Raw genomic sequence first — 55424 nt, forward strand, 5'->3', positions numbered from 1 at the left:
GACTGTAACACAGTGGTGCAGTACAAAACATAAACCTACCGAAGCGATATATAACTATATTTTGGTATCTAAAATCTTAAAATAACAATGTATATTAAGAGAATAAGAATCCAAAGAAACAGAACCTATGTCAGTGGGTCACAATATAAGTGATAATTTCAATGAAGCAAACAATTGGCTAAGAACGAGTTGCTGCAAAAACAATACCTATCTACTCCGTTAAAAATATTTAGATGTTTATTTACAAAATGCGTTATTATATTAATTATTTTAGTCTTATAAAGTAAATTAATTCAATATTTTTTAGTTTGTATAAATATTATTATACAATGAAGGTACTTAGTTTAAGTTATGTTGTCATCTCGCTATTCCATGTTTGATTACTTGTATAGGTACTTTTTATCAAATATTATTTTGTTATAATACAACATTAAGAAAAAAAATTAATATATGGCCTAAAGAAAATATAATTAATTAATGTTTCTCACGAAAGTGTAATCAATGGGTGTCATCTTCAATTAGGTTGTTTAAATTTTCTTTTAGTTTTATACAGCTCATGCACTATATTGTTCCTGCTGGCTACTTGTATAGAAGGTGTATTAATAATAAAAATTAATTTTTCTATTTACATTTTAGATTCTGAGTGAAACGATGAATGTATTGATTTTACAATGATGTGTGTTTTTTTTTTTATTTTTTTTTTTTATTTTTTTATTTTTGTGTCTGTGTACACGATAAGTAGTCGAAATAATGCTTCGATTTTCGACTTCAGTATCTTGTTCGATGGGAAAGTGAATATCGTTGGTGCATTGGGGAGGTCAAAATTTTAATTTCCCAGTAGTTTTCAAAAGCGATGTGAAAAACAAAAGAAAAATTAAGGAAAAACGGGAATTTTTACGCAAAATCGATTTTTAACAAAATTGGTTATTGGTGTAACTCTAAAACAAAGACCGTAGATGCATGAAATTTTCACTGGTTGTTTATATTTGCATTTTCTATACACAATACAATTTTGAAAATAATTTGACTTTTTTTGAACTGTTTACGGACATTGTCAGTTTTCAGTTTTTTTAAATTTTTTTTCTATAAATATCAATAAAATTTTATTTGTTGGGTAAAAAAGCTTGAAAATTTAATAGAAGGCTCCTAGGTTATTGTTTCAAAGGCAGATGAAAAAAATTAAAAATCCTTAGTCACAGTTTTTTTTTTATACACGTTTAAAGTTCAAATCTTGAAAAAATACGGAAAAATCACGAAAATTTGCAAATTATTTTGAGTTAGAAATTCATAAAAAATTTTCTTTTTAAATCTAAGATTTTAAAATCTAATACAAGATTCCTCATAAGTTTGTCTAACTTTATCAAAAAAAAAATTTCTACAAGAAAGTCAAATTAAATTTTTATGAGCGTTTTAAATTCATATTTTTACAACATTAGATATTCACTCGATTTCTCATGTACCGATTTCCTTATTTTCTTGTAATTCAAAAACGAATAACTGTAGATACATGAAAATTTCACTGAATGTTTATATTAGCATTTCCTATACACCATACAATTTTGAAAATATTTTGACACTTTTTGAGCTGTTTACGGGCATTTTCAGTTTTAAATTTTTTTAGTTTATTTTTCTATAAATATCAATAAATTTTTATTTGTGGGGTAAAAAAGCGTGAAAATTTAATACAAGACTCCTGATATATTTTTACAATAGCAGTTGAAAAATATTGAAAATACATAGGCACAGTTTTTTTTTATAAGCATTTAAAGTTCAAATTTTGACAACATTTATCAAATTTATAATTTATTAATTATTTTGTGGTTAAAAATTTATAAAATGTTTAACTTTTATGGCTAAGGATTGAAAATTTAAAACAAGGCTCCACGTTAATAGGTTATATATAAATTACTTTATTCACAATAATATCATCTAATATACTTGGTAATATCATAGGGTGACTGACCGTTTTCGCTCAGAATCGTTTTTCTTATACAATGATATTATATCATTGAATTCAAATTTAACACCATCCATTACAGTGACCCACTTGTAACCTACTGTACAGCAGAGCGACATCCACTTATCCACCTTTTTTTTTTATTTAAAATTTTCAAACAGACATCTTTACGAGTATACGCATGAAACGCTCACATTTTAGTATCTTAGATTCAAATTTGAAACCATCCATTACAGTGACCCACTTGTAACCGACTGAGTACTGTACAGCAGAGCGTCACCCGCTTGACCGCTTTTTTAATTAATGCTGATAAAAAAATGTCGATTGGTCAAAAAACTTGAAAATTGAATACCTACCCTACAACCTAACCTACAAAAATCACGAAAAATGCAATAACAGTTTCAAAATATATAGGCAAGATTTTTTTTATAAGCTTTTGAAGTTATCAAATTAAAAATGAAAATTTAATGAATTATCTTATTTTATATAGATCATTTTTAGATTACGTAATGAATAATTAATATAGATACTATGATATTATATATTATAATGTATAGTCGTCTACAAGTCTTTAAGGAATTTCGTTAACGGATAGTACACGCAAAATCAATGTTGCATCGCAGCTGAAAACTCACACTAATCATAATAAATAATATTTATTTCGTTAAAACATCACAATAATTATTAAGTAGTGAATTCATATCAACGGTATAAAACCACATTATATAGGTTTTATGCTATAATATTATAATAATAACAATATATTATAACGTTACGTTTTTGCGATGGTTGAATTATTGTTTTAATATTATATTATTTTAACGACACGAAATCTATGTCAATAATAATAATAATAATAATTTTATTATTATTATTATATTATACGCGTGAGTCGACAGCAATGGTAAACACAGTATTATTTTTTTATCCGAGTTCAGCTAACACCGAATTCAAGTCTTCTTGCAACACCAGCGACATCTCCTTTTGTTTGTTAACGTCATCCTGCAGTCGTTCCACGTTGGCCTTGAGCAAGTAATTTCCTTTTTTTAGCGATGTCAACCGCCCCTCGTAGTACTTGGACCGGCGGCATAGGTTGTCCTTCTTCTGTTCCGGCGTGGCCGACGCGGGGGCTTCACCCTCACTCTGCGGTTCGTCGTCGCTCTCTTCGCTCTCGGACGATTCGCTTTCCTGAAAACAAATCACATAGGTATTAATATTATTGTTATACAGAAATAAATCAAGATTTACATGATACCTATGATAGGTATAGTTGATAACTCTAACTAAAACTAAAAAATGTATTAATTGAAAATACTTATTTAAAATTACATCTCATACCCGTATATGGTATATTCATAATGTATAAATACTATAATATATATTCGATAATAATATAGTAAATAATAATAATACCTACAGTTGAGGTTAGCGGGAACAACGCGTTTTAAGTACAAAATCTTGCCCCGCAGAAAAAACTCTCACGCTCCCAGACATTTTTTTTTTATGTGAACCATGAAATCTTTTACAGGTTAAATTTTTTACAGGTCACGTTGGTTTCCAAAATTAAAAATTCTATTTTCAGAAGTTGAACCTTATAAGGTCTAAATAATCACTAATTTACCACGAAAACCATGAATTTCAAATCATATATTTTCATTTATTTGTGTCTGTATATTATGGAGCAATGGAGCAATATACATTTAGCTATATAGCTGCTACATTTTCGTTTGTTTTTGGAACCCATTTTAAAGCATTGAAATTCATATACAATTATTATTTTGTTAGTATTTTTCCCCCCAATTTTGCAAGCATTATTATGAAATAAGTGTAAATAACCCGCGAGGCTGTAAATTAAATGCGCTAAATAAATTTTTTTCATGAAAGCCCACTTATATCTATATACGCATTAAAATAGCTAAAATTGCTAATATAGCTTTTTTTATTCTTATTTACATTATTTGGTTATATAAACTTATTTGTTTATGTTTTAAAGATAATAATCAAAAATCTTACGTTATATTTTTATTAGCATTTTTTCCAATTGGAATAATTATTAATTAAGCGATTCAACTATTGTTATTAGATTACTTTTCGTTATCATAGTTATCTCAGGATTTCTTAGAAGTATTGACATAATGCTATCGATAAATAAATTACGATAACTTTAAGTTTAGTATTGAATAAATAAGTTTACGAAAAGCATTTATAATATGTATGTTACCCAGTGGCGAAGACATGATTTCTGAAAGGGGGGGGGGGGATAACAAGAACAATATAGGAGAGGAAAATTGGAAAATCCCCCACCATCTCAAAACTTTTTACTAAGGTAATAAAAAGCCAATGGGGGGGTCTGACCCCTACGTCCCCCCTTGTTTACGCCACTGATGCTACCTATTTGAACTTTTTTGATATCTATAATACCTAATAATTATAATTTAAATATCCCTATAGTTAAATAATTATCCATCATTGATTTAAACATGTAATTATCATAAGACAATGACGACCTATCTCTATCTATAATAAGGTATTCCCAGTTTATAGTTATTTATGTACAATTTAGCACGTCCGGTGCACTTACTTCTTCCTCTTCCTCTTCCTCAAGTTCTTCTTCGTCTTCTTCTTCCTCGTCGGCGTCTCTCATGAGTTTCGCCATCTTGTCAACTTCCTTCTGCAACATTTTGTACTTTTTCTTCTCGGACTTGAGCTCTTTCTGCCTCTTGGCCAACTCCTGTTTATACATCCGGCGGTCCTTGAGCGCGGAATTCTGCTTGTCACGGACGGCTTTTAGTTTAACTTCCAACAGTTTCAGCTCTCTGGCCGTCCTCCTGGCCTCGTCGATCTCCTGTGACGCGTCGCTAGAACCGTCGTCTGAACTGTCGTCGTCGTCTTCCTCCTCTTCTTCCTCCTCTTCCTCGGATAGATGTTCAACGGACGGCATCATGGACAACTTCTTCATGGACATTTGTCGAGGGACCGGCTGTTGGGCAACTACTCGGCTGGACAACGCGGCTTTCAGCTCCAGCTCTAGTTTTTGATTTCTGAGCCAGGCGCTTTCAAGTTTCCGTCTGGTGCTGTCCAATTCTTCGGCGGTCACGTGATACTTCTGTTCCATGTCTTTCACGATGTGATCGGCTTCTAACGCTTCCGCTTTTAGTTTATTTATGAGCTATACGAAAACAAGATATATACATATTAATGTACCTATATAAAGGGTGCATTGAGCTCGGAGTTGTTATTACATTAATCGCCATGATATAGGGCGATTCATTTTACATATGACACTCATTCTTTCAGAAAACACCAACGTATTTTAAAATAATTATTTAACATAAGTCGAGTAGAATAACATTTCTGAAAACAATTATATTTCTTTCTGTTTTTAAAGTTTTTTTCACTCTTTTGAATGATAACATGCGTTTTTTATTTCATGTTCCGAAATAGATGTTATTCGGAATATTTCGATCTATAAAAATCAAATTTCAGACTAGTAGATTATTAATTTAAAGTACCTATTTAAAATGTAGATGAGTGGTGTACCCTCGGAAGACGGAACCACTACAATCCGCTCATTTAAACTTTAAATACTATTATAACTCATAAACTACTCGTCCAAAATTCGATTTTGATACATAGAAGTACTCCGAAAAATATTCTGCTTTGGAATAAGGAATAAAAAATGCATGTTGTTAATAAAAAGTTAATACGATAAAAATAGTAAAATAAGAAAAATGTTATTTTAAAGTGACTTAAAATTATGTAAAAAAAAAATAATTTCAAAACGTTAATACCTATAGCTAGGTATTAAAATAATGAGTGTCATACGTAAAAATGTTAAATGGATTAATTAATTATGCACCTGTTGGTCCGTGTCTGATCTCATCGGTCCAGACGTGCCGTGCGGTTTGTCTTTGAGTTCTTCTTGTAGATTTGTAACTCTGGCCAAAAGTCGTTTATTTTCCCGTTCCAATGCCTCTTTGCTTCGCAATTCCAATGCGAGCATTTGTTTGGCCGACTGCAAATCGTCTCGTACCTAAAACGATAATCGTTCCAGGATGTAAATGACAAAAATCTTAGACTATGTTATAATGTGCAGACTTTATCAATGTCATCGAGTTCATCAGGCTCTGCAGCGGCGGCCACAACGTCAGCCATCGACACGGACTTTTGTATTTTTTCATCAATCGTTTCTTGTCTCCTAAACTTCCGAAGACCTAATTCAAAATATATACAGTGATACTAGATATATTTTACTTATTGTTAATCAATATTATATATACGTTTAGTTAAGAGCATTTACTTTATTAATCGTTTTAATAAAAAATGAATTGCTTTACTTTTTTACTCTGTAGTATATATAGATTACGGTATTTTATGCTTATATACGTATATGTATATTACATTATTACCTATATTTGTATTGTGAAAATCTATTAAAATCTTATAGACAATAATTTATAATAAATTACTGGAATTAAATAATAAATGTTATTTGAAAATTATTGATCAAAATATTAAGATAATGTCAGCACACTATTTGTTTTCTATATCTGGTCCACGCGCAGCATAGACAAAACGCATTAACGCAGAAACATTTTTTCTGTGTTTTTAAGTAATCTTAGAGTAAAACCACCCATTACAAAAAAGATAAAGAGTAACATTTTTGAGGGAATGACAAATCGATTTTATATTTTATTGTTATTTAACTTTGTGTTCGACTTTCAAAATAAACAAAAAAAATGTTGTACATTAAAATGATGTTTAAATTGTTTTGAGACAATATTTAGATAAATCGATATGACATTCCCCTAAAAATATTATTCTCTATCTTTTTTGTAGTGGGTGATTTTACTCTAAGATTACTTAAAAACATAGAAAAATTATTCTGCGTAAACGCGTTTTGTCTATGTTGCGCGTGGGCCAGAGAGAGAAAACAAATAGTACGCTGACATCCTCTTAAGTCTAAAATATTCAACACTATATATGATAACTGCAGACGTGATATCAAAATCTAAAGGTAAACACTTACTTTTGGTGTCGTATAAATAAATTATTCATTAGTTATAAAAAAAAACATTTCCAATATGATTATTACTTTTTTTTATTTCCCTATAATTTGTATTGTCCGACAGTCAATAATAGGTACCTTCTGTAAGTTTTTCGATATTATTTTTTTGTATTTATGTAATTGGATTACAGTTTTTTTTTTTTAATCAAAATCAGGGTAGGTGTTTTTTTAATGTCAATGTGTAAAATATTGTACATTTTCACAAGTTTCCCGGGATTCGTAATACTTCCTGCCCTATCCAGCTATCCCTATGAGACCTATAAGTTACGCCATTATATACACTAATATATTACTATTCCCACATAAAAACCTCATCGCACATGAGATTATCGAGGCCCTCTATCACCGTACATACATTATGTATATTGTATATATTACATATTATGTTATAAATTATAATATTATATACATTATTATACCTTCTATATACGGTTTGCTCTTGTCGTTCGTCTTTACTTTACGAAGTTTGACGCCATGCTGGATGTCTTTCAGCAGTTGATGGTGATCAGTTTCTTCTGCTTTCGTTTCGGATTCGTACAAAAACTGTTGAAACAGTCACAATGCAATAATCGTGCACAAATAGCATTATTCGCCAAGTCTACGTCATGAATACATACCACATACGTGTATACTGTATATACTGTCAAATGTCAATATTAAATTTTAACAATAGGTAGTGATTTATAGCGATGTTACGAATCACATGCGTTTCGAGACCGAACCGAACTAAACTTTAAATTTCATGTAGGTAGAATCTGAACAAAAGTTTTACAAAATTCAAAAGGTTCAACTATATTTCATGATTGACTATTTATTATTTTAAAATCAAATTAATTATTTCCTAATATAAAATAACAAACGGTAATATTTGGTTGAAAATCATAATACCCATGTTTAATGTGGCTTACACGCATGTTATATTAAATAGATTGTACTGAATAATCATAATATGTACCTACAGGCAATATGCGTTAATGCATATGATGATAATATTGTAATTTTTATAAAATATTAGAATTAAAACTTTATTAAAATCGAATTAGGTATTTATTTTGTTGGTTCAAATATTTTTGATTTCCTGTTCAATTTTAAAACCGAACCTAACAGTTTGTAACATCAGTATATAAGTATTTACGGTTTTGAGAAAACGACTACATACCTATTCATTTACAGACCACAAACGTGAAATTTCAAAACAACAAAACATCTCCGATTAAACGCTTACCTGACCCTTGGACTTGTTGCTGGGTATGACCGGAGCACTTCGATCGTTGCACTCGACGTGTTTCAGCTTCCTTCCGCTTTCAACTTCTTTCATCATGTCCGACCAGTCCGGACGCCTCCTAGGTCGACTCCGCAACGAATCCAACTTCTTCATTTTTTCCGGCGTGGGTGGTTTGTTAGCTGATAAATGAAATTATTCGATCACTATAGTACACAATAATATTATTCCAAAACTGTCCTACAAGTAAGAGGTCTACTTGTAATATTTATATGGCACGCTCACAATAATAGCTGTCGTCAAATAAAACGCACACGCGTGACCAAAACCTAAGTGACTAATATAATAATATATAAGTAGCAAACAACGGTTTATTAGTTAATCATTCTTATCGGATTTATATACTAACTAAATTCTAATTAAACTTTTCGATTGGAACATTTCCAACACTATATTTACGTTACATTATAGTCATCGTTCGACATTAGTACATTACATTGTACACTCGCGTTTACAGGTACCTATATAAGTATATAACTGCATATTAACATTTTCGACCTTCAGTGTGTACATCACTCTACAGTGATAATAGGCAAGTGAAATATTTTGCCATTTTGTTTTTTAAAAATAATATTTTTTGCCATAATCATAATGGTACACAGCAGGTAATTGTCTTTAAGCAAAAAGTGTTTGGTAATTACAAAATAATGTTTATAAGCTCATCAAATGAAGTTGAACTGTCTCGTGCAAATTATATTTAATTCTATATAATAGCTTTTACATTTTAATATCAATATAAGCTTATATATAAGTATATGTATTATAGTTCAAACTAATTTATTCTGTAATAGAGAATATAATCACTGAAACCAAATAGTATTTACAAAAAAAATTTAATTAGGTACTATAAATAAATAATTCGTTCGAGAACTTAGTTAATAATACATAGTTTCAAAAAGTACTTCCTTTCGTACTAATTCATAAGATTTACATTTTTATGACTCGTTTGGATAAAGGCCAATTATTATTTAGAGATGTTTATAATATGGAACCTTTATGTACGACCTAGATCTAATTCCAATATAATACAGTATCATTCACCGTACTAAAACTGATAAAAATTTCGAAATTATTATTATAATATATAAAAGAATTACTACATTTCATTTTCCACACAAAAAAAAATTTTCAAAAGTATTACCAACCTACCTATAAAATTGTGTTTATTGTAATCATAACTTAGCCCTATAGATTTTAACTTATTCAATTTAATTTATAATTTTATAATTTATAGTGTTTATTTAGTATTTAGGTACATTAAAGGCCAAAATACTACGTATAAGTACGTCTAGTTTAAGCTAAACAATGTGAGTCAAAAATAAGAAATAAATAGGTACTAATTATTATAACATACTCAATGGTATTAGGTCAAATATCTTTGTATTACAATTTTAAGTAGGTAAATATATTCTAGACTTCTATGCTTACAAAATTGTGAGTAAGTATAGCTAATATGATAAAATTATATATTTAAATACTTAACTTAATTCATGGATATGTATAATACTTACGTATTTTTCTCAATTATATGTGTTAATAGCTTATATATTTTATACATAATTATAATTTTAGATTTTGAGCGGAGCGATGAATTTATTGGTTTTACAATGATGTGAGTTTTTTTTTTTGTGTCTGTCATCACCTTTTAGGACAGTAAAAATGCTTTGATTTTCTTCAACAGTATCTTTTCTGACAGGAAAGTGAATCTAGTTGGTACATTGGGGACAAAAATTCCTAGTAGTTTTTAAAAGCGCTGAGAAAAACAAAAAAAATTAACAAAACAGATTTTGGTGTAACTTTAAAACAAATTATCGTTGATACACGACATTTTCACTGAATGTTTATCCCACCAGGTTCTATACACGATACAATTTTAAAAATATTTTGACTTGTTTTGAGCGGTTTACAGACATTTTTAGTTTCCAATTGTTTTCTTTTTTTTATCTATAAATGTCAATAAAATGTTAATCGTTGGGTCAAAAGTATTGAAAAGTAAATATAAGGCTTCTAATATATTTTTACAATGACAGTGAAAAATATTAAAAATACACAGCCACAGTTTTTTTTATAAGCATTTAAAGTTTGAATTTTGACAAACGTTGTTTATTTAATGTATTCATACAACTATAACTTTACCATTTTTTTTAAAATAGTTTAATTTTATTTATTTTTACGACGTACCTATTAAAAATTAAGCAATACATGTTAGATTATACATATCTAAAATAACTGATAAATTTACCGAAGTTCCTACATGAGAAATAGCTGGTTATTAAAATAAGTATGTTAGTTTCTACTCATCGGAAAATGTCATAATGTAAGTTCCTACTGTATAGGTAGTACAGATGTTAGGTTAACTTAAATATTGAATTCTTAAATAATTTTTATGTTTTAAAATGTTGTCAAACAGATACAAACATTCTAAAAAATGTTTTAAGAATATCATATTTAATTTTCTGTGGTTTATTTCCGAAAACTAAATATTTTACATAATATTGTATTGAATAATTTTGTTGTATATATAGGGTACCGTTATATTATAATCAAAAATGTTTTTAATTTTATTTTTCAACATATTTTGTTTGCATATTAATGTTTTTTTTTTTATTACAATTCTTCTTATTTTGATATGTATATACATATGTATCTACTTGAAAAAATTTGAGAATTACAATAACTTTAAAAATATGTGGATTTTGGTGATACAAATTTGAATTAAAATCCGAATAAAACTTTCACATTCGTTTGCTGTAAGTATTCTGTTAGAAGATTCCTGCACCCACATTTTCGGTGGATTATTTGATTGTTTGATACATAATTTATTGTCTTTGTATTCATAAGAAGTATTGACCATTTTTCCATATACCTAGATGGCATACCAGACTATAACCTAAACGGCTAAATGTAAAATATCGAAATGCAAAGATATATATAGACCATGAAAATCGGTAAAAAAATGTTAGATAAAATTATGCTGTTGTTAGGTCGCCATAAAGATGGATACTTTTTACTTTCATTCATTAAAGATTTTCGGTCATTATAGGCTAACAGTAAGACTCAGGTATTCAAACTGTGTGTCGCGGCACCCACAGGGGCGTCGCGAGAAGTGGCGAAGGGAGCCACGTCAAAACACCGGAAACCAAAATTAATGTAGGTCATGTATAATTATTATGAATATTATTTATAATCATTAAAACGATTATGGAAACGATAATGAAACACATTACTTGACTATTTGAAGTTTTATTTCTAGTTCTAAAGTCACTGTTATTATCACCCATATTGGCCATAACATTTTATCCATATTGTTTCAATTTTTTCATAATAATTTGGGAGCCGTAAAAATATCGTTAACACACAACGATATGAAAAAGTTGGACGTAGGGAGAAAGTTGTGCTGATTTGATAGGATTTATTTTAATTCTCCACAGGTTGAACCAGTTTTGGAGTTCATTAAAAGTGTGTTTGGAGTGCGTTAGAAGCTCTGGTAAGGTCATTTGTAAAAAAAATAATGGCTGTATCATCGGTGAAGGTAGCAAGAGTGGTATTTTTGGAGTGTGGAATATCGGATGTAAATATGTTGAAAAGTGTTGGAGCTAAAATACTACCCTGAGTAACTCCTGCATTAGGGAAGTGGACTAGAGAGAGAGTCCTCACAACGAACAACAAAGGATCGATTTGATAAGATTGATTTGATTATTAGAAATAAGGGGGCCAAAAGAAACCGAATTTTGTGGAGGAGATCTTCCTGCCAGACGCGGTTAAATGCCTGGGCAACGTGCTAACGTCGAGGAAAACACATGTGGAGTAGAGCTTATTTTCAAGTGATCAATATCGATTATTCTGTGGACTTGATGGAGTGACGAGTATTTGTTCTTAAATCCGATTGAGTATTAGGAATTATGTTATTGCTTGATAGTATAGGATTGATTCGCATCAGTAATAATTTTTCTAGAATTTTTGAGAAAGATGGAAAGAAATTGTTTGGACGATAAGAAGAGTTGATAGTTTGTCGGGTTTTGGGATTTAAATAATAACGTTTCCATAAGTAGGGGATGTGGAAGAGTTAAAAATTAAGGTTAAAAATAGAAAGGTTTTCTTAGACAAGAGTTTTATAATTTGATTAGTTATAAAGTCACCTGGTGATTTTTGTTTGGTAATTTTTGTATGATGAATTGAATTTTGCTGGAGGAGGTATGTTTTGTCGGTAAGGACAACGGAAGACAGTTAGTTAGGGATTGTTCAATGTGGGGAGTGTGGTCGATGTTATTTATGTCGGAGTGAGGAGTGAAATTGTTTTCTAGTTGAGAGCTAATAGGTTTGATTTTTGAGTTGGTCATGGAGAATGATCAATCGGAATATCTAATAGGTAGGTGGTATTGTATTATTTTGGTTTGAAATTATTTTAGTAACTTTCCGAATAGAGATGTTTGAATTGGTGAGGGAGTGTATTTATTGTTGGTATGTTTCTGTATTGTGAGTGCGAAGAAGGTTTTTTAGAAAGCATGTAATGTTGTAGCGTTTTTTGTCACTGGGAAGGGAAGCAACTACTTATTATGAAATTAATTTTATTACCTAATGTACAATTAAATAAGTGAAATTAATAGAGTACTTGCCAAAAGTATTTAAAATACATGCCAAGTATTTGTATTTGATCTTAAATATGATGAATGTATTTTAAAAGTATTTTTTACAACACAGCTTCACTACCGTATTTAAGTTGATCAAAAAGCAAACTGTAACTCCAAGGATAGTTCATAAAAGTGGACATTTATTTGATTTATATAGACAATAAATTATTATTTTTTTTACTATTTTAACAAATAGATAGAGCAATATAATATACCTACAGTGATAATTTATTGAATTTGGCTAAAATTCTGTATAAAACCAAGGAGTATCCACACTGCGTGTAGAGTGTAGATACATCGGTAAGTACATGTATATGTCTTGTAAATTTAATACATTCATCGCTATACGCTCAAAATCTAACAGAGTATAATGAGGTTGCTATGGTAACCTAATTATAATAATCATCGGTTGCTAAGGGCAACCTAAGAACTTTATAACATTAATTTCATCTGTGTTATTGTTTGGTTGTCATGACAACTGTAACGTGTAATCGGTGAATAGGTCAGAAAAATACAATGATATTTTAGGCTACCACCCTAAACACGATGACGTCACGAAAAAGCTCTCCGTGTCGCACAAAATTATAGAATGACCCCCAGCCATAAGACATAACCATGTCAAAAGATAAATAATTTTGATCTCCTTTTTAACGCGATCTGGTGGCGTATAATTGTTTCAATCAACTAAAGGTAGATACAAGGTATAACATATACCCACCTTGAATCAACTAATATCTAGATAACTATAGTATTAAGTAATAACTAATAAGTATGTTGAGGGTTTACACAATAATCCTTAACAATCCACTTTGAGCACAACACAGTGATTGGAACAAACACGATTGATTCACCTATAAATTATAACCCATATTATTTTATTCACATTCGATCGGAGTAGAATATTTTGTGATTATTTAGACGATTATTTTTCCAGCGTGTAGAAGCTTGCGCATCTCATTTTTTGAAATTAACATATATAATTTTAAGCTGTTACTTTCGAGCAGACACTTACTATTCCCCTAAATGTTTAGTTTTATATTTAAATAAATGTATTATCAGTTTTAGCTAATTTCGTCTTGTATACGTATAAACGTATTATATTATGTAATAATAAAACAAACACGTGCGAGACGACCGCGAGTAGGTTAGGTACCTCACATACCTTATATTCCTCTCTGGTGGATTATTTACTTCTTTGAATTATTAAATTTATAATTTTTACGTCTTGATAATATCATTATAAATTCAAAAAAACGTACCTATCAATATTCTGTACATACCTGGTTACTAAAAATCTATAATTAGGTACCAATAGTAGGTATATAGATTAAAGGGCCTACGAAGCGTTAAACATCGACAAAGTCGTGAATGACGTGAATATTCCTTACATATGGGAGGTAAATTGCTGTTGGAACTCGCCGTTGCTGACGGTGGAGGTGGTGGAGGTGGTGGTGGCCCTGGTGCCCGGGATGGCATTATAGGCGGTGGTGGTGGTGCTGGTGCAGACGGCGGCTTCGGGGGTGGTGGAGGTGGTGCTGGGACCGGTGCGGAAGTTACAGGAACGTGGACCACCTTGGTCGGTGGTGAAGGTGGTGCTGGTGCTGAAGTAACAGGAATCTGGACCACCTTGGTAGGCGGTGGTTTTGACGACGGCGATGCCATGGTGGTAGTCACGGATGTCTTTTTTTTCGCCTTTTCCGGAACTTGCGCGACGGCCACCGGCACGACTCTGCTGTTGATCTGCAATGGGCCTTGGTAATCGATCTGAACGTGTGAAAACAAAAGTGCATACTTGTTTAATATAATTATACGATTAATTATTGTTATTCGCTCGTAACTACAATTACTTATCTGATAGAGGAGCGTGTTAATATATCTACCTAATACCTTTTAATAAAATAAAATGTTATTCGTCAAAACCATAAAATTATTCAATGCAACTGAACCAATTACAGAAATTACATCCCGCCGATTCGAATATTTTAAAACCAAAATAGAAAAAAATTAGGATTTACTCTACGTCTTGTAACCCGTGGTCCATACAATTCGATTAAGAGGAGCCGAGGAGGTCAGCACACTGGTTATTTTTCTCTACCACTCACAAAACATAGACATAACGCATTCAAGCAAAAATCATTTTTAGATTCTGAGTGGAACGATGAATGTATTGATTTTACCATGATGTGTTTTTTTTTTTTTTTTGTCTGTCATCCACCTTTTGGGACAGTAAAATTGCTTAGATTTTCTTCAACAGTATTTTTTCTGATATAGGAAAGTGAATCTAGTTGGTACATTAAAAGTAAAAATTTCCCAGTAGTTTTCAAAAGCGCCGTGAAAAACAAATACGCAAATTCTGTTTTTGAGAAATTCGAATTTGGTTTTTGGTGCAACTCTTAAACAAACGACCGTACCTATAGGTACATGACATTTTGACTAAATGTTTATATTAGCATTTTCTATACACCATAACATTTTCCAAATATTTTGACTTATTTTGAGCTGATTACGGACATTTTCGGTTTCCTTTTTTTTCTATAAATATCAATAAAACTTTATTTGTTGGTTAAAAAAGCTTGAAAATTTAATACAAGGCTCCTATATAGTTCCTACTATATTGTTACAATGACATTTGAAAAATATTAAAAATCCTTAGTCACAGTTTTTATTTATAGCATTTAAAGTTCAAATCTTGACAAAATACGAAAAAATCACGAAAATTAGCAAATTATTTTGAGTTAGAAGTTCATAGTAAATAAGTTTGTCTACCTTTATCAAAAAAAAGAATATCAACAAAAAAATCAAATTAATTTTTATGAGTGTTTGAAATTCATATTTTTACAACATTTGATATTCACTCGATTTCTCATGTAACGATTTTCTTATTTTGTTGTAATTAAAAAAGGAATGATCGTAAAAACTTGAAAATTTCATTGAGTGTTTATATTAGCATTTTTTAGTTAGTCAGTTTTCAATTTTTTTAGTTTTTTTTTCTATAAATATCAATAAAATTTTATTTGTTAGGTAAAAAAGCGCGAAAATGTAATGCAAGGCTCCTGATATATTGTTACAATAGAAGTTGAAAAATATTAAAAATACATAGGCACAATTTTTTTTTATAAGCATTTAAAGTTCGAGTTTTAACAAAATGTATCAAATTTAAAATTTAATAATTATTTTTTAGTTAAAAATTTATAAAATGTTCAACTTTTATAGCTAAGGATTGAAAATTTGAAACAAGGTTCCATGTAAATAGGTTATATATAAATTAATTTATTCACAATAATATCATCAAATATACTTGGTAATATCATAGCAGACTGACTGACCGTTTTAGCTCAGAATCGTTTTTCTTATACAATGATATAATATCATTGTATTCAAATTTAACACCATCCATTACAGTGACCCACTTGTAACCTACTGTACAGCAGAGCAACATCCACTTACTAATTTTTTTTTTATGTATTTGAGTTATCTTAGAGTAAAATCACCCGTTAAAAAATTATAGAGAATAATATATTCGAGAGTATATCGATTTGTCTAAAATATATTGTCTAAAAACAATTTAGTATTAAAAAAAGAATATAAAATTAAATAATAATAAAATATAAACTACTTATATATTTAATATATAATACAAAAATTCGTTAAATGTTAAATGTTTTTTTTAAATTGACGATATTTAATCTACTAAATTTCTCATCTGTAGACTATTTTTTTTTTAAACATTCATTACAACTTTTCTATTAATGCATACCTATTTCTTTAATTTCTGTATATATTATATTTTTATCACCAATTGGTTTCCTCTCTTCATTTGTATGTAGGTATAAGCTGTTTCGGTGTGTACAATATTAATTAATTATAGTGTTTTTCACGTGGGCTGTACGCCTGCCTGTTAAGTTATATATAAGAACGTCCTCGTGGCTTTATTTTTTTTAAGTGCATTTTAAATGCGTTATGCATTAAGCGCAGTAACGCATCGTATCATCTTTCCATAACGCACTATAAATATGTAATATTACAATGCCAATGCTGATAGCAAATAGCGAAATGCATTTTTGTCGAAATCGAAATTCAGAATCGTTTAGACTTAACTATAATAACTTGACAATTGTCAACTTGACAATTGTCTACCTGCCATCTACTGAGCTACATTACAAGTACAATAGGGTATTGTAGGTAGGCATGTAAATATGTTATAATAAATTGTATTCTTACTTTGGGCACGATTTTTATTTCGGTAACTTTTCTGCCATCTGACGGTCCAACTTTTCTCAATTTAAAATGTTTTGCTTCGTCGGAGGCGACCTGTCGACATAAGGCAGAATAAATAAATATATTTATATTAAAATAATAAACAATCATAAATAGATTGTGTCTGAGCAAAACATTTGACGGTTCGCGAGACGCAAAAGTGCAGAGGACGTGAATTTTTTTTTAAGTGCAGCAATCAAACGAAACGCATCGCAAAAATATGCATTTAAATTTAAAATTATATACCGCGATCGGTGGTTGGTCATCGGTGACGGTGGAAGCGGCAGCTGCAGTCTTATCTTTGGTCCTCCACGGAACAGTAGCCTTCGGCACCGGGTCGAGTCCATCTTTCACCCACGGCGGACGAAATCTCTGATTGTTGCCGCCGGACATTCAAAAAGTTGAACTTTACACTATATTATAGGTAGCAAACGCAATATTAACACCGATGGGCGATGTTGGTAATAAATCACGATTTAATCGTGCGAAAAAAACAATAATAACAGCTAAGTAGATAAATATATTTGTGTTTATTACATTTTGCTAGACTACAGCTGGAAAGAAAATTCGTTAAAAACGCAGAAAATCAGAACGAATGGCAGTGGCGAACTGGACGGCGTAAAAATAGAATTTATTATTATGGTGTGGGAAGATATTTCACACTGTTTGGCGACATTCCATATCAAACACTTTGTGTAAATATATATATTTATATATATTATATATAATAATATACAGTGTGAGAGAGACAAGGAGGGGTGAAGAAACAAAAAAAATACGTGTATACATCTCAATGAAACTCAAGAAAACACCAATTAAACAGCATCATCAAAAATATAAATATAATACTATATTTTAAATATAAACGTAACACATATTTATTTTTATGACTATAATTCATTTTCACAATAACGTTTACCTAACAAGTATTCATTATTTCATTATTTAGCTTTACATATATATTATAATTTACACACGGTTATCATTATTTTGCAGAGTATATTTGAAACAATGTCTTGCTGACGGCTGGCCCAACAGTTTTGATTGGTATACCATAGGATATATTTGCCAATAATAATGGATTATCTGATCTTCTAAATGCATTAACAAGTAATTTTGGACTAGGGTATTGCTCAACAATTGCAAATGCTTTATGAACAGACAATCCTCGGATCTGAAGTAATTGCCGAATCAGCATATCTCGTACAGTCATGTTCTATAAAATGAATTGATATTATATTACAGACAAAAATAAAAATAAAACTATATTGTACAATATTAACATACCTTATTTTTTGCAGAACCTGACGAAAAAGTTTTAAAAGATATGAGTTTTACTACATTTGAAGAGTTTCCATAACCCGAATCTACTTCATCAATATGAGTTGTAAGCATTTTGTCCTGTAAATATTTAAAAAAAATGTCTAAAATATACATTGATTTGATTTATATAAAAGATTAAGACGGTTAGGCTTAAACATACCTTGAACATATTTGTAAGTATATTAGAGAAGTTGGCAATATATTTCATAGATTCCAAATGATTTTCTGTTCTTACAATTGTAAATCCATCTATGACCTCCGTGTTTGCCAATGCTTGTTGTAAATGAGATATTGGTAATCCATGATATTTTTTTTCATTCTCAACTAGATAGATTTTGTTTTCAAGTCCACATTGTTTTAATCTAAACTATACAAATTAAGATGAACTAACTTAATTTAAAATATTATTGTTTCATAAAAATGCATTTACTTTCTGCTCATGAAAACGGCCATCCTGAATGCTACCTGATAGATCATCTAATCGTTTTCGTTCTAGTATATATGGTAACATAAGTTCTTTTCCACTTCTGTCACAACAAATCCAAGCAAAATCTCCGACACTCAACCGTCTCATTTCGAAAGTCACATTTAAAGATGACAATTCAGAAATTACTTTGTCCACGTTGGTTTTACTATTATAAAAAAGTACCAATAAATGAAACATATTGTTTCTAAAATATACACAAGGCACATACCGTAAACTACTTGATTCGCCCGTATCAATGAGCAACATGACAGTAAATTCATTTGGCCACAAAACAATCTTTTCTTTCTCTGCAATGGTAGGATTGTTTTTCTATTTCAAAAAGATTCAATTAAAGCATAAGTAATGTATAATATTTTTATCTATTAAAAATCTATCCATCCATCAATGTAATAAAAAATAAAAAATTCTAAAACAAAAATTGAATATAGTACTTTATTATATTTGTATAATATTAATAATTCAACAGTGCTCTAAAAAGTTAGTGTTTACATTAATGGTGGGATTTTGTAGTCCCTACCCAACACTTTTTTATTTTATACTTACAGGCAAATCATTGTGAGTCAGCGATATTATTGAATTCTGACTTTGATTACTTGTTGAGGGTTGTAAGACATTGACAAGTTTTGTATTTTTAGAAATGTCAGCCGTAATACCTTCATCTGAAATTTTTCATTTAAATCTGTGAATATTAATATACATTATGTTAAAAAAATGATTTAATAATAAAATATATTTGTTTAGTTACCTGAACCTGAAGATATTTTATTATGTTGTTCAAGCTGCTTGTCTAATCTGGCACATAATTTTGGACCAAAAAATTTTAGAATTAAACATTCTTTTCCGCTTTTAAATGGCAATGGACATTTTCGCAATGAACTCAATGCCTAAAAAATCATAATAATATGTAAGTCATTAAAAATTGTCAAAATAATATAGGTACAATATATATTGTGTAATGGTATGGCAAATAATATGTCTGCATAATTTCTTTTAATTTAAAAAACAAATAGGTTGAATAATATTCGTAAATTGTATTGCTATAATATAATAATAGTTTATTTTTACAATTCAACAGTCCACAATAGATTTCGGCTTCACTCATATATTATGTGTACATATATTATATAATACATGTATTTAACATTTAAAGAAATTATTATATAAATATAGGTGGATTTCCGTAAACTACTATACAACTTACGCGTTGATAACCATGGCGGACTTCAAGACCTTTTTCAGTAGCTTCTTTTAACCATTCTGAAATCCATTTTTCAAACAATGGATTAGGTGATTGGCGGGTTTTGCTTTTAGCTGCCTTCTGTGACATTTTAAATAATAACAAGTCAAAAGTTAAAAGACTTACTAGGAACGAACGGAAATTGTATTAGAATAAATAAACAATAATCAGCATATTATTATACATTATGGTGCAATAATGAGGACACAAAAACGAAAATATTATGTAGAAAAGTAATTGGAAAAATACCGCAATTTACAAGAGAAAATTTCAAAAATATAATTTGAGAAAACGCATATCTTGCCCTATGATAATTTCCCATTGGTCATAGCCTCATAGGTCTTGTCAAAAACCTAACACAGAATAGATAAACAACTAGTATAAATAAAAAACTTGATAATTGATAACCGCTACATACGGTGTACCAACCGTAATTCCGTATTATATAATATTATGTTTTTTTTTGTTATTACTCTAATTTCCATCATGATCTAAGAACTTCTTAGAAGTTCATGCTTTCTAAACAATTTCTAGATTTCACTGAATGTTTATATTAGTATTTTCTATGCACCAAACAATTTTCAAAAGATGTTTATTGTTGACTCTTTTTGAACTATTTATAGGCATACAAAAATTTCAATTTTTATCCGTAATTTTTATAATTATTGTCGATAGAAAATTTTTTTGTCAAAATACTTTAATACAAAGTTCTTCGAGCTGTTAGTGAAAATTAAAAAAAAATTTGAACGTATAAATCGACAGTAATTTTAATGACCCTAAATTCGTCAAAATTACGAAAATTTTAAATTATTTTCTACTTAAAAATGTATAAAATGTTCAATTTTTATAGCTAAGGATAGAAAAATTAAAACAAGATTTCTCATAAGTTTTCCTACTTTCAAAAAAAAAAAAAAGAATATACCGAAAAATCGAATTAATTTTTTTAATTCGTTGAAGTTCCAATTTTTTTCGATATTGGATATTGTAAATTAACGAGTTCAAAAACGAATAACCATGAAATTTTCACTTTGGCTCTTTTTTGATATTTATCAACATTTTAAATTTTGTTTTAAATTTTTTTCTATAAATATCAATAAAATTGTTTTTGTTGAGGTCAAAACGCTTGAAAATTAGCTGAATGGCGCAACCGGGTGGGAAGGGGAAGGGTATTTCCAGGTTCAAACCCTTCCTCTTTTTGAACCATACCTATAATGGGCTATATAAGATCATTTTTTTATTTACAATTTAAAATGTATGATAATTGATAATACAAATAGGTAATATGAAAAACGTTTCGTAAATTTGTGATAATTGATATCTTAATTCGTGATACAAATACATGAAACGGTTAAAATAATTTTAAGCAAGAGATCCTGAAGAGTGGAGAATACTTTAAAGTAACTCAATTTATTCCTTTCCTCGATTCATTTATATATCCAATAACTAAATGACCACTTTATTAATCATGAAAATATTATAAGTGGATTTCAAATTTTAACCAGTAGTTCAACATTTAGTGAATAAAAATTAAAATAGCTCGTTGAATTTTGTTTTACTGATGTGACAATTTTGATCGAGAAAAATCAGAATTGGTTTTATGGATTCGCTATTTAGACGATAATAATAGCACAAAAAAGTACTATTGGACAAATTAATCTATGTAATCCTGTGTTATTTCCAAATGTTTTAAATTATTACAAATATTAATTACGTTATTAATCATTTGAAGCTGAGAGATCATTTTCCACTCTGAAATGGGTAAACAATTATTTAAGAAACTATCAACACCAGAATCAAGACTCAATAAATTTAGCTTCTCTAAATATTAATTTTGACGTCATATTATCTGAAGAAATTATAAATACGTTATTAGTATTAATTCAAAACGTTATTTAGATTTTATATTATGAATTATTTAACTTTTTTTTTGTAATTAGATACATACAAAAATATTAATATATAAGTACATGATTATTTTTCTGTTACATTAATTCTAAAATATTATTATTAAACATTGATTTATATTTTCATGAAGAATGTTTTGTAATTTTGTATGTATATGGATTATAGGTAACAGATTTTTTTCTTTAGATAAAATGTCTATGTTCTAATTGCAAGTATGGACCCTCTTGAAAAAATTCTGGTTGCGCCACTGCTATAGGTACAATATTATAGACTATATAATATAGTATACCTACGAGCTACGACCTACATATACTAACTCTTATCATAAGTTCACTGTAGTTGTAGACTGCACTACTGCAGTTCCATAATTTAACGCAGAACGTTCTTATCTCTGTTAGCGGTTAGATAATAATGTACCTATAATAACAAATATATTGTGAAATCTGGAATTGTTATATTATAATATATTATATTTTTTTTTTTTTTTTTTTTTTATTGGGTAACCCGCGGCAACATAGGCCATTGGGTGTGGGGAGGGCACTGTAGGTTTTTTATATTGGGTAGGTTTGGTAAGTTTTATATTGGGTAGGTTGGTACACGTGTGTGTTGTGTTTGGCAGAATTTCTAATGGGGCACCCGTAGGTTTCTGCCGTGCCCCGGGGTGGGGGGATGGCGGCACTTGTTCTCCGGACACCGTGACTTGCACGGAGAAAAATGCCGCCCAGTGGTCGAGGATCGAACTCGGACCGGCTGTGCCGAATCCGTCGCGTTAGACCACTCGGCCACCTCGTCCCCCCATATTATATTTATATATTTTAATATTATATACATACCTAATAAAAATATTAAATACTTAATCAGTCTGTAATATTCGTGTTAGTCTATTACTAATAATTACTTTAAGTCAATAAAAATTATATATATTTTATATAATTCTATATAAAATTATAAGAAGTGGGGCATAAAAATCCTAAAAATACTAATAAGTTAGCAGTTTATTTATAATTAACTACTTACTTGGTATTATATTATATATTATAACATGTCTTACTATTCCAATATTTTATAACAGCCATAACTCATGACACATACAATATTAATCAAATTCTAACTACCTAAATTCAACAACTTTTGACATTAACATGTCTTGCCCTGGGTGTCAAAAAAAAATTTGTGTAACGAAAAAAATGCAAAATCTGTTTTCCACAAAATCGATTTTGGTTTTTGGTGTAACTCTAAAATAAATGAACGTATATACATAACATTTTCACTGGTTGTTTATATTTGCATTTTCTATATATGATAAAATTTTCAACATTTTTTGATTTGTTTTAAACTGTTTAGGAACATTTTCAGTTTCCAATTTTATTCGTCTTATTTTCAATGAATGTCAACTTTATTTGTAGGGTAAAAGCTTAAAAATTTAATACAAGACTCCTAGGTTATTGTTTCAAAGGCAGATTAAAAAAATTAAAAATACATAGGCACAATTTTTTTTTATAAGCATTTAAAGTTCGAGTTTTAACAAAATGTATCAAATTTAAAATTTAATAATTATTTTGTAGTTAAAAATTTATAAAATGTTCAACTTTTATAGCTAAGGATTGAAAATTTGAAACAAAGTTCCATGTAAATAGGTTATATATTATATAAATAAATGTATTCACAATAATATCATCAAATATAGGTACTTAGTATTATCATAGGTTGACTGACCGTTTTCGCTCAGAATCGTTTTTCTTATACGATGATATTAGGTATATCATTGAATTCAAATTTAACACCATCCATTACAGCGACCCACTTGTAACCTACTTTACAGCAGAGCGACATCAACTTGCCACCTTTTTTAATTTGTCTATCATAAACCATTGTTAATTACTTGTTGATATACCAAAAAATAAAACTCAAGATCAGGACATAATAATATCAGTAATATGTTTTATGTCTAATATCTATATATACATATTAATGATCTTTTCATTTTTAAATATTTAAAATAATAACAGTTCAAAAATAGTTTTTGTGCATTATTTAATGACTGAATAGTTAGCGTATTATATTAAAGTGTGCATATAATTATATGAATATATAATATTAAAAAAAAAAATTATATTATATAGGTACATTATATAGGTTGTACCAAGTGTTCCACTATTCTACATAAGTGTTGTTTAATATTTTCAACAATTTCCTAACATTAATGAAATACAAAATAAATATTGTTATATTATAATATAATATTTCCATTTAAATTAATTATGAATATAAAGTACAAGATCATGAGGAGTTTTATGCGGTCCATAGGTAATTTCCTGTATATATTAATACACCGATATATTTTTTTTTATAACTTTCAACAGTTCAACACATCAATATTCACGAACACCATGTCATAATTGTAATTAGATCGGTTAGAAATTACATTACCTACTTTAAAATTAAAAATATAATAGGTACTTATAAATTATAACTATTATAACAGTTTGTACGTTAAATATTTCTAATTACTAATGATCCTTATATAAATATTGCCCAATTCATAATGAACATTATTTATTTTATGATATATAGGTATAGGTATTATTGTTTCGACAAGCAGATTGTATAATATAATGTATTAAGTACACATGTATTGTTTACACCTGCATTGCCGTTATTTGTTAACTACGTAAAACACTAATAAATAGGTCATCGAAATATTGAATATACCTATTATACTTATTTAACGTATAGGTAGGTATATTATAAATATTATAAAATACATACTAATTAATAAGTATTAAGTAAGTAATAATATTATTAGGAATTGTGCATTATAATACACATCTATATGAATATATATGACATAATACCTATGTACATGATAATATAATACATTCAAACTTAATAATTCTTCGATGTGATAGCTAATAAGTGAATTATAATGCTACAAATCACTCAGAGAGAACATACGAAATAAGAAAAACTCTAAACCGTATAAACTTAGGAGGACGTTTCACCCGCATTTGTTGTCTCCGTCTTACACACGTACGGCATAGCAAAAACTGTTTTGCGTGGAAAAGAACTGAGAAGGCTACAGTCATAACTCATAACTAAGAAACGAAATTTTCACCACATAAAAAGAGAACTTTGTCTGTGCAATATCGATTTTATTTTTTCAAAAAAAGTTATTAAAGTTTAAAAAACACAAATAATAATGGATTTTGAAACAATAAGAACTATTTTCGTATAAGTGATATCAAAAAAATAAAAACGATATTGCACAGCCAGAGTTCTTCTTTATATGTGGTGAAAATTTTGTTTCTTAGTTATGAATGTAGCCTTCTCGGTTCTTTCCCGCGCCAAACAGTTTTTGCTTTGCCGTACGTGTGTAAGACGGAGACAACAAATGCAGGTGAAACGTCGTCTTAGTTACCTATTTATTTATTTATTTGAAGTTCTTTAAAATGTTAATTGTTTTATAAAATGTATATAAACATTAAACTCATATTGGTAAGCAGAAGTGGTTTAATGACCCACTAGTCATATAAAGTCGATAATAATTGTGTATGAGTTATAGAATATTAGAATCAAGGAAGCGTTATTCTGTAATGTGGAAATTTAGAAAAAGACTAAATTAATATTATGAATCATACATTATAATATGTTTATATAGGCACTTCCGAGGTTCCGTATTATACCTTGATCTTTTCGAATATTATTGTTAATGGGTACTCGACATAAATATTTTATTATATTATATTAGTACCTACATGTATGTCTATATCCCGATTAGATATAATATTTATAATTTATTATTAAATAAAAATATGTTAACGTCAGGACAAAATATTATAGTAAACAATCAATCAATATTCAATACGCAATGCCTTTAATATAGTATAATATATAAAATTCTTATTAAACTATAATCCTAACGGTTTCATCAATCAATGGATAATAGTCAATAGATCTATATTTATTTGTTTATTTTGTTTTATTTTTCTTAGCAGAGAAATATTAGACCTCGCCGAGAAAAACTCGATGCTTAACAGATTTTAAAATTAGTCATTACTCATTAAGAACAGTTAATACGTACACATATAAATCATAACTGTTATAGATACTATTACTATTAATTATAACAATATTAACAAAAGTCAAAATTAAATTAAATTTTATTAATTAAAATAATATTTTTAATATCACCATATAGGCGGTACACTTAACTAATATTTAATTTGTTTATTATAATAAAAATGTAATTTATTTTTGAGTACAGTAATAAATAATAATAGGTACATACTACATTTATATTATATTAAATACAATCAGAGGAGAGCCGAGCTTAACTAATTTTAATAGGACGCCACACTTGTTTTCAGCTCTGTTATAAGCACGTATTATTATAACATATTATTAGCATGTTCATTAATTTACGTTTAGATACATTAATTTTAATATTTAGGTAAATTGATTTATTAATTGATCAAATTTTAAAATAATGAATAAGAAATTTAAATGTTTTCAAAATTAAGATCGGGCTTATGGTACGGGGGGAATTTTTCTTCCGCTTTTTGAGACTTTCGTGTTGAAACTTTTTTGATTGCAAAATATATATTATAGTGATGTGTGAGTGTGACTACGCATATGCACGTTCGGATTTCCAAGAATCTTAGCAGTAGTTTATCTTTAATTACATAAAGCGTTCGGGGAACTCGCACACAGTCACAAATAACTCATGATAAATATAGAATATTGCCTACATCCGACCCCTTAAAAATGGTTCACTTTCAACAGCTTATTAGCCTAAACAATATTAATTACTTAAATTGAAAATAATTCATTCAAGAATGGTTTTAGAGCATAAACACAAATAATCAAAATTAAAGAAAATAATGTTTTAGAGGGAATCTCGGAAGTATTGTTTTCATTATTTTAATTGTAACGCTGAAACTGTCGTTTAAATTAAAATATTTTTTAAACAATTTCAATGAACCGTTACTTTAAAAACAAAAAACTTTTTTGAAAAATTGCTCCGAGGTGTCCTCGGAAATATTTTCTTTAACTTTTCCTAGGTGTTTAGCTGTAAAACCTGCAGTAAGTTATTTCCAATCTAAATGGTCATGTTTTTGATACAGAAAAAGGGTGGCATAGCGTCCTCTTAAATATAATCGAACAATTAACTACAGAGTCGTATAATAGTAGATTGTAGATTAGTAGATACCTATAATACAGCATAGACTAAACATACACGTGGTTTAACATACGTGGTGTAAGACCGTGGCGCGACGGCTATAATATGTCAATATAGTAAGTTGTAGTGATAATATTAAAAATAGCATGTAGATTGTAAATATTACGAAAACAAGGTAATTATTAATTAATATTTATTCTATAAAAAAATAATACTAATATTTTATTTTTATTATATTACATATTATGAATATAGTACGATGTTATCGACTTTTTTTGCCTGGAGCAATTGATCCTTTTGCCCCCTCCTCCATGACGTGCCACTCAGAACAATACGTCCCGTATGGCCGTATCTCGATTATACCAATAGGAACTCAAATATAAATATATAAAGTATTAATTTATACAATTTAATAACTGTTATGTGATAATAATTAATTTAATAATAATACATAATAACTTATCATCTATTATTATTTATTATTGTAGTTACTTTGCGTATTTCTGTGGCGGCTACAACGATTACACTGCTAGTAGCTAGTCATATGCACGTCGGGCATTACATAACATTATTTTTTTGTTAAAAATCTTGTAACTAAACGTAGGAAGAATTCGTAGTAACTACCTTGTCCTGGTTATAATATTATTTGGCTGCGGCACGGACTAAGATATTAAAGAATATCAGCTATGGTGCCACCGTGAAAAACCTGTTCGGGGTTTGGTACACTTGTTTGATAAGGCGCGTCGCGATTGCAGCTTGCTGATAAGCGAATGACGGACGTCCAACCATAGAACAAGTCCAACTCAGCGGTTGTGTTGTTAAATGTTAATTGTTATGCAGTATTGCACTATTGCAGTGTTAAGACACTAGTCGCTGTTGGTCGTGTTTGTCGTTACGATTTCTTTTTTTATCGCCGCCGCAGTATTATCTGCCTCCGTTCCTATAGACTGTACAATCTGGCGGGTCCATTTAACATTTAGTATTCGTCGCTCGTCCGTCGCGTTTGTTATCATGTCTGCGGTGCGCGCGTGACACGACGGTGCATAATTTCGAGTCGTTGCCGGTGCTTACGTACGTGCGTGTGTGTGTGTGCTTTGAATATCTATTTTCGTTTATGCGAATCGGCCGATCATGCTGGGTTGGCTGAGGAAAGATGACGGTAAGAAGATCGAGACGTACGAGTCCGTCCTGGACGGGCTACGGGAAAAGTACAAGTCCAAATTGTTGCCCCTGGAACTGGCGTACCAGTTTCACGATTTCCACTCGCCGCAGCTGGACGACCCCGACTTTGACGCTAAGCCCATGATACTGCTGGTCGGCCAGTACTCCACGGGCAAAACTACGTTCATCAAACACCTCTTAGAATCCGATTTTCCCGGCATTCGCATTGGGCCCGAACCCACCACCGATCGTTTTATAGCTGTAATGTACGATGACAACGAATCAATTATTCCAGGGAACGCGTTGGTAGTAGACCCAAAACGACAATTCAGACCTCTGTCAAAATTCGGCAACGCATTCCTCAATCGGTTTCAGTGCTCTTTAGTAAATTCACCTGTCCTAAAAGGTATCTCAATAGTTGATACCCCTGGTATTCTATCAGGCGAAAAACAAAGAGTGGACAGGGGTTATGACTTCACCGGCGTATTAGAGTGGTTTGCTGAGCACGTGGATAGAATTATTTTGCTTTTTGATGCTCACAAGTTGGACATATCAGACGAATTTCGTAGATCAATTGAAGCACTACGAGGTCACGACGATAAAATTAGAATTATTTTGAATAAAGCTGATATGATTGATCATCAACAACTAATGCGTGTTTACGGAGCACTGATGTGGTCCTTAGGAAAAGTTCTTCAAACTCCTGAAGTAGCCAGGGTTTATATTGGATCCTTTTGGGACAAACCATTACGCTATGATGGTAACAGAAGGTAATAGTTATGCATAGTATTATATAATTTAATTAATTATTCATAAATTATATTTCATACAATTGGATATAAACTATAATTACATACATATATTAAACATATGAGTTGTGATCATATGTGTTGAGATTAAACTAAGTACCTAGGTACTTTGTTGTTCCCCTCCTTCCATCCCTGATTGTTTCATTATTGCCAAATTTTAATTATTTGTATGACTAAATAGATAATAATATGCCAATATCTATCTAGTATGAAAACTAAACAATAGAAAATGAATAAAATGTACCTAGGTACCTAATGGCTCTTTCAAAAATACTTAAATTTGTTTTTAGTTGATTTCAATAACTACCTACTAATTAATAGTTAATAATTATCTGTTAATAATATTATGCTTGTACATATGTTATAAAGTCATACAATTAATTACTTATTTAATTTTTTTAATTGAAATAAATATGTGATGAGTTCAACGTATATTTATTAAAGTTGCCTTTGTTTAGATTTTAACAATGCACCTAAACGATTGCTTTGCTCTATTAGATTTATTTGAAATTAATCATATTGTTTACAAAATAGATACACTTTATAAATTAAAATCTTCAACCAGATCAATTAGAGTGTTCTTGTGGGTTTAGCGTAACTGATGCTAATTAGACCAATAAAAGTAGATCGGGTATTAACTATTAAGTTTAAGACAATTGACTAACCAATTATATTTACATTATGACAATTGGCTATAAATTGTTCCAGTTTCTAATGATTAGAGATCCATTTTATATTTATATATACCTAGGTATTGTTATTTTCTTTATTACTAAGTAGATAAACAAGGTTAGTGGGTCAATACTTTCAACACCATACTACTCACTATAACAAATGTTTTGACAATGTACAATTGTACAAACAATATTATGAATATAATAAATTATTTAATTGAATTGTAGTTGTAACAAACCAATAGAAAGTTCACTAGTGAATTTTAGAAATGTGATGAATTTTGTGAAAAATTTGACTTTAATAGTTAAAAATTAAATAATTCAAATTAAAAAAATATCATATTTTATTAATTAAATTAATTTACATTTCAATTAGTATACTGTTATCTATATAAATTGAAGGTTTTCAGTTAATATAATACCTATGTTACCTATTACGTACTTAATTTTTTTAACATATTTATACAGGTAATTACATATCCACGCATATCTACTTAATTGTATAATTTGAAATTTATAATAATATAATGTTCCAAGAGTGTATGACTTTTTATTTAATCAAACGGGATTCAAAAGTAGGATGTCTAAAGTTATACCTAGGTAGATAGATCGTAATTAATTGAATTGCTTAAAACTTTTTTTTAAATGTACTTTTGTCTTATATAAATTAAAATGTAATAGGTACAATTATTTATAGAAACAAATTAATATGATGTAGGTAGATAAACGTTTCACATTAATTAAAGTGTAGGTAAGTCGTAATATACGTACATACGTAGATATTATTGGTACCAATAAATAATCTAAGACTAAAATATTCACATTCTTTCACATTTCAATTTGTATTTTTATATTATATTTACTAAAAAATAATACTTTAACACAGTTAATGTTTTCAAGTGTACTACGAGAGGATAAATAGATAAATTGCTGTCACGCCCATACAAGTTATTTTAAAAGCATAATTTAAGCACAATGCCCGTCAGTTTGTAATTTTCGTAATTATTTGTTGCATTTGAATACTTTTAATTTCAGGGTTAAAAGCATCCATTGAAACACTTTCAAATGAAATAATAATGATATTATAGTATTTATTATATTAAATATATGTACCTACAATAATATGTTTGAATAGTAGCAAGGCGTGTGTTAATGGAACTACATCACAAGCAAGAGCTTGAGTTTAAACACACACGTTTGAAATACCGACTATATAAGCAGACCATTAAAATTATTTTATGACGACGGTATCATATTTTATCTAATATGTACATCTGCTTGTAAATAATGTGGTCGGGGAAACTATGAATATTAGTATATTTAATAAATATTTAACGTCTCAATTCATATGAAATATAACTAAGTACCTATATTATATACCTACCCATATTTCAAAACGTTCAAAAAGAAAGCGATTCTGACTGGAGCCTGTAGTAGGTACTACGCGAGTTTTCTAACAGCCATAATTTCTTTTCCTTACAGCACTACCAGTTAGTAGTTACAAGTAAGGTCAGTGTCTAGAACTGCAATTCATAAAATATATACAGACCTCATATTCGTACATCCATTGTCACGTTTATTTACTATAAACTTCGAATTCCCAAGAAGCAATTAACTTCACATAATTCTTGTGTTTCTATTCTGTTTAGGTCTCAGGGGCCAGGGCGGCATAACATAGTTGTTTTGATCACGCATCAAAGTTTGAAATTCTAAGTATAAATGATTAAAATATATAATAATCATTAATTACAAAATAATACTATCGTTAAAAGTAAAATTAAGAATTTAAGTCTGTGGGGACTCAACAAATGTTATACTTATAGCCTTTACATACTTTTTCGTCTTGTAATAATACGCCCTTAAATTTGTCTTTATCAAAATTAATGTGCTGGTATTTTTATATAATTTTTATCGAGTGATCACTCCAAATCATAAAAATAATTGTGCACATAAATTATGAAATAAAATAAATTAAGTGGGTTTATTATATAGATTAATTCGGGTTAGTTATATAATTGTGTAATTCCGAAAATAAACTGATATATTTTTTTTAGAATATACAATTATTTGATATTTCAATCCTTTGTGCTAGTTATTAGGGTTATATAATATTTACATTTAACCTATAATAACGTTTATCAGTGTGAACGTTTTCAAACCCTATTTTTTTTATCCTTATCTAATAATAATATTTGTTTTGACTGTTAATTTGCCAAATACTAAATTTTTTGTTTAGTTTATACGTTTCTTATCTGTACTTGGTGATTCTTTTGTCAGTAATTATTACGTATTATATTATTATAACATCAAAATCGAATAGTTTTTGAAATTTTTCTTATATAATTTGAAATCAAAACAAAACAACATTTTGCTGGTTGCTGGGATAGTTCTGTGCCACTTCACTCCGCTAAACTTTAAATACTTATATAAGTTGTATTATACATATTGTTATAAGTTATAACTTATAATTAATTAACTACTCATTCAAAAGTTGACATTTACAATGAATATAAATTATTTTATCATATTATGTTGATTATATAAAATAAATTACATTAACATTTTAAATGGAATGCGTATTCGCCATGTGTATTACGTATTCATGTAAATTCCGAAATCATGTAGATATAATAATATGATTGTATAGGTACATAAATATTGGTAAAATAACGATTAAACACTTTGTTGTTCGTCTGCAGCGTATGAAATAAGCATGTGAATTGCAATTGGGTCGATCAATGTATGCAAAAGTTTGAACTTCCTGAATCTAGTAGGTACCTATAATACTCGTATACTATATTTTAATAATGTGATTCAAATGCCGTGCCAATAACATGATTCGTAAAGTCACTTATGATATTCGGCAAAATAACCATGACGAACTGCTAATATCAGGCATCAACCGTTTCAATTTATATTGATTCAACTGTGTTTAGTGTGTTAGAATGTTCCAATAATAATATTCATAAAATTGACATTGATGGATAATATACTCACTCGTAAATGAGTGACTAATGGTGTATTTTTTTTTTACTTGTCGGATTGAACCCGATAATCGACTACAAATTTACAAACGCGTATACCTACGTGTAAATATAGGTATAATCAAACGCAATTATTATGACTAGAGACCAGAATTATATGCAGTTTCATTTTCATATTGAGTAGCGAGTGCATTCCGCAACTATGTGGGTGTTTCAATTTCAAATCAAACTGATTTCATAGACGAAGCTTTATTTTGCATATTCATGCATATTTGAGGGGTTAAGCCATATTTTGTTGATTGTTATTAATGCCTATCGTTTTTATACATTATTTTATACACTTTTAATAAAAAAAAAAACTTTTTAATCTTTCCTTGGCCTTTTTTTTAAATAAAAACGAGGATTTATAAGTTGATCAACAATTCATTTTAAAGAATCACAGATATCTTTTTGATAGTCAAAATATTATTATTTTTTGCTTAACATTTTAAATACTTTATTTTATAACAACTATGCTGCTCCAAGAAAAAAAACAGAAATAACATGGTTACTACCTGCGTTTATGATGGAACTTTGATTGAACCCACTAAACTAAATATAATAAAAATAAAAACGAATACCTACGTAGGTATATAATTTTTTCGTTAAAATTCTAAAAAAAATGTTATATTTACAAATGATGATTTACTTAAAGTTTTTATTTATTTTATAATAAAGATAATTTGAAAATATATACAAGTCTACTTAAGATAGGTATTCTGTATAAATAATACTCTATAACTTAGATTTAAAAAAGATATAAGTATTAACTTTTTTTCTGTCTAAATTTTTAATGCATGTACATACATTTTTTTGTTCATATAGGATCATATTTTGTCATTTTGATCTTGCATATTTGCATTATATTTAGCACCTTTTTAGTGCATATATTTCCGGTCTCTAATTATGACCAATAATATGTATAGAGCATACAACAGTTGTATTACAACTATATCACATAATAATAATATTATGTAACTTATTACGTAGCCATTCACAATAATAATATTATTTTAAAGTTTAAGACGGAAAACGATTAATTAGTCAATTGCAAAAAGTTAGATAAACTAGATCTAAATTCTGGTTATATCTTATTCAATTCAAAATATCAAAATATATACAAATTCAAGATAATATTTTCATAGATAATACAATTATTTTATCATTTGGTTTTATAATTATTTTGTTTATTTAGGAAAGCAATAGTTGGTTTTGTATGATTGTTTTGATTTTTTTTAACTTTGTTTAGTAAACAATATAGTCGGTAAATAAAAAAATAAATACTTGGTTTCATAAGAAATTTGTTGTTTACAATACCTATATAGGTACAATTAAAATCATTAAATATAGGGAATATATTTGGAAAAATAAATTAAAAATCATTTGAGATTAACTTGAATAAATCTACCAAGTAATATCTTTTTTTAGTATTCTGATTTTATAAAAGTCAATCACTGAAATGTTAATTTAAAAATTATAACCTCGATAATAGACTTAGTTACGCTATTAAACGAGCTCGTTCTTTGACCTTTGATCTTAAATTTTAATATTATATAATTTTATATCTAATGCATGACATTGTATATACCTTAGGGCTTAGATATATTATTATTTCTGTAACTCACCTAGGGTGGTATTTTTTTTAACTATGTTATACGCAAGGGAAAAAAAATTATTATTTTAGCCCACTTGTTCTCAACCTTTTTTATGAACGTAACATTAAAAAAAAAACATAATTACGACCAACATATTTTTCATTTATTAATATTAAATATAGATTATACATCCTAACTGATTATGTGTGTAAAGTTGGAGGATTATCTGTTAGGTACAGCTTACAGAATCAGTTGACATCGCCCTTTTAATCGTGCTTTATTACTGCGCAGAGTATTCCATTATTAATATTATTATAATTATTTCAAGTTTAATTTAATGATTTTGACTTGTATTTATGATGGATCTGAAAGACTGCAGAGTCAGATTGTAGCCATTTAACATTTTTAGCCAATAATAATATGAGTACCACGAAGAGGTAATACTTCAATTATAATGTATATTCTAAGAAATGTTTGTATTATTTATCGCATTTATAAAAATTCATCGAAATTATAAATAATTGTTACACAATTCGTACGTATTTTTTTATGTAAATCATTTTCAAACCGCTTTAATTATATTTTTTGTTACAACTGTCAACCGTATTTAATACACACGCATAGTTGACAATTCATAATTTTAATTTTATTTACTCGTGTAATTTTTATAGTCGATTTGTTCGTCACAAATGCATTATTCTAATATTGCGCTCCTATATAAGAGTCGAATTTACACACCGGCCACTGTGTTAATTTCTATGAAAACTTTTCCATGTAGCATAATGTATCATATCTGTTGGATATTATTATTCACCCGCTAAATGTTGCTGTAATATAAAATTTACCAAGATTCAATGTTGATGCATTTGATTGACTTCACTTATTATCAGTGAATTTTTGTATTTTTTAAAGTGTTTATAGTTGCATGTAATAACTGTAACACTGTACAAAATGATAAAAGGTGTTATAAATATTTCACACTTAAAACAAACATTTTTTTTTTAAATGGCGAAACACAAAAGACTGAATGCAACTCCAACGAAGAAGATTGAAAAGAGCATATTAACGTATTAAAGAAATATAAAATAATCGGTCCAACCAGAAAATGTTATCTGATTTCTTAGGAGAACCGAACTTGAGACATATTATAATTATTAATACCTACAAAAAGTTCTAATTTTTTTTTTTTTTGCAGTTGTGAAGCACAATTTATTCAAAACTTATTTATTATTTAATTTCCCTTTTACATTCATGTAAAATATCGTAAGAAACTATTGCCGAAACTTGGGATTAATAGAATATAAATAAATACCTACAAAAATTATTTTCTTTCAAAAATATAAAAATTAACTAAACGTTAATTAGAGCAGCCGCGTATTTTTGTTTATTTCGAAAAAGTCAAAAACAATTATTGTTAGGTGACCTTTATTTGCTGTGTTCCTCGCACGGTTAAAATCGTATGCGTATATCGACTTGTTGTGAAAAACAATTTAATAATGAAAGTAGGACCTAAATTACCTAATGGTTGGTTGGGTCGTTGGGTGCGGAAATATCCTACAATTGGGGGACATGAATGTCCTAAATACCGTTTATTACCTGTATCTAACAAATAACGATATAAATACACCGCCATAATACGTCCATACAGCACATTGCACAATACATCAGCTAGTTTGTTATTATTTTATATTTGAAGCCATTCGCTTATTAATTATTATTACAGTTAGTATATAATATCATGTTTTGAACCTCGAGTTGGGTAGCTAAAAGTTGGGTATATCCGTTGTATATAATATAATATGGGTACTTGTTGTATAGAGTTATATAATATCATGGCGCAGTCGGTCGGTTAAAAATAAACGATCTTTTATGCATGGACATAATCGATATACTTACAGAATTAATATAATATAACTTATTAGTTATAATAGTGTACGTATATATTATATAATATGGTATGTACGTATATTTTCACTGAACAAAAAGGACCGGTGAATTCTCGCCACTCTTTATTCCTTTTGTTAGACATTCGGTATGATTTTTTTTTTTTTTTACATAATAGTTTTTTTAATCTTAAATTTGCAAACGCCTCGCTGGATATATAAGTACCTATATCGTAATAAGCTGTTTTGTATATTATTATAGATTATTTGAAGACGAAGAACAAGACTTGTTCAAGGACCTGCAGTCTTTGCCGGGAAACGCGGCGTTGAGGAAACTAAACGACTTGATAAAACGTGCAAGATTAGCCAAAGTAATTATTGTTATTGATGGAGCACGAACGTCGTCGTGCACTATTGAAATCCGAAATGTGACACACGTCACTATAACAATAATTGTATCGTTTCGTTAAAAAAAAGTTTCGTGTTGTTTACAGGTTCACGCTTACATAATCAGCGCGTTACATAAAGAAATGCCAGCTCTTTTCAGGAGAGACGGCAAGAAAAAAGAATTGATCAAAAACCTTGGCACAATTTACCAAAATATCCAGAAAGAACAACAGATTTCGCCAGGAGATTTTCCCGATCTCAAAAAAATGCAGGTCTGTAAGAATATCATCGATTTAATTTTTTTATTTGTTCGTTCTCGTATTATAAAATAATATTATTCCTATATTATTTTTTACGATTCCTGTCACATATTTTATTGACCAATCGACTTGCAATGGTGTTTTTCAGGACGTACTGGTGAACTTAGATTTTAGTAAATTCCAAAGTCTTAAACCCCATCTGTTGGAAGAGGTCGATAAGATGCTTGCCAACGACATCGCCAAGTTGATGGCTATGATCCCTTTGCAGGACATGCATAACCGTAAGATGAATAATGGAGACGCCGAACAGCAGCAACAACAGCAGGCTGTAGTTAAAGGTATTTATTTTTTGATCTTTTTATGTTATAAATAATAATATAATGCGCGAGGAAACATTATGAATTAACATTTTAATTTACGACACACAATAGGTATTTCATAATAATAAAAGTATTTATTATAAGTTTATAGTTGAAAATATCAATGCTATAAAACTTGAAAAACTCTTTAATTATTAAAAAAAAATCGATTAACTAATAATAAGGTTAAATTTTAGTGATTTTTTTGATTCCGTCTCGATTATATTACAGCCTAAGGTTCTTTTGTTTTATAATTCAAAATATTGACCATTTTTCATTAAATATTGTTTGTTAAACTGTTTTTATCTCAATTTTTTATATAAATTGTCATTACGACTGATTTTGACTTGCATAATAATGTAACTATATTTTTATATTTTTTTTTTTGAAAGTTCCAATTTTACCAATAATTCTTATATAATTTATTCAGATTGCATAGACTATCTATAAGCAATTCGTTTGTTAAATTTAATTTGATTCACAATTTATATCTCGTACAATCAATACACAAAATATTAATTTTATCTATTTACGGTTTTGTTTTTGATTTTTTTTACTTTTCAAAGCGTGGCAGGTGTTTAATAACTCCAAAGGTTGATTTTAATTTAAAATATTTTAAAGGTTAGTGCTATATTTTTAAATAATTTACATCTAACCCCTACCCATAACCCATATTTCATGTGAGCCGTAAAACACTAAAATATACTAATCAATAATCATAGCGTTGTGTAAACCCTGATGGGGTTAGACAATAATACTGTACCTATTAATTATGTTAATTAATAGTCATTAACGATGAAATTCACGTTCACTTTGTAGGTGGTGCATTTGTGAGCGTCCAGGACACAGCAAGCCCATTCGGGTACAAGAGAGGAGAAGGTATTGATGCTGGCAAGGGCGAAACTGGTTGGGTGGTGGCCAAGGAACGGCAGAAGTATGACGCGGTATTCAACACGCTGGAGAAGTCTGACGGAAAACTGTCGGGAGCCGGTACGAAATTATGTAACATGTATTATATAGTTAGGACTGTGAATTCAATCCATTATAAAATGCATTTAAAAACTATTAAAATAAAATGTATTAGGAATTTACAGTTGTTTTTCATAAAATAGGTGGGTACGTCAAAAATTAACTAAGAATCTACCTACATATTATACAAGTAGTCTAAAATAACTAAAGAATGTACAGTTCAAAAGTTAAAAGTTTTAAAGTTAAATTATCTTTCTCATCTAATATTTAAACTCCTCGTCGCAGTGGAGACAATTATATTTTATGTAAGATAATGCAGGATGGTCTAATCAAGTTTTTGTCATTTATTTTGCAGTGGCAAAAGCCGAAATGGTCAAATCGAAACTGCCCAACTCTGTGCTGGGTAAAATATGGAAGTTGTCGGACATTGACCATGACGGTTTTCTGGACATGGATGAGTTCGCGTTGGCAATGCATCTGATACAAGTGAAGCTGGGTGGGCATGATCTGCCCGTCGAAATACCCGATCACTTAATTCCTCCCTCAAAACGGGACGTTTAGCGACAGACAGAAAGAAAACAGGAATCCTATGTACATTATAATATATAGTAGACACAACACCAACACTCGAAAAAAAATATATTATGTATATATTATATTACGTAATATGGATGTATCGTGTATGTTAATTTATTTATATATTTATATAGTCAATCGAACGAAATGTATAAAAAAAAAGGCCTGGTCTGTCAAATTTTTGAGTATGCTCTGTCACTTTCAGGGGTTAAAACGAAATAATTACACGGGATATGATCACTGAACGGCAACCGAAGTTATTCATTATAATACCTAATATTTAGATAATGTTTTTTTTATATCATATAATATTATAATATCATACTACCTATACTGTGTGATGAAGAAGTGTTGCTTTTTGTTGTTGTTATTTTTGCGGCATTTAATTTTTGTATCAATTTCGCAGCGACCATGTGATATTTATTATTTATTATATATTTTATATACTTAAAACGAGAAGAAAATGTCAATTTTGTTCAATCATTGATAAATTATACGCTATTCTAATGTAGATTATACGATGTAAATTAAATTATTGTTTTGTACTACTCAACAGACTTATTATCGTCCAAAGTGTTTTTGCCGAACCAACACATTATATACGCGGTGTTAGCCGAGACCAATAATAATATATGATTTTTTTTTTATATATATTGTAACAAGTAAACTACCACTATATACCTAGTTAAATTATATTTTTATTGTATTTGATAAATATTTATGTAATTTATCTTAAAGAAATGTATTTATATTTCTTGTTACACGTGTTTTTTGAATTTGATTATATATTTTTGAAATTAAATGCTTTATTTATTAAAACAATATTTTGTTGTAGTGGCTGCAATCTTAGATGCATGCTCAACTTCACTGTGTCAAGAATTTAGAATTCTGTCCCTTACATTTTAGAAAACATTTAAAAACCGTCAACATGCATTTGTTGTCTGCATATTCATTGTAAAGTACGCTAATCGCTTACAAATTTTATATATGCCATCATATCACTGTGGTGAAAATAATGCTTTTAATTGGCATATACAGCAAATTTTTAAACAGTAGCTAACAAATATTTTTGTTATCTCTTCAAAATGATGTATAATATTGTTTTCAAGCCTTGGAAAGTTGGTCGAACTAGTTAGTTACCAAGTTAGTAACTAATTATTAAGTTAATTTTAAATTTTAAAAAAATTACTCGTCCTCTAAAATTATTTAATATTTGTTACACCTATATATAATTTTCACGAATAAACAGCATTCATTTGAATGATAACTTATTTGTTAATACGTTTTTATGTTTTTAAATAGTTTACAATATTTATTTTAATTTAATAATAATTTTTTTTCATGTTGTAATGACAACCTATAATATTAACTTTGTTATTACTGTTTCAAACTATTTAAAAATTACTTTTTTCAAAAACACCAAACATGATCACACGTCTCGCACATCTAACAACTTGAATGCTTGATTTTAACCATTATGTATTGAGATACACTCAAATTACTCCGTTGAAAATCTTGACTTATTCCCTCTCCAGTTAAAAAGAATCCTTGAAAAATAATAATCTATCTAATAATTATTTTTTATTATAATATAGTACAATATATTAATATAGATCATAATTTTGTGTTTATACTATCAGTAAACCTATGTTATGAATTATAAAAAAAATTATCAATTTAGAGGTTAAAACAATCGCAACACTGTTAACTAAATAATATAACATTATAAGACAGGTAATAAAAAATAAAAAAAAACAATTAAAATTAACTAAGTTTTATTTTTAAAATACAAACTGTACATTGTAGACATAAATTTACAAATCTGTGCTTAGTTGAGAAAATTGATTGACAACAGTTTATAAAATATAAATAGTAATTTTTGGTGTAAATATATATTTGGTTTCTTTAATCTTACAAACAACTTATGTGTTCGTTTAATTCAGTAAATAATTTTTCTTGGTAAAAAAATAACATTTATAATATTAATCAAAAATAAAGTTTCAAATTTGAATACCTATTTTTACTTCAAAGCTTGACAAATGCTATTTAATAATGAAGAGACCGTCGTAATTATTCAAAATTGTTCATGGATTACGATATTTTATGTATTAACAAATAAAAATATTTTGTCAAAAATAAAAAATACTGTTAAGCACACGTTATTAGTACCGAATAACTATAAGCTTGATGCTAATTTATAGTTAGTACTTAGTAGTTACAATGGTACTTGATCACATTAAACACACTAAAATATCGAAAGTCAAATACTCATAAGAAGCAAAAACAATAATACAATTTTAGCTAACATTATAATATTCTGTTTTTATTTCTGCTGAAGATTTTGTGTATGCTTCTTGCATTGCAGTTCTAGACTTCTCGATAAGACTAGGTAAGTCTTCTTTGGTCATTCCCTCAGTGGGTATAGGAGGCAATATTGTTATGACAGCGTGACCTTAAATAATATAATATACAATAGTAGTAATAATATTAATAAAAATATCATTCACATTGAATTAAACATTGGAAAGTAAATACCATCTACCTAAAAAGCACTTAGCATTAAAACCGGCAACAAACAAACTACCGCAAAACTATAATTTAATGGCTTGAATTTGTAAACATTTATTTATCCCTCGAAAAAAAATGTATTATGGTATTTACATAAGACAATTCATTAACATGAATAAACAATTTGTAGTTTTTAAACACTTTAAAGTGTTTATTTACCTTCAAAATAATATAGTGTTTTATAACAATATGATTTTTATTGGTTAATTAATTTCGGTATGTATTGTTTTGACCTCAGTTTCGACCCAGCAAATATAATGTTAACAGATTGGAAAAATTGTATCAACCGTTAAAGCACACATAATAGCAGTGACTAATTTTAATAAGCAAAAAACAATGGTATTAACACTTGCTTACCGGGATCAAATGTACGTTTTTTGTGGTCCACAAAGAAATATTGTGTCACAACTACTGGCTGTATAGGACATTGAGCTGAAATTGCAACATGGAATGCACCTTTTTTAAAATTCAAAAGTTCTGGTCCACCGTGTCTTGTGCCTTCAGGAAACATGCAAAGCTTTGCCTGTCAAAAAATAAGTGAAAATAAATGTAATAATTTGACAACAGTGAATTTAATTTAAACAAAAATTTAATGTTTCAATAAGATACTAACAGTTATTAAAATGTAGTACCTTTTTCGTTTTGATGATGTACTTTCACATATATGTAATGTTTATTATAATAGAAACATCAAAATATTCTTTGGGAAATCAAAATAAATTAAGAAAACAATATTTTACTCTAGAAAAAGGTTATTATGTTAACTGTAATTACTTGTTTATGACGAATAGCTTCTCCAGTCTTATTAAGGGTCCTCTGAGCACTTTCTGCATTTAGACGGTCGATGAATATTGTTCCCCACAACCATGATGCTAGACCAAAAGGCCAAAAGTAAAATATTTCTTTCTTGGAGATCACAGTGCATTTTTCCATTACCGGATATATTTCAGACAATACTGAAAAAACAGTCAATCAGAAAGTGTACAATGTTTATTATTTACAATAACAACTCCCACAAGTAATCCATAATCCATTTACCTAATAAATCCAAACAGCTTTGATGATTGATCAAAACAACACAACCTGAATTTTGTACAATATTTTCTTTACCCTTCATTTCCCATGTTATCCCTAATATTTTTGATACTTGGCGTCCACCCCATGCAGGTAATCTGATGAAATAATAAATAAATTATTGAGTTTTATATTTGTTGCAAACATATACATCATGTATTTATTTACAATCCATTCCTGTAGTCCCTTGGTCTCCATAACATTAATGGTAAGAATATAGTTGCAGATATATATGACAATACTGAAAATATGGTATATTTGGCGTAGTAACGAAAAGCATGACTAGAAGTGTACATGATAATAATAAACATGATCGCGGCAGTGCTGGTTATTTCAAACTTATAGTCGTTTATCAGTAGCATTGTTATGAGATCTAAGGTCGTAACATAATCAGGAGCTCTGGAACACAATAATTTATTTTTTGTTGAACAGTTTTTTGAAAATTGTAAGTTGGCACCTAGGTATATATAATTAGATATATTATGCTAGATGTAAAAATCATAAATTATTTTTTACCCTTTTTTTTTATTTGTTTGTGAACCCTAATTTGTAAAATTACACAAACAATAATTTTGCTTGATATCGGCAATCGAGGTCAACTAGGTATATACATTATATATTTATATATACCTTTGAGTATACCTAATTATAATCATATATTTGTATAGCGTGTAATAATATGACGTTAATGGTTAATCAACAGAATAGATTATTATTATTATTATTTTAATCATTGTTATGTAATTCTGATGACATGTATGTGAGTATGCCAATTTTTAGGTTATTTGTTATTCAGTTTTTGATACTAAAGTCTTCAACAACAACTATAGGATACACATTATTAATCATTCATACTGCGACGAATTATAAATTGTTTATGATAATAAAATTAATTAAACGTGGATAATATAGATAAAGAATATTATGTTGTTCAAAACGAATAGAATTATTTTAATTATTCACACATTACTTTTGTCGTGTAACCACTAATCAAATATATTCAAATTAAAATAGGCGGATATTGTTAGTAATTTATATTCAGTTATAATTATTCAAAAAAATTTGTTAATTAGGTAGCTCGATATTTAGTATTTATTGTTATAATTAATAGGTGTAATATAAAAGGTGCTACTCGTGATCGTTTTGCATTGTACAAAAAGAAAAATTTAATTTTTAAACGTGAAAGCATTATATTTTAGGCTTCTTTAAGGTAGAAGAAGAAAAACGTTAGATAAAACAGTTAGGAATAATAATCCGGAGGTTTTAGATGTTTAAAAGTAAATTCAAACAGATTTATTATTTTATTGCTCATAAAGTTGTCGTAGTATTGGTACCTAAACCTAATAGGTAGGTATTATTGATTTAGAACATGCCAATAAACCTCCCCTCGGATTGAGATACCTTAAAAAATGCGTAGGTACTTACAATATAAATTAATCAAATTATCGTGCAAAGTTGAGTTTGAAGGTTTGATCGTTGAATATTTTATATTGCATTACATTATTATATCATTCTTTTGGCACGGCCGGCGACAAAGAAATAATAAAAAAAACGATAGGTATAGTACACAGTTGAGTTCAACTTCGGACGATTTCGTTGAAATAATAATTAATAAATAATAGGTATTATCCGATACGGTTTCTGAGAACTACGAAGAGCAGAACTCGAAACGAAAAACCTGTGCGACTGTGCGAGGTCGACGACGACGGCGGTGCGTCTTTTACTTATTACTTTTTAGGCACCTTATTATTGCGTAAACGAAAACTGGTCGTGTAATGAGTTTTAATGACATTGTTCCACTAATCCACTCGCTCGATGTACACGACTTCGAGTGTCTCGAGTGTAGTAATAGTAATAGTAAATAACTGTCTTAGGTACGATAATGTGTTGCATGCATAATTGATCTGTAGAATTGATTAATATGCATTTATGCGCCGAACCGCGCGACCGACACAACCGGCGCAAGCAGGGATCGGAATAAATCGTTAATCGTGACAAAAGCGGCGGCGACGGACGGAAATATCAAAGGGTACACCAGTGGTTTTGATTTCAAAAAACAAAAATAAAATTGAATTACCGTTTTCAGTTGAAGTATACCGCATTGCGTGTGTGCGTCTCACAGTGCGCGAAAACTATGACGATAATACGATATTGCGGGTGGGAGTAAATGATGGGTCGGAGTGTCGACACGTGGGGTATAATAATATTAATGTATCGATCGAACGAGAGAAATGAGATCTGACTGGCGATTAATGATTATCCGTGCCCAAAACAGGGGCAATCAGCATTCAGCGTATCACGTCGCGTCCACACTTCACGGCACACGTCTTATACAATTGCTGTATCCACGCCAGAATCTAAAACTAAAATTAAAAGTTGTACAACTGGACCATGCCAGAGATATAATTATAATTTTTGTTCCATCTGCTGATAACGATGTTTTCGTTCAAGCACGGTTTACGTCACGAATTAAAGATATATTATTATTTGATATTTATTATATTCATCGAGATGACGTATCATAGAGTAATTACTCTATGAGATGTATATACTTATATCTTAATTCGTGATATTATTTAGCAATTTAGTATAACGTTTCGTTGGTTGGTCACATTGTTCGGCGAGTGGTCTCCACATGTGGTAAGAATGGTATGATGTCACGCGCCGAACAATCCGCTGGTCCTTATCTCGGTGCGATAATAATTATTAATTTTACGTCCGCGATCAGCACTCCACAATGTTATTATTGTAGTACAAAATATTATGTACAATACAAACCAAAAATAGTAAAAGTACTGAAGACGTCGTGGTGTTCGGCGAATGGAAATTAATGTATAATATAATATCATTAATGTTATATTAGTCGAAGATCGGAACGATAGAAAGTCGTATCATCATCGTGTAACCGCGTATACATATTCTGAGTACGAGACGATGTCCTGTTCCTGTACCAGTCGTCTTTGACACCACCTCCAACAGTAACACTGTAACAGTAACACTAATAATAATAAAAGTTTTCCCGGCCTTGCGCTTCCTCATTAAAAATACGTTCGGGTCTTTCGGTCGAACTTCCGTCGTCGAGCATATGGTTTCGCGGGCAGATTGCGCCTTACCATCCGACAAATCTTTCTTCTCGCAGAAGATCGTCGCTGTTACCACGATGAACAGGAGAAAACTGAAATTGGACATGACGCACTCAGCTTCGGATGGCGGTAAGTCGACCAAATCTCTCGCCACAAAGGCTGATTGGTTGTAACGTTTATTACGACTTTTGAAAATGGTTTGAATTATTATTGACCGAGGTGTCAAGTCATTGTTTTTAATATTGGATGCAGTCCAATGCAACGTCTTTTTTTCGCGTGGTTTACGTTGTAGGTCAGACCTTATTATTCGAACCGATATACAAACTACAAACTTTAATTCAATACTAATAGAACTGTTTGATTTTGTTTTTCTGATTATTATTGAACACATAATCAATGCATTATTTCTCAGAACTCTGGGTGTAGCAGTTTTCATCATCACTGAGCTCAACTAAGTTTGTGCATTAAATGTTTTTCTTATTTTACATTTAATTACTTTTTTGTATAAAATCGATGGTATTTCCTACATAATTATTGAGTAATTAAACAATATATTGGAGTCTTAAAAAATTGTAATACTATACTCTATTCAGAATAAGACAACACTAGGCGGCCACGGTGAAAACCGGTTTTTCTACGTAAATCTGGTGTGCTCTTATTCTGAATAGATTATACAACTATTAATTGTTTATAATGACAATACCTATATTGATCACAATCTGATAATATCTATTACATAGTTAAAAAGTATTTATAACCTATATCCAATTATTTTATGTTTACAGAATCTAAAGAAGTTGAAAATTATGTTAATAATGTCAAAGAACAAATTATGAATGCAACTGAACTTAATTCTGACTATGGTTTGTATGAATAGTAACTTGGTATTAGCTATATATTATTATATTCAATGGTAGTACCTATAATAGTTGTATTATTTTTGTCCATCTTGAAATACTTCCCTTAAATATTATTTGTGTGTTTTTTTGTAGTATGGCAGGAGTGTTATGATGATGTATCAGGATTTATTTACTATTGGAATACCCAAACAAATAAAGTCACATGGGAAAAACCTGAACATTATGAAGCAGCACATAGTATTGATAATCAAGGTATGTTGGATATTATTGATAAAATGTGAAATATCTGTACAATGATTAAATATTATTGATAAAATGTGAAATATCTGTACAGTGATTAAATATTATTATAAATTATGATCCAGAGGAATGTCAAAATAAATCATTGTATAGGTAAATACATAAAGTATAATAAGTAATTATTTGCTAAAATTATGTTCTAGATGTTGTAAACAAGACAAAAAACTCCAGAAAACGACTTTCAAGTGATTCTTTACCTACTCTTGATCCAAATTCATGTAATGGTTCTAAAAAATCAAAACTAGAATCAAAAGTTTTAAGTGCACTAGTTGCTTATGGAAGTGATTCTAGCGAGGACGAGAATGAAGATGATAAGGATCAAAAAACTACTATACTTCAAAGGTTGCAACAAAAGGCTGAAATGTTCAAACAGAAGGAATTGGCTAAATTATCTAAAGCTAAATCACCTGATTTGTGTGAAACAAATGGTCAGCCTGATATATTAGACATTATTGATAAAGAAGTACCTCCAGATTATTTAGTAGAAAAATCTAATAAATCAAAATCTTCTGAAAAGAAGACTACTGGTGACATTTTTGATATTTTAAAAAGTGAAGTACCCCCCGATTATGTTGATGTCACATTAAACAATAATACTGGAGAAGAAAATAAATTAGTTCCGTTGGATATTAATGCAATAAGTAAACTGCATTCAAAAACTGTTGAAAATGATTCAAATTCTAAATACCATTCAAATACTGACGAAAAATTAAACAATTTTACTTCAGATTCTTTGAAAGAAAATTCATTGAAATCTATTAATTTAATTGCTAATTATGGTGAAGAAGATCTTGAAGATTTAGGTAAACATTTTTTAGTTCTAAATATTTATAAATACAATAATATCTATTTTGATAATAGGAAATTAAATATGTATTAGTATACATACTATCTATATTGCAACATATTAATAAAAATTATTTTTATATAATATTACAGATGATCAAAAAAGTGAATCGAATGAGAAAACACTTTCATATGTCCAAGACCCATGTGCTAATATTAAAATTGGATTTGGTTATTCTGTCTCATCCAAACACAAAAACGGAGGTTCTATCAACTTTGTAAAAGGGGAAACAATAAATGTACACGATAATCATAATTCCAATAAAAATAATGTTTTTTCAAAACATGAAAAAGAAACTATTAAAAACTGTGATATGAAAAAATGTAATGCATTTCTAATAATTTTAAACTAATAGCTATTAGTTGATCTTTAATTATTATTATAATCATTTCAATTTTACTTTTAGCTAAAATCCATATTGAAGATTTGTCACTTCTGATCTCATCAAAATTACATTTTCTATCAGATTGTGAAAATAATGAAAAATTGTCTACGGTTCAAGTTATGACTATTAAAATTGATGTAAGTTTAATTTGTTTTTTAAAATATTCATAAAGAATAATATTAAAATAATAATTATATGTGAATTATGCACTCGTGTTGAACTACTGATATACAGTTAAATCCTTTTTAATTTTTTCAGTGAAATGTTAAACTATACAATTGTATAATTATTAAATATTAGTTACTTAAAATTGTTTTATGATACATCAGTTTTACAAAATAATATTATCTGTTAAGTACTTAAATGTTTAATCAAAGTCTTATGTTTTTCTATATAGTTTTTAATGATATGTGATTTTTTTTAGACTTTAATGGAAGCGTGGAAAGATAATTGTTTGAATGACGAATATTTCTCAAAGTGGTTGGATGAAATGGCTATCGAGTTATGTACTTTAGAAGAGTCAGTTGCACCAGATGGATGGACATGTCAATGGGACAAGTATGTGTCATGTAATTTGTTAAGATTATGGACTAACAAAATACTTAACTACAAAAGAATCAAAACATGTATTTCTTTTAATAATATTCATTTAGGAGGGGGTTTATTTTTATTGAGAATTTTTAAACAAAACATTAGAAGTACTAGTGATTTTCAATAGTGCAATTATTTTGTAATAAAGACTAAAGCAGTGTTTTATCCTATTTGTCTGAAAACAAGTAGGTAAGTATGTGGATGCATCTAGATACCACATGATCAACTTCAATGCAGATTAAAACGAAGAAAAATCAACAAAATTGACATGAAATGTGCAAATTAATTAATTATTACTGTAATAATATTATATTTTTACTACTTTATATTTAATAGTATTCAATTGTATGGTTTGCATATGAGCCGTGTTAAGCGCAGGTGGAATAATATGGCGGAATTAATGTCTACAACACAGGTTTGTCTCCAACAGGCTCTACGACAACATTTTTTCATTATTAAAATGGTTATTTGAGTCGAACATAAGTATCATTATTAAATAAAGTTTTTATATTCTAAATCATTAATATTAATTTACAAAAAAAATGTTAGTAATGTTTTAAGCATAATTTTTTTTTTAAATTTTTAAATGTGTTATCTAAACTGGTAATACTGTTTGTTTTATAATGTTTTGTTATGGATATTATTTTAGAATTAACACGCGGTATTACTATCAGAATGATGTTGATGGCCGTACACAATGGCAATACCCAACCGAGGAATCTGAACGTACTCCTTCGCCACCCATGATATCTAATGCAAGCACTCCCCCTCCTCCAAATATTTCCGATCATAATTCTTGCCACCCTGAACCAGTGGACATGGATATCGATGAAGATAACCATAAAGAAGACACAGAAATTATTGTTGTATGGAAAACAATTGCATTTGGTGTTCTTTTTTCACAATACTTAAGTTTTTTCTTCTTTTAGCCACCAGTCCCTGGAGATGAACTGTCGTATGAATTAAATTCATTTTATGCTGATCTTGCTCAGTTTGAATCGAAACCAGCTGGTCAAATTGAAACAATGATTGCAGTTCCATCTCCCGAAATAGTTGAAACTGCGCCAAAATTAAAAACCCCTATTGATACATTAAAAAACACTCAAGAAGAAGAAAAAGAAATTATCAAACCAAAAAAGAAGAAAAAGGTATTTATATTTTATATCATTTAAAGTGGTTGTAATGGATAAATTATTTCCTTACAGTCTTTGTTCTTAATATTTTGACATTGATCACTGATGTATTAATATAAAAATTTAAACTTAAGTTTATTAAGAAGTAATAACAACCTCGATTGATTGATGATTTTATTTCAACAATAAATTACATTTTAAATTATATTTTGCCTGCACTGCAAGTTTACTTTTTAATTAATGGGGGGAGGGATTGTACAACACTCCTTTCCTCTTGGTATTTGGTTACTACATACATTTAGAGAATGTTGCACCCGCATGTGTCTCTCCATCTTATAAATGTACAACATTTTGACTTTTGTTAATATTGTTATAATTAATAGTAGGTAATAGTATCTATAACAGTTATGATTTTTATGTGTATGTTAACTGTACCTAATGAGTAATGACTAATTTTAAAATCTGTATAGCATCTAGTTTTTCTCGGCGAGGTCTAATATTTCTCTGCTAAGAAAAATAAACAAATACATATAGATCTAAAGAAATATTAGTATTTTTTTTTTTTATATAGAATAAATATTAATTAATAATTACCTTGTTTTCGTAATATTTACAATCTACATGCTATTTTTAATATTATCACTACAACTTACTATATTGACATAATATAGCCGTCGCGCCACGGTCTTACACCACGTATGTTACACCACGTGTATGTTTAGTCTATGCTATATAGGTATCTACAATCTACCATTATACGACTCTGTAGTTAATTGTTCGATTATATTTAAGAGGACGCTATACCACGATGTAGGCTGTAGGCAATATTCTATATCTATCATGAGTTATTTGTGACTGTGTGCGAGTTCCCCGAACGCTTTATGTAATTAAAGATAAACTACTGCTAAGATTCTTGGAAATCCGAACGTACATACGCGTAGTCACACATCACTATAATATATATTTTGCAATCAAAAAAGTTTCAACACGAAAGTTTCAAAAATCGGAAGAAAAATTCCCCCCGTACCATAAGCCCGATTTTAATTTTGAAAACATTTAAATTTCTTATTCATTATTTTAAAATTTGATCAATTAATAAATCAATTTACCTAAATATTAAAATTAATGTATCTAAACGTAAATTAATGAACATAAAATATGAACATGCTAATAATACGTGCTTATAACAGAGCTGGAAAACAACTGTGGCGTCCTATTAAAATTAGTTAAGCTCGGCTCTCCTCTGATTGTATTTAATATAATATAAATGTAGTATGTACCTATTATTATTTATTACTGTACTCAAAAATAAATTACATTTTTATTATAATAAACAAATTTAATATTAGTTAAGTGTACCGCCTATATGGTGATATTAAAAATATTATTTTAATTAATAAAATTTAATTTAATTTTGACTTTTGTTAATATTGTTATAATTAATAGTAATAGTATCTATAACAGTTATGATTTATATGTGTACGTATTAACTGTACCTAATGAGTAATGACTAATTTTAAAATCTGTTAAGCATCGAGTTTTCCTCGGCGAGGTCTAATATTTCTCTGCTAAGAAAAATAAAACAAAATAAACAAATAAATATAGATCTATTGACTATTATCCATTGATTGATGAAACCGTTAGGATTATAGTTTAATAAGAATTTTATATATTATACTATATTAAAGGCATTGCGTATTGAATATTGATTGATTGTTTACTATAATATTTTGTCCTGACGTTAACATATTTTTATTTAATAATAAATTATAAATATTATATCTAATCGGGATATAGACATACATGTAGGTACTAATATAATATAATACAATATTTATGTCGAGTACCCATTAACAATAATATTCGAAAAGATCAAGGTATAATACGGAACCTCGGAAGTGCCTATATAAACATATTATAATGTATGATTCATAATATTAATTTAGTCTTTTTCTAAATTTCCACATTACAGAATAACGCTTCCTTGATTCTAATATTCTATAACTCATACACAATTATTATCGACTTTATATGACTAGTGGGTCATTAAACCACTTCTGCTTACCAATATGAGTTTAATGTTTATATACATTTTATAAAACAATTAACATTTTAAAGAACTTCAAATAAATAAATAAATAGGTAACTAAGACGACGTTTCACCTGCATTTGTTGTCTCCGTCTTACACACGTACGGCAAAGCAAAAACTGTTTGGCGCGGGAAAGAACCGAGAAGGCTACATTCATAACTAAGAAACAAAATTTTCACCACATATAAAGAAGAACTCTGGCTGTGCAATATCGTTTTTATTTTTTTGATATCACTTATACGAAAATAGTTCTTATTGTTTCAAAATCCATTATTATTTGTGTTTTTTAAACTTTAATAACTTTTTTTGAAAAAATAAAATCGATATTGCACAGACAAAGTTCTCTTTTTATGTGGTGAAAATTTCGTTTCTTAGTTATGAGTTATGACTGTAGCCTTCTCAGTTCTTTTCCACGCAAAACAGTTTTTGCTATGCCGTACGTGTGTAAGACGGAGACAACAAATGCGGGTGCAACATCCTCTTAAAATAAAAATAATAAATATATTTTGATAAATATACATTCATACTATGTATAATTTTATAATGTAACAGGGGGAGTTACATTAAATTAGAAATAATGCCCCCAAACCCAAATGAGAAAATCTATGTAGGCCACTGTAGTGGACAGTAAATAATTTTTCGAAGATTTCTATTCAAATCAGTTTGATATACATAGACGACAGACGTGTGTATGAAAATGTCTTTATTAGTTGTATGTTTGTATGCTGTTAGTTATAGGATATATCTATCCTATTAGACACATGCGTGTTAAATAACATCTTGTTAAATTAACTAAACCTTTAATAAGCTCATACATTTTATAGTATAAATGAATCAATGGTTAATATTTTATAGAATATTCAATATTATTAATTATTATATTGATGAATGTGTATGGAATAATCCATACATTGGCTTATAGAATTTAATGAATATAAATAATATTATGATGTTGACATGATGTATAATATGGATTTTGTTTACAGGTAGGAAAATTGGATGTAGGTCTAGGATTGAAACAAAAATATGTATCGTCACTGGTACAGAAGTGGCAACAAATTCAAAATGAAATCAAATGACGGCTGTTTCATCACTCACCCATTTTTTGTATTAGATTAATTTCTAAATCCTTAGTCTTACCAATTAAAATATTAACAATATGTTTGTAAATTATGTAATTACTTTTAGAAATATATTATTATATACATATATTTTAAATTAGTTAAATTTTAAATATCTATTGAATCATTATAATGTGAGGATTACTATTGAGAGGATGTCAGCGCACACATTTTTTTACATTAAAACTAGTATCAAAGAATCACTTTAATTAAAAATGAATTTGATTGAGCACAAGCTTACTTTCATTTTAAGACAAAAACCTAATCTAAGGCTTAACATATTGGTAGTTCCTCAACAGAAAGATCTAAACTGCACTTAGAATCAAAGAGACTTACCTTATACTATTGGATGGAGAAAAATGTGTTTCTCCTAAGTGTGTGTGGAAAAACAGCTGTGACCATTATATAAACAACAATTTTGTGTGCCCTGAAAAGGAATATTTCTACTTAAAAAATTGATATGTCAAGCCCTAAATAATATTGTTGTCTACAATATTTTTATAATAGGAGTTTTTGCTCTAAAATCATTCTTAAATAATATTTGACCGTTCTGAATGACTGTATTTTTATCAATTTTTGGTATGATTTCATAATCAGGCAACAATCAATACTATGCAGATATAGGACCTCTTCTAAATTACTTTAAAATATAATTTACATGCATTTCAATTTTTATACAAATTTGTTAAATTGTTTACATCAAACCACATGAATAATGATTGCACCTGACATCCTTTCAATGCAAATTAGTAAGAAATTATTGAACAACGTTTGATAAGCCGTTTAAATAGGCCACATAAGAATTACTTTATAATATGTGTTGTTCAGTGGTAATATAAAGTATATAACTCAAATTTGTATGCATACAATCAATCTCCATGCTTTGGTTTTTTAAATTTTTAAATTTAAATGCAGACTTATTCTAAATTATGAAATTAATAACTATTGGAGAATTTAATAATTTTAGTTTTATCCTTGTATATCGGTTGTTATATTTTTTTAATTTAGCATAAAATAATTTAATAATTATTTGGACAGACATGTTTTCATTGTGGCAATAATATGAACCATTGTATCACTGATTAAATGATACATTGAAAATTTTTCATTAAATTAGTTGTTCAATTTATAAAATGATTGAAAATGCTAGCAACGTAGAGGTTAGCTAATGTACATGTTGTAAGATGTACTTAATTGCAAGTTTTAATTGCTTATGTAACTTTGCAGGTATTAAAAATCAAGTTCAAAATGTAAATAATGTTGTTAAAATAAGTTATGAATTATATAGTAAATATTACATTTTGAATAACGATATTTTGTTATTAAACAAATCGCCATTGATAACACTACAATACTGCATTAGTTTCTCGTCATCAATCAAGCAATAATCTTAAATGGGTTGGTGTCATAGTTTTATTTTTACACTTTTTGTTTGTTATTAATATTGTGTAATGCAATTTTATTATTTATAAAATTATACATAATTAAGATGATGAGTTTAAATTTTAGAGTTATTTTATTATACGTTTTGGTCGTAATTAAAAAATATTCCTATCCCCTACCATTGTGAGTTTTTTAACACAAAAAATAAATGTTCATGACTAAAAAAAAAAAATAGGTCTCACTATTTAAAAATTTGTTATGCCCCTTCGGCCACCAAAGTCTGAACACGCCTATGGGCTTGACTTGTGCCTTATGACATAGAATAAAAAGAGTAGGTTGGTATTGTCGGTTAAAAATGACTTAAAATATGATTAAAACTTTGTTCGATCCGTTTATTTAATATTCTATGTATTATATCAAAACACCTCAATATACTTATGCAAGCACCACTTTAAAATGCGCATTTTGGAAGATGCTATCTTAGTGCACACTTACATAGTAGTATGAAGGTACCGTGAAAATTGCAAGCCTCTAGCTATATAGTCTTGAATAGCATATAATATAAGTAACAGGTCTAAAATTATATTCAATCATAACCATTAGCAACCTTACAATAAACAAAAATATATTATTATTTAGTTTATTTTTTTTTTGTTGGACAGCTGGCGCCATTGTTGTATTTTTTCCATCCAGTTTCCTACTTTTTTGGTTGATTTTCAAAAAATGTTCTTTAATACAAACCTTGTTTTGACAATTACGAATACGACAAAAAAAATCAGTGAAATCGGTCGAGCAAAAATAACAATATAGGCAATATAGCACATATAAATATAGAATGTAAAGACTACGCTGTCCTTGCCCCTTAGACTTTAGAGTATATAAAGGCTAAAAGACAACGTCTGTCCATATATATAGTACCTACCTATAATATAAAGACAACGTTTATAATACTAGTAACTAGTGCAAC

At 28.8% G+C, this 55424-nt stretch overlaps 5 protein-coding genes and 1 long non-coding RNA gene across 10 annotated transcripts; 3 read left to right on the forward strand and 3 right to left on the reverse strand.

Moving 5' to 3' along the window:
• Nucleotides 1–2594: 2594 nt before the first annotated feature.
• On the reverse strand, nucleotides 2595–17752 carry LOC132942209 (uncharacterized). Its single transcript, XM_061010527.1, has 9 exons — nucleotides 17442–17752; nucleotides 17160–17249; nucleotides 14327–14702; nucleotides 8251–8429; nucleotides 7445–7568; nucleotides 6056–6171; nucleotides 5817–5990; nucleotides 4539–5126; nucleotides 2595–3145 (listed from the first exon to the last, which is right to left on the reverse strand). Exons 1-9 carry the CDS (start codon nucleotides 17586–17588, stop codon nucleotides 2882–2884), a joined length of 2058 nt encoding a protein of 685 aa, XP_060866510.1. The 5' UTR covers nucleotides 17589–17752; the 3' UTR covers nucleotides 2595–2881.
• Nucleotides 17516–20084, forward strand: LOC132942216 (uncharacterized). Its single transcript, XR_009664236.1, has 5 exons — nucleotides 17516–17656; nucleotides 17743–17890; nucleotides 18192–18374; nucleotides 18497–19686; nucleotides 19747–20084. It is a non-coding gene; the product is annotated as an uncharacterized LOC132942216 (long non-coding RNA).
• LOC132942213 (crossover junction endonuclease MUS81) lies at nucleotides 18021–21193 on the reverse strand. 2 transcript variants are annotated; one of them, XM_061010531.1, is made up of 8 exons: nucleotides 20207–21185; nucleotides 19751–19889; nucleotides 19549–19664; nucleotides 19214–19314; nucleotides 18949–19150; nucleotides 18679–18885; nucleotides 18483–18596; nucleotides 18021–18411 (listed from the first exon to the last, which is right to left on the reverse strand). In XM_061010531.1, exons 1-8 carry the CDS (start codon nucleotides 20330–20332, stop codon nucleotides 18181–18183), a joined length of 1236 nt encoding a protein of 411 aa, XP_060866514.1. In that variant the 5' UTR covers nucleotides 20333–21185; the 3' UTR covers nucleotides 18021–18180. The 2 variants fall into 2 exon arrangements, with proteins under 2 accessions (XP_060866514.1, XP_060866513.1); XM_061010530.1 differs by having other exon boundaries at nucleotides 18949–19314; nucleotides 20207–21193.
• A 6912-nt stretch (nucleotides 21194–28105) lies between these two features.
• On the forward strand, nucleotides 28106–39824 carry LOC132942212 (EH domain-containing protein 1). 2 transcript variants are annotated; one of them, XR_009664235.1, is made up of 7 exons: nucleotides 28106–29257; nucleotides 36734–36842; nucleotides 36966–37130; nucleotides 37267–37456; nucleotides 38297–38467; nucleotides 38802–39126; nucleotides 39228–39824. XR_009664235.1 is itself a non-coding variant. In XM_061010529.1 (6 exons), the coding sequence occupies exons 1-6, from the start codon at nucleotides 28458–28460 to the stop codon at nucleotides 39005–39007; spliced, it is 1641 nt and encodes a 546-aa protein (XP_060866512.1). In that variant the 5' UTR covers nucleotides 28106–28457; the 3' UTR covers nucleotides 39008–39824. The 2 variants fall into 2 exon arrangements, 1 of the variants encoding a protein (XP_060866512.1); XM_061010529.1 differs by having other exon boundaries at nucleotides 38802–39824.
• Nucleotides 39825–40767: 943 nt separating this feature from the next.
• Nucleotides 40768–45190, reverse strand: LOC132942215 (1-acyl-sn-glycerol-3-phosphate acyltransferase alpha-like). Of its 3 annotated transcripts, none has more exons than XM_061010534.1 (6): nucleotides 44090–44688; nucleotides 42833–43063; nucleotides 42629–42762; nucleotides 42365–42546; nucleotides 41948–42113; nucleotides 40768–41474 (listed from the first exon to the last, which is right to left on the reverse strand). In XM_061010534.1, exons 2-6 carry the CDS (start codon nucleotides 43024–43026, stop codon nucleotides 41320–41322), a joined length of 831 nt encoding a protein of 276 aa, XP_060866517.1. In that variant the 5' UTR covers nucleotides 43027–43063; nucleotides 44090–44688; the 3' UTR covers nucleotides 40768–41319. The 3 variants fall into 3 exon arrangements, with proteins under 3 accessions (XP_060866517.1, XP_060866518.1, XP_060866516.1); XM_061010533.1 differs by lacking the exon at nucleotides 44090–44688 and adding an exon at nucleotides 44742–45190 and having other exon boundaries at nucleotides 40769–41474; XM_061010535.1 differs by lacking the exons at nucleotides 42833–43063; nucleotides 44090–44688 and adding an exon at nucleotides 44742–45188.
• A 162-nt stretch (nucleotides 45191–45352) lies between these two features.
• Nucleotides 45353–54103, forward strand: LOC132942210 (formin-binding protein 4-like). The gene is made up of 10 exons (XM_061010528.1): nucleotides 45353–45876; nucleotides 46533–46610; nucleotides 46740–46859; nucleotides 47051–47710; nucleotides 47847–48077; nucleotides 48161–48276; nucleotides 48564–48697; nucleotides 49380–49596; nucleotides 49660–49878; nucleotides 52940–54103. The coding sequence occupies exons 1-10, from the start codon at nucleotides 45750–45752 to the stop codon at nucleotides 53030–53032; spliced, it is 1995 nt and encodes a 664-aa protein (XP_060866511.1). The 5' UTR covers nucleotides 45353–45749; the 3' UTR covers nucleotides 53033–54103.
• The last annotated feature ends 1321 nt before the right edge of the window (nucleotides 54104–55424 follow it).

This window comes from Metopolophium dirhodum, chromosome 3, assembly GCF_019925205.1.
Source record: "Metopolophium dirhodum isolate CAU chromosome 3, ASM1992520v1, whole genome shotgun sequence".
NCBI classification, from domain to species: Eukaryota; Metazoa; Arthropoda; class Insecta; order Hemiptera; family Aphididae; genus Metopolophium; species Metopolophium dirhodum.

What these genes read in the sequence shown, in the direction of transcription:
- LOC132942213 (XM_061010530.1), bottom strand. Translation starts at nt 20,332, where the DNA reads ATGTCACAGAAGGCAGCTAAAAGCAAAACCCGCCAATCACCTAATCCA. An exon ending in TGACTCACAATGATTTGCCT is followed by an intron (nt 19,315 to 19,548) that starts GTAAGTATAAAA and finishes TTTTTGAAATAG; the next exon opens with AAAAACAATCCTACCATTGC. An exon ending in TACTTACAAATATGTTCAAG is followed by an intron (nt 18,597 to 18,678) that starts GTATGTTTAAGC and finishes AAATATTTACAG; the next exon opens with GACAAAATGCTTACAACTCA.
- LOC132942215 (XM_061010534.1), bottom strand. Translation starts at nt 43,026, where the DNA reads ATGCTACTGATAAACGACTATAAGTTTGAAATAACCAGCACTGCCGCG. An exon ending in AAGCTGTTTGGATTTATTAG is followed by an intron (nt 42,547 to 42,628) that starts GTAAATGGATTA and finishes CTGTTTTTTCAG; the next exon opens with TATTGTCTGAAATATATCCG. An exon ending in AAAACGTACATTTGATCCCG is followed by an intron (nt 41,475 to 41,947) that starts GTAAGCAAGTGT and finishes ATATTATTTAAG; the next exon opens with GTCACGCTGTCATAACAATA.
- LOC132942209 (XM_061010527.1), bottom strand. Translation starts at nt 17,588, where the DNA reads ATGTCCGGCGGCAACAATCAGAGATTTCGTCCGCCGTGGGTGAAAGAT. An exon ending in AACTCGATGACATTGATAAA is followed by an intron (nt 5,991 to 6,055) that starts GTCTGCACATTA and finishes TTATCGTTTTAG; the next exon opens with GTACGAGACGATTTGCAGTC. An exon ending in AGGAAGAGGAAGAGGAAGAA is followed by an intron (nt 3,146 to 4,538) that starts GTAAGTGCACCG and finishes ATTTGTTTTCAG; the next exon opens with GAAAGCGAATCGTCCGAGAG.
- LOC132942210 (XM_061010528.1), top strand. Translation starts at nt 45,750, where the DNA reads ATGGTTTCGCGGGCAGATTGCGCCTTACCATCCGACAAATCTTTCTTC. An exon ending in TTATGACTATTAAAATTGAT is followed by an intron (nt 48,277 to 48,563) that starts GTAAGTTTAATT and finishes GATTTTTTTTAG; the next exon opens with ACTTTAATGGAAGCGTGGAA. An exon ending in TGGACATGTCAATGGGACAA is followed by an intron (nt 48,698 to 49,379) that starts GTATGTGTCATG and finishes ATATTATTTTAG; the next exon opens with AATTAACACGCGGTATTACT.
- LOC132942212 (XM_061010529.1), top strand. Translation starts at nt 28,458, where the DNA reads ATGCTGGGTTGGCTGAGGAAAGATGACGGTAAGAAGATCGAGACGTAC. An exon ending in CCGATCTCAAAAAAATGCAG is followed by an intron (nt 37,131 to 37,266) that starts GTCTGTAAGAAT and finishes GGTGTTTTTCAG; the next exon opens with GACGTACTGGTGAACTTAGA. An exon ending in ACAGCAGGCTGTAGTTAAAG is followed by an intron (nt 37,457 to 38,296) that starts GTATTTATTTTT and finishes TTCACTTTGTAG; the next exon opens with GTGGTGCATTTGTGAGCGTC.